Source organism: Theobroma umbraticum, unplaced genomic scaffold (genome assembly GCF_002168275.2).
Source record: "Theobroma umbraticum cultivar Fairchild unplaced genomic scaffold, ASM216827v3 scaffold_51.0, whole genome shotgun sequence".
In the NCBI taxonomy this organism is placed as follows: domain Eukaryota; kingdom Viridiplantae; phylum Streptophyta; class Magnoliopsida; order Malvales; family Malvaceae; genus Theobroma; species Theobroma umbraticum.
The window spans coordinates 2,990,684-3,062,772 of NW_018397260.1; the positions used below are offsets into that span (position 1 = coordinate 2,990,684).

The window sequence follows — 72,089 nt, forward strand, 5'->3', positions numbered from 1 at the left end:
ATGGGTTATAATAATGAGATCTCTATGCATCAAAACATAATCTCTAAATATTCCTGGTTGATATATCATTGAAACTGGATATTAATGATGATTAGAAATTGGTGCACTTCGTGTTCCTTACTTGGAAAGTAAGCAACCAATCTCATAGTTGAAGTATAAAGATATTTGAAACTAGAACATAGGTGCTTGTTCCGTGAACAAGTTCACTGAACATAATCTGACGTGAGAAATATATTTAGTATCTTATTCTAATGTTTATACAAATATTTATCGTGTCAATCATGTAAATACTTTTTAGACTTGAGACATTAGGTTGTCTTATATGTGGATAGTTATATATTTGATCATATCCCTACGGATTCTACCAAAGTTGCCAAAATAAGATATGGTTGATTGTAATATAAAGCATGTGACGGCAAATGAGTGGTTAAAAAAAGAAATCATTACCCCAAGTGATTTAGGGGACATATCCTAATAATTATTGGTTGATATTTGCTTGTTGAAGTCCTCAACCAAAGTGATTTGGAGATTATGAAAAAAAGATTCATAAGTCACCATAAAGCTAATGATCTAACTTCAAAAATGAATATGGAGATCAATAAGAGTAGACATTGCATCATGCTTTTATCATTTTCAAGATAAATGATGAGAGAATGAATTATATTGATAGTTTTTACACTGAAAGATTGCCAAAGAACTCTTTAACTCTCCTAACAATTAGGTAGCTATGATGTATTGTTAAATGCCAATCTTGGTTTATGATATTAAATTAATTAATTTAATAAAAATTATAATTCAATTTCATTTTCAATATATTGGGAACCTAATGAGTCACACACAATAAATTGTATTATAAATTAAATTGAGAGTGTGATAATTTAAGTTGAACTTAAATCATATACTAGGTTTTTAACTTCTAAAAACTTAATTAAAATAGTTTAATTAAGTATAAAGATAATATTATAATTAATTATAAAATTAAAGCCTCAATTGTAAACAAATAAAGTAAATTTAATTTAATTTTAATTTACAATGACTTAATTAAAAAGGTCTAATTAAGTGTTGGACCAATATTATAAAGGGTAATAATATTAAGGTCTTATTTGCAATTTAAGAAGTTAATTAACTTAGATATAAATATCACTTTTTAGCTATTCCTCATAACATAAGTGAAACACACAAGTTAGGTTTTTTGAGTTGTCAAAAAATTAACAAGAAAAGCCTGGCCGCACATTTTCTTAAGTGACTTGGAAAAATAGTTTTCCAACTTTGTGATTCGGATAGGAAGAGTGCGATTGTGTGGGGAAGATAAGTTGTTGTCACCTTGCTAGCACAAAGGCATAGTTGAGAAAGCTCCCTTCTTGTGAAAGTTCTAGTGCAACCACATGTGAAACCGTTAGAGGCTAAGCATTTGAGTGGCTGGGGTTCTTCGCTCGCTTTGTGGAGTTCATGGGTTGGACAAGGAAAAGTTACCATTATAATAGCCACATCATTTTGTGAAAATGATTTTATTTTTTCTGATTATTCATCTCTTTTAGTTTTGTTTGTATTAAAACTATTAAAGAGATCCATGGTATGTGTGACATGTTTTTGTTATTCATTTACAATTTTTTTGTTTCATTTTGTTACGTTTAATCTGATCATACGATTTCTAGCAAAAAATAGCTGAGTAAAAGAGATAGGAGCTTAAAAAGAGTTTGGGAGAAAGTATCTTAGATAAAGAGTTTATTGAATTTGTTTTTGTCCTTGATGAATTGTCCAATCTACTATATATACCAAGTAAAAGTGGTTGCTTAGAATCAATTATCGAAAAGAGTGTTTATTAGACATCATGGGAAAAGTATGTTTTAGGAAGAAAACGTTTGTCATAGGAGGAGCACATTAGCCCACTATTTATATTTGAAATATGTTCATCATGGGAAAAACACATGAACCAACTTAAAATCATTGAGGTAGTGAGTGGATACTTGAGTGCAATGGCATAGTGAAGCTCAATGCATAGTGGAGCTCAATGATACTAAGAGTTTCTTGAGAATAGATAAAAAGGATAAATACTTATACTTCATAGAAAGGTTAAAAGTAAAACTTCTCAACTATTTTCAAATCCAAGTCATTAAGCCAAAATCACCAAAACATCTTAAGGATGAAATAACATGTGAATCTTACATCTTGTTGCGGATTACTTTAATTGTTGTCCGCGTGATATAGTTGTTTTATAATTGTTTTCATTTTGAAAAATAACTTTAAGAAAATAAGAAATTAGTATCCAAAATTAAGTACTTACGATTTCTAAAATGGTTGTTACAATGTTTATACCAACCAAATTTATTATTGTTAATTTTGATTTGGGATGTTGTTGTATATACTAAGGTTTGTTATACATCTTATCCATAGATACAAGGTAGTTATTGCTTGATGGACAAGAGGCATCGGCATTTTAAGCCTAAAAAATACGTAATTGATTTTTTTAATCTTCACATAAGAAAAACCTCGAAATTATTGTGATAAAATCATGGTGGTAAAATAAAATGTTAAAAAAGAACATGGAACTCTACAATAAAACAAACTAAATTGTCACAAATTTATAAAAGAACATAAGTAAAAGTTAAATAAAAATACATGTATAATTTTATAATTACACATAAATTTACGAGTCCTGAAAGGAGATATGTTAACTTTATGGGTCCTCAAGGGAATATATCAAGCCTAAGCTTCTAATTGAAGAACACCGAGGTGCCAACTCTAAAAGGTGAAGGAGAAGGACCAAAAATGGAGCAAAATCTGCTCAAAATCTTACAAAACTGCAAAACTAAGAGACACCTAAATCAAACCCATCTTCAGTTTCTCATCCACGGATTACAAAATAACAGTTTCGTGTTACCCAAGCTTATCACTATCTCTTCTCAACTTGATTCTCTCGATTACACCCTCAAAATATTCAAAAACTCACAAAACCCAAATCTTATTTCTTACAATACGATGATCAAATGCTTCATAGGCAAATCCCATAAAGCTACCCTGCATCTTTACAACCAAATGAAAGCCCTGAAAATAAACCCAAATAGCTATACTTTCAGCTTTCTTTTGAGATGTTTTGAGTCATTTGAAGCTTTAAAAGATGGAATGATAATTCATGGTGATGTTTTGAAGATGGGCCTTGGTTCCAGTGTGTTCGTTCAAAATATCCTCTTGGATTTTTACGCCAAATGTGGCGGGAATTTGGGGTCTGCTTTGAGAGTGTTTGAAGAAATGCCTGATAGAGATGTGGTCTCGTGGAATTCGATGATTGGAGCGTACATGGCTCGTGGAGAGATTGAATCTGCAATTGGGTTGTTTGAGTTGATGCCGGAGAGAAATGCCGTCACGTGGAATTCTCTTCTTTCGGGTCTCTCCAAGGCTGGGAATATGAGTTTGGCTAGTTCAGTTTTTGAGAGAATGCCCGAAAGGAATGAGATTGCATGGAATTCCATGATTTCTGGATATTTAAAGATGGGTAATTTAGATGCTGCAAGGTCAATTTTTGATCAAATGCCTCAGAAAACTGTGGCCTCGTGGACAGCTTTGATATCAGGATACGTTACAATTGGTGATATTGAATCTGCCAGAAGTGTTTTTAATCAGATGCCTGTTAAGAATGTGGTTTCTTGGAATGCTATGATTGCAGGTTATGTTCATAGTCACATGTTTGATGAAGCTCTACGTGTGTTTCACAAAATGTTAGTTGATGGCAAGTACAAGCCTGATCAAACTACTTTGATCACCGTGCTTTCGGCCTGTTCTCATTTGAGCTCACTCGAACATGGGAAGTGGATCGATTCCTATATTAAGAAAAATAAACTTGACTTGTCTGTTCCTTTGGGCAATGCCTTGATAGACATGTTTGCTAAATGCGGAGATGTGGAAAATGCAAAAGCAGTTTTCAATAAGATGGCTAATAAATGTATAATTACTTGGACATCAATGGTTTCTGGATTAGCTGTTAACGGGCAGTGTAGAGAAGCTTTAGATCTTTTTGATAGAATGTGTTTAGAAAAAATAAAACCTGATGACGTCATTTTTGTCACTGTCCTCTCAGCTTGCACTCATGGTGGGTTGGTAGAGGAGGGTAAAAGGGTATTTGACCAGATGGCCCTGCAGTTTGATATCAAACCACGAATTGAGCATTATGGATGCATGGTTGATCTTCTTGGTCGAGCGGGGAGGCTAGAGGAAGCTGTGAGTTTTATAGAAAGCATGCATTTGAAGCCAAATGATGTCATTTGCGCAAGCTTACTAAGCTCTTGCCAGATTCATGGAAAGGGGGACTTGTTGGAATCCATTACCAGAAAAATTCTGGACCAGCAGCCTTCAAATCCAGGGTATTTAATGCTTCTCTCAAACTTGAGTGCATCAATGAGACGGTGGGCAGATTTTTCAAGCTTTCAGGTGGCAATGAGACAGCAGGGGATTGAAAAAGTTCCCGGTTGCAGTTCAATTCAAGTGGGAAACATAGTACATGAGTTTCTAGCCAAAGACACGAGGCATGAAAAAAGAAAGGAGATATATGGCATTTTGTACAGTTTGAATGGACAATTGAAAGCAGTATTTGACTCTCCAATGAGCTGTGAGAATTTCACAAATTTGATTACAGCATTTTGACCCTAGAAGATAGTTCACTGATGAGTGCTATTACAATTGCAGCATCCGATGTCTTGGATTCTACTAATAATTTGGGTTCTTTGGATATCTTTGTACAGCACTGATTAAGGCTTGATCAAGGGAGGAGAATGGTAGGGCTCAGAGCTTGTTTGATAAAATTCTTTCTGAGTTTCTCCATGCTAACAAAATCGTATGCTGTGGTTGCCCAGCGTTTAGCCAATAGCAGAAGACTTGATTTGTTGTTCTTATGGATACATTTTTATTCTGTAGAGCTGTCTTTGACACTTGATTACTAATGTGAAGGATTCGTTGCAGTGCTTATATGTGAGGTTGCTCAGAAAACACCTATTCCAAAAGACATTAAAAATTTGCTTCAAGTACCAAGGGAAAAACTAAGAAACAAAATTTGCTTGAAGCACAAAATTGCAGTAGCCTGCATAGACCAATGACCAAGATATTGATAGAATAGGCAATGTTGTAGCCATTAATAAGGGAAGGATCTACGAGCAGGGATGCAAAAAGGTCTCACAAGTCACAACAGTGTTCCACATCTTCTAAGACCTGATAGAGTGTGTTGTGGCTATTCGTAAGGAACCTTTTAGAGAAATGTGTTAATGAAAGGTGACAAGCAGTGTTAATCTTCAATGCTAGGGTATGTAATTAAGGAAACCCTTCAATTTGTTACCTTTCCACAGTTAATTTTCAGATGCTGTAATGTTTAGTTGTCTCATTTTCATATGGATTCCAATCAAACACAACAAAGGAATCCAGCTTGATGTGATATATAAATCTCTGAACTTTTTTTGTCAGTTCTTTTAGATAGTTGGTTTCAAGCTCCCTGAAAGTGCATATTTTCGTCATGGTTTTCCCTTTGAGGAAATTTCATCCAGCTACCCTTAGTTTCCTTTGCTCTACTTTGTCAATGGGACCTAAAATGGAAACATTGTCCTGTACTCCATAAACTAGAGTTGCTGCTTTTTTTCCCACTCCCATTAGGTCCTTGTACATATACCTTTTTTTTCTCGTGGAGTCTATCAAGCCTCTATGCCTTTCATCCTTATATTTTTGTACTCCTGTTGTGGTTTTTTGACGATACATTTCCCATCTTTCCTCTAGTTTTTAAAGTTTCCATGGATGGCAGAAATAAAGTGCTTAATGGAACTGGTAGATTGTATCTAAAGCAAGGGCATTTCCATGGTTATTAATAACTGGAATTTCAATTGACAAATATTGTTTGGAATCCACATTTTCCCCGGGACTGCCTTTACACAGCAGTGTTAATCCCCCCCCTTTCCCCCCCCCCCCCCCCCCCCCCCCCCCTGGGCGTCTCATGTTGTATCAGTGTTAATGGAAAAAAACAATTGTTTTTAATTATAGAAGCTCTTGTAGTCATCAGGGATGCTGGACAAGTGTTGGTGAAATGATAATCATAAGGACTTGGTGGTTGTCTAGGGCTTGCATTCAACTCGCAATGCACTGCAGAATCCTGTTGGCTCAAGCACATTCCTCATTTGATTATTTCAAGGTCCTTGGCTTGTATTCTAGGGCCTAGCGAATAATGTTCTGTCTCTAATTTATATGGGAAATGACCTCTTACTGTTATAGTATGATATATAAAAACTAACAAAACTCTTAGGAAGTAAGGAAATCCTTGTTGCGCTCTAGGTTTGTATAATTTTATGATGGATCACACAGGTTCTCATGGTCTGGTGGCGTGTACAGCGGGGGTGTGCTCGAGTCATTTGAATTGGACATTTCACCTTGTACTGTTAACGGCTTTATCTCTTTTGTGTACTCTGTTAAATTATGAAACATGTCACCCTGGAATAAGAGAAACTGCCCTACAAATGAAAGTGGAGGCTATTTCTTATCTTCCCTGCGTCCAGATGTAGCCAGATATAATTCTAATTCAGCCACAAACAACTATATGCATGGAACAGAGTATGGAAGTACTAACACGCACAATGAATGGTAATTTAACCCCCAAATGTTTCCAGGATGAGTGCCCTCAACAGATCAAGTGCGCTGGAGTAGGACTTGGTTCTAAGTCCTTTCAAAGGGTCTAATAGAAGATGACTTGTACCGGACACTGCTCTCAAAAAGTAAAAATATGTGGAATAGTTGAAATTTTAGACAAAATTACATTTGTCCTCTCATGCTTACCTGTTAGATTGTAACTCTTCAACAGGGAAAGAGCAAGAAAAAGAGCAAAGGGGGCTTCCTTTAATAGATAGTTATAGCATTTCCTAAACGAAAATTGCAAAAAAGGAAGTTGCATGTTGGTCAAATCAAGGACAACCTAACCTGAGGTTAGTGGAGTTTACATCAATCATGCTTTAGGAATATATCTAGTCAATGATCGACGTTGTGATAGGATATTGAAAAACAAATACTATAATAGATGTGGTGTGATGTGATGTTGGTTGCTGAATTTGTGAATGTTCTGTCTTGAAAAGGATCTAATTTGGGTCTGATACAAAGGCATGAATTCCATCAATTAGTGTTTACTGTTTTGACCGATCCTTTCTGTTGTCATTTTCATGCTCAGGATTGTAAGATGAAGCGCAGAAGGTACCTTGTTTTGGTAAGTGCAGCGAACACTTGCATTGCTTGTTGTCCCCTGGATAAAATATGAACACGACATGTGTCCTTGGGAATATACAAATGTGCAAAACTGATAAAACTTTCGGTGATGATGAAAGTGGCGATATAGAGAAGGCAAACGTTTTTGCAGGTGGAGTTTGGCATCTTGTCCCAATTGTTCGTTCCCCCCTTCTGTTCTCTTCACTTCATCATTTCATGTGGTATTGAATTGACATCTTTGGAGGTTCTAGAATTCAAATGTGGGTTTTCTTTTCTTTTTCCTCTTCAAAAGTTTGGGTACAAAAGGCAGTTCACCATGTGTCAACTTCACGTTCTTATAGGATGTCTAAATCACTTTGATGCTAAAACAGGGTGGGGATATGTTGACCAAATTTATATAGAACTCTCTGAAATGACATTCTGGAAACTAAGCCATACACCATGCTCAACTTTCAATAAAGAGGTTAAGAGTCGAACCAATTTCTGAAAATTTTGCTCTGTCAATGGAAGAAAACAGAAAGAAATTGTTTAAGCCATCTTGGCTGGCCAATTAAGGCACTTCAGATAAAGTTGATGTACCAGAAACTGCAGAATTTGAGAGAATAGGCCATCGTTCTATAAATTCTAATCACCATTGCGATCATTTCTTGTTCCTGTTCTAAATTTTCCGGGGAATGATGTTTTAAATTTTTTTTAACTACTTTCCATGGACATTGTGCAGAAATGGGGAAACTCATCAGGCTTTTATTTTGCATTATACCAATTGTTATGAGAAGCCTTTCTTCCTTCTAAATCTTGCAGCATTAAGGCAATCAATCACGAAAATTGTGACCAAATAGAAGAAGAAAGAAATGAGTCATAAAGACCAAACAAAGAAACTAAACTCTATATCATTCGGGTAATAATCAGTTGATGAACTTCATCCAAGATTCTTGGAAGTTAGGAGTGCACCAGACGTAAAGGGATTAGTAGCTTGAAAACCTAGGAATTGATTTAACTGCTTCTGAAAGTTTCTCTTGACCTTTAACGTTGCTTTGAAGTGTAACAACCTTTTCCAATTAGTGAGAGATTCTCTTTATAACAACAAAAAGGAGAAAAGAGAAGGCAAAGATTTAATGATTCCCCAGCTGCTGCAACCCTTTCTTTTTCTAAGTGAAATTTGCTTCCATCATTAAAAAAAAAAATACATTATTTGAAAACAAAGGTCACTATCCTACCCCTCTGCCATTTTCTAGGGCATGTGGGTTTCATATTAACTGATTTGTAGGGTAAAATAATGATCCCCTGCCCTGATCAAATCAGAACTACTATCAACTTTGTAAAAGCAGAAGATTATCATTTTGCGTCTTTCAAAGCTTTAACCATAGTTTAACGACCCAAAATTTCAATACAAGAAAAAAAAGAACAAATGAAGAGCAAAGCAAAACCTTCCATGCACTGCAATGGAGAACTTAAATCACTGGTCATCCAAGTTTAACTCTTCATTTGTTAATTACTAATTATTATGGATATTTCTATTTGGTTTTTGTTTAGTCGATTGAGGGACCCTACCCAATGATTCACAAAGGAAGGTAGCAAATTAAAGCATCAAACTTACGTGATTCAGTTGAATACTACCCAGATCATGCTTTGATAAATTCCCAATATTTTGCATTGAAACTTCAGGTAGTTACATTCAAGAAGATGGTAATCAGCATAATTAGGCAGCAATGGTTTTTTCCAACTCAGCGAAGTTAACATGAAACCAACGCAACTGTTACTGCCCGATCGTTCCGGTCACCTCTATTCTAAGTGAAATAACAGCCATATATATTATCACCAGATCTCCTTGTCGATTCTCTGATACATGTCAGTCCTAAATTCAAAATACAGCAGCAAGTGCCATTAATGTAAGCATATCGTGTTCTATGAACTTTCTATACAAATTGCTGCTGTGAGCGTTGATATAATTTATTTTGCCATAAAAGAAGAAGAGAAGAAACGTGCCGATTGGGCTTTGTATTTCAAGTTTGAACTGGTTATATTAATGCAGACTTACCCTGGTTCACAGGGTACTAACAGACAACCAAATGAAATAAATAAAAGAAAAGAAAAAGCTCATTAATAATACGTCCACTACTTGGATTTCTACTCCATGAATAAGTAGAATAATTGGGATGCTCCTAGCCATGAATTTCACACTGTCCCTGTCCACTATTAGAATTATAAATGCATGGAGTTTTCGATTTCCTTGTATGGCTAAACCTTTGCTTAGATACTCCAAGAAATGAAAGTTTCCGTGCCGCAGTCTTTCAACCGTTAAGCACTTTGGAAAGAGTCCCTCCTTGAAGGGCAATGTAGCCTACAATACAAGCAACCAATTATAATACCATAATCAATTCTGATGGGTCTTAATCTGATCCAGGTTTGATTTTGAGCTAGAATGGTCCCCCTCATGAAATTCGTAGGGTCTTTTCTTTCATATTTTATTATATTCTCTGTGGCTAGCTGGTTTTCTTCTGCCCGTGATCTACATAAATTCATGATACAGATTTCATTATGTATGAAAGCTGACAAAACATTGACAGTTTTCTACTCCAATAAACAAATCCAACATCACATTTCTTCAGCTTTTAAATAGTTTCAGGTCTCTGGTTTTCATTCAAAGAAAAGTATACCATATGAATGGAAATAACATTCATGTTCTGCTCATTTATAATTCACAAAAGGTTCCAAGAGCTTGGCCTGAGTTTGGTACTTGGTATATATCTGGTTAAAGCATTAGCGGAGGCATCTGTTTACTGGGACATGAACCCAACCCAGAGGCGCCCCGGGTGGGGGTTGGGGCGGCTGCCAATTTTACATTTTTTAATAATTTAGTTTTATATTTTTAAAATTTTATAATTTCGTCTTTATAAAATTTTTAAATTTTTTAATATATTTTTATTTTTTTGAAAGTTTATAATTTTATCACAATAATAATTTTTTTATTTGGTGAGATTAATGTCAACAATTATTTCAACAATTAATTCTAATAAGATTAAAATAAAACTTGTTGCAATAGAATTATTCTCAAACCTCACTTCTTCAAAATTTTACAACCGCCACTTCTTGTTCTCTTTTCTTTTTACCAAATATTGTAAAAATTAAAAAAAATTATTTTTTTATACTTTTTTGCTTGCCAACATTCTTTGTGTAGAAAACTTCTAGTTAGTAACTATATTTTTATATCATAATAATTGATACGTTTGGTTTATTTACTTATTTTATTTTTTATATTTTTAACTTTAATTTTTTTAATTTAATAATTTCTATTTGTAATTTTGATTTAGGATTTACCATTTTAGCCTTTTTTTTTAAAAGTAATAAAACAAGGAGTTGATTAAGTACCTAAAGTTTGTTGTTATTTATTTATTTAGAGATTGCTTGATTGCTTTCCTACAAAATCTTTGTATTTTTTTTATTTATATTCTTGTGATCAATTAAGTTTTTTATTTGAGATTGCTTTCTCATTGATTTGTTTATTGATATTGTATTTAAATTTTGTGATTAATTTTAGGGAATTGCTTCCCCATTGAATTATTTATTGATAGCCTTAATATTTTCTTAGGAGATTGCTTCCCCTTTAAATTTTTATTATTATATTTGTTAATTTTTGTTTATTGTTAAGTTTATCTAGAATTCGAGATTATTATCATTATTATATTATTTATGATTATACTAGTTAATTCTTTTAAATAAATTATTAAAATTGATTCCTTTGAATGATTTTTAGAATTTATTTATATAATTTTTATATGAATTTTTTTCTTCTAAGTTGCTTTACATTTTTATCAAATATTAAATTTCTTGAATGAATGCTTTATAGACATTATCTTTAACTTTTCGTCCTCATAACCGTGAAATTCTGACTCTACTACTAATCTAACTGCTTTGTTTTCACCTTGTATGAGCTACTTTTGCTTTGCAAGGTGGACAAAAAGAAACTTAAATCATTGAGATCAACACAAGTAGGTACACATATAAATTTGGAAAAGCCTAAAAGGCAATGTTGCGCTGGCTTAAATATACGCTGTTGATGGTTCTCAACCAAACTCTTGCCCCGTTAGGCAATTAGTACTTTCCCGCTGCCCTGTGCCCGCTAGTGTTGGGTCTATGTCCTAAAAAAATTGTAAGTTAGAGAGTGGTCTAGTCATGAATCGACGATTATAGTTGGCCAAGACATTGATTGCAGCCCGATTTCATGGGACCCGCCTTTCACAACCACATGTTTTTGCAACAGCTAGAAGATGCTTCTAGGCTTTGGGACACCCTTTGATGCACAACCTCCACGTCCCTATTGAAATGTAACTTTTTTTGCTCCTTGACTTTGTGTACTTGATGGCATTTTAACATCTAAAAACTATTGCTTGCATGGTAGAGATATAAAGCTGAGTTTGACACCTGATGGGAATTCATTTGCACAACTACACTCAAACTTATACTTTCAAGCAGATCAAATAAATAGCGGTACTAATTGCAATTCGTGGCTAAGGTCATTTGATTCAGAGCAAGAAATTAACAAGAAAGTGGAAGGTGACAATTCTTAGCATTGAAAAGCATGTGAAAATTATAGTGTAGATTCGCCTTTTTTCCATGGAAGTAATTATGTTCGTGTGTACTACCAGACATGCATGTATTGGTCATGGTTTTGTCTCGATCAATCCGACTTTAATGATGACATGAATGACACTAACAGGCGAACTAGGAAAGATTCATATTAATGCTTTCTTGAATAGACAATGATTTTAATCTACTAATAAATTTTTTACATACAGGGCTACCAATCTGTCTGATTTTGGATTTAGTATCGACAAGACTGTGAAATGAGACAGGTTGGGTGAAGTGCAAAGAACCTTTTTTATTGATGATTACCAGCACATTGCATCACTGTCTATATATATCGATATTATATTTCTTTGTATTGTACATTCAAGAGTAAATTAAACATGGCAACATTGTCTTGCGTACAAGCTAGTTTAAATGGTGTAATAGCCAAGTCAAGCCGTTTGGAAGCAGCTTGTGTTCGAGTTATTGGTATTGAACTTTGACCTTGGTTTGAAGCTCAACAAGCCAACTAAATGTGGTATGGAGAATGGCCAAGTTTAGGCCATTGTAGGAACCTTTTCTTCGTAAACAACATGTAAAGGGACTTCTTGTGATAGGGAGAGAAAGTGTTACAAATAAGTAAGGGATGCGTCAGAGGCGACGGAGATGAAGATCAAAGCAGTTCTTGAAGTATTAAGTGTCATGGCAAGTAGAAGACACTAAAAAGAGAATTATGGAGTAACAGAGAATCAGAGGAGGAGTTTAGAAAGAAAAGCGTTGGAAGAGAATGTGTTAGTTTTGGGTGGAAGAACTCCCAAATGAATTGTGAAGATTCTATATATAATGTCGAAAGTAGCAGTTACTCAAGAGATCTTTAATGTACGTAATACATAATATTATTAAGAAAAGTTTTAATGTTAGGTAACCATTACTAAGAGTTAATATCGAGTAACGATTAGAAATTTATTATATAACTGTTGAAATAACTAGATGTAATAAAACTTGTTTTTAAATAGAAAGTAATAGAAAAGAGATATACGCTAAAAGTTTTATAAGAATAAATTAAGAGAAAAAGATATATGTGAATAGGTACACGAAAACAAGGTAAGAGAGAGAAGTACTTGTACTTCAAGAATAGGTTAAAAGTAAAACATTTTAACTACCTCCATATTTGAGCCACCAAGCCAAACTCTCCGAAATATCTCAAGATGAAATTAACTCTTGAACCCTACCACTTATTTCGAGTTGCTTTCATTGTTATTCATGTGAAGTACTTATTTTACGCGAAGTAATTGTTCTGCATGAAGTAGTACTTTACTTGTTCTAGTTGTTCTGGATGAAATAGTTCTTCACTTGCTCTAGTTGTTTTATGTCAAGTAGTGCTTTACTTGCTTTAGTGTTTATGTGTAAAGCAATACTTCACTTGTTCTCATTATTCTTTATATAACACTACATTGTAAAACAATTCTTTAAAAGAATAAGTAATAACCAAAATCTACTGTCTACATTTTGTCCCTTGCATAAGAATTTTTTTTTAAAAAAAATTCTTATATATTAATTTAGGGTAAAGTTTTATTTTGTACTGTAACATATTGTACTGTAACACCTTAGGCAACACACAGTAACACTTTAGCCAGTAATGCCTTAGGTAGTAACATGTTACTACCTCGTGTAAAGTGTGATGTCAATATCTTGTGCAATATTTGTTTGATTATGTAATAATATTTTTTTCATAAAAAATAAAATTTGCAAGATACAAATCATAAAAGGAAAGTTAATCTTTTTCATAAACATCTTGATTCTATGTGACTTATAAATATGAAGGTACTATGAATAATTTTCTTCATTTAGATTCAAAGTAAAACAAAATTCCAAGCAAAACAAAATTCAGAGCAAGAGCCAGGTCGGTTCATTGAATCCTTTTTTTTTTTTCAGCAAGTAAGTTTTTCTTTCTTCCCATTGTAATTTCTTACTTGTATTTTATTTTTTGTCAAAAAATTGTATTTTTCTTGCTTGTTGCCCTTGCATGATTTTTTTTTCAAAATTGAAATATGAGAAAAGAAAATTTTCATATCTGAGTTGAAGCTTTTTTTTTATTGAAAGATAATATATATATATATATATATGTTCAAATAGATAAACAAATCGTTTGATTTTATAAGACACAACAAAAAGAAAGAAGAAGAAAAGAAACAAAAAATTAATTTTATAGAATTGTTTGATTGCAAGGTATGTTTCATGAAAATTGATTATAAGCTATTAAAAGAAAAAACAACCACCAATGTACTAAGTGTTTGTTCAATGAAGATAGACTTGTTAAAAAAATGCTTTGAAATTGTTTATGCCTTCATGAATTTGACTTTAGACTAAAAAATAAAAGAAAAAAAAATACTTGATCCCATAATGCAAAACAAGGAAACTTTAAGATTCTCTCTTGGAATACTATACTGACATGCTTGAGGTAAGAAATAGTGGATTTTGTTGAATGTATTATAGGATTGTTGATTTAGATTTGGGGCAGAGGGTGGCAGCTTACACGTAGAAAAGGCACTAATTGGCTAGAAATTCTAGCTTTGGAATTTGTGCAAGCGAATTATTTTTTGTTTTGAAGTTCCCTTTTATTTTGAAGCTTGCAACACATAGTTTTGAAGCTCACGACATATTTGCTTTTGTATTCGCGGTATAATAATAATAATAATAATAATATTATTATTATTATAATAAAAGAATTATAAATATGTAGTATATATATATATAAATATATATACTATTTTATTATTTATTTATTTTATATAATACTAATAATGAAATTGTTAAATTTTGATAAGTTTTGTTGTTTTATTTTATTGTTGTGTTTTCATGTTTTAACAAATAAATGAAAAATTATTATGTATGTATACTTATCTCTTTTTCCATGATTATGTTTGTAAGCTTATTTTTCTATCTTCCTTTATGCCTAAGATGCGTTTCCTTCCAAAGATCCATTATGGTGAGCTTGGAAGGGTTACAATAAGAAAAAATATCACAGCGCATAAAAGGAAGAATAATGATTCCAAAGTAATTCCTCTTGAGAAAATTAGAGTAGGAAAGATTGATGAAGTTCTTCTTGTTCCTAAAAACTAGGAAGATGACATTATTAGAGAAAAAAAAGATCATTTTTTAGAAGAAGTTCATGCTAGACAGATTGACAAACATCCTTTTGAGCTTGTTGAATATGATTGAAATCGTCTATGCTCAGAAGTACCTTTTCATAAAAGAAGTGGTACTCCAAGACTATCCATTTTGAAGTTTAGGTTTGAGTGTGGTGAGTTTCAACTTTATGCTACTAAGCGAGGCTCCAATTTTCGATTTGTTCATTGTTGGGATGAGTGGGTAAATAAGGTGTTGAAGAATCCTACTTATGTTAAACTTATCTCATCTACTGGAATACTTGGTGTTGTACGCGTCACTTCCAAGCTCAATATTCATAGAAAGAAAAAGATAAATGTATGGCGTGCTATTCTTGTTAAGTGGAGTACTTTTCTCATATTATAATTACAGTATAAGGAGAATTTACTTTCACTCTGGAAAAAGTGTGTGTTCTCTTAGAACTTCCTTGTATGGGGAAGCATGATTTTCACTCTATCAAGCTTTTTGAAAAAGAGGTATGTATTCGAGATTTTTTCTTTGATCTACTCAAAAGTTTGAGTAAAACTTTGAAGGTTACACAAATCTCTAATTGGATAGTGATTTTTTAATAAAAAGTTCAATGCTAAGGGAATTGAAATTGGTTCTCTTGAGTACTCAAACCATGAGCACAAGCTAGTGGCTTTAATAATCTTTTGGTTGGCATGACATATACTCCCAAGGTGTTTAGATGATGTTATATATTTAGCAGCTATTCCTTTAGCAATAAAAATTGTCAAGGGAGTACGTTTTCCTTTGACTCCACTGTATTTAGGCTTTCCATGTAAAAGAGTAAACTTGTACCAACTCAAAACTATCAAGTCAGTTGGGTTTATAAAGTTTTAACTTATGTAGATGCTAATTTCATTGAAATGTGCCTATGGGAAAGTTCTAGTACTTGTGCTCCTGTGCTTATTTCATATCCTTTTGCATCTTTTTCCATGAATAACCGTTTATCCAGGAGTAATTATAGAGCTTGGGCATGGCATGATCAACTCTTGAGAAGTAATATTTTTGAAATGATGGATGTGACAAAAGAATTCAATCCTAGACCTTGTGTGCAGGTCATAAATGGATTCTGTGATCTTAAAATTATTATGATTGCCACTTTCTCCAATTTGGAAGAATGAGTTCGCAAGGTATTAACTTTTGTGTATAGGTTCATAGTTCACAATTGCCTTTTATGATTGAAAATTCCAGTTCAGGTAGAGATAGAGATTCTTTTCTATTGAGGTATATTCTCCTTATAGAGTGGCACGTAAATTTGAGTTTGACCAACTAGCTCTGCCTGACTCTTTTTCATCTATTAGTTTTTTTTCTTGTGTTTCTTCATTTCTTATGGCAAGACTTCAACTCTGTTTAGATAAAGTTAAGAGTTGTACTATCCCAGCTTTTGATAGAGTTGGTATCCACACTTCTAGATAGTTTGCTTATTGGAGGGAATGTCTTGAAGAATGGAGGTATTTTATTATTCCTTTAGTTAATCCCAAAGCTTGTCTCTATACTCCTTCTATAATTAACACAGATGTATCATTCTGCTTGACTTTTCTCAAAAAGAAAAGAAATGTAAATGAAGAAAAAAATGATGCTTCTCTTGCTCTTACTCATCAAACAAAACCTGTGCATCGAAGGGTAAGTTCATCCTTTGCTTCTTCTTCATTTTCTTAATTTTTTTTGTAGAGAGACACAACTACGAGAGTAGAATTTAACTCGGTTGAAGAGGAAGAGACTTTTGAAGCTAAGATTGAGGAAGAATCATGTGACTTTGAACGTAATGATAAAACAGATGATGAGTTTATTGATGTTGTTGAAGCTGAAGTTGAGGGTATTGCTACATTTTTAAGAATACCAAATGTATTGACAGACCCTTTTGATGATTTCATTGATTTGGATCCTCTATTCCCCTTTCACGTTCAAAGTTCCAATATAAAACAAGTAGGAACAATATTAAAATGTTACTTCAGTTGATGTTGTTTCATTTTTTTTTTGAAACTAAGATTATTCTTGCACCATAGGGTACTCAAGATGAGAATATTCTTGATATTAAGGTTATTTCTACTATTAAGGTTGTTCTTGATGTTGGAGTTGATGCTAGAGCTATTCTTGATGTTATCATCGATAATGTGGGAGCAACTTCGAATATTGAGGTTGTTCATGATGTTGAAGTTTTTATTGATGATGCTCAAGTTACTCCGATTAATTCTTGTGCTTATTCTTCCCCAATGCTAACACACAATGATGCCAATAGTGTTTCTGGCACTTAGGTAGCACATACTAAATATAGTGGTAGGAAAGTCAACTTCCATGGTGTTCAAATTTTATCAGAGTACGTACAATACTTGAAGCATATTTTTAGTATAAAGGGAAAATTTTGGAGTACCTCCTTTTTGAAGAATGTGGATGTCATTTGTTTAATGATGGAGGTGTTGGGTAGAACTTTAATAATTTCCCATGCTCCATTAATGAATACTTCACTAGAGAAATTGCAATTGATGTTATAGGATTTCAACGATGTTTGTAACATTGGATTCAAACTTCAATGCCTTAATGATTATAGGTCTAGAGCCAAAGCTTTTCTCAACAAGTTTTCTTTGGAAAAGAGTTAAAAGACATTGCAACAAAGATAGCTTCATTGAGAAAACGTGAAGCTGAAGTGCAAGAACAATTAGATGTCTTCGCCAATATTAAGAGTGGTAACTCTTCGCTATGGAGTATGTAGTTGGTTAAGCTTTTGCTTCTCCTTTTCTTTTTAAAAGTTAGTTTAAGCTAGTACTTTTCTATTGATATATCGTATCTCTATTTCTTTTTTGCAATAATAATAATAATATCATATGCATGTTTGGTACTTATTCACATTTTCTATTATTGTATGTGGCTAAAAAGGAGCCCTCAACTTTACATCAAGGAGATTAACTCTAACTTGACATGAAGGAGATTAATTCAACTTTTAAAATAAGTAAGCGTAAGAGCTATGGTCAATTTGTGAATGATAGGCTATGACCAAGAAATGCGTGATAAAGCTTGCGGCTAATAGCATAACATCATTATAGCCAAATTATGAGCGATAAAGCTAGCGGATGGAATATGAATGATAAATTATGGATAAAGAATGAGCGATAATGCTTAGAACCAATAGAAATATAGCATTATAGCCAAAATATTGGTGATAAAGCTTCTAGTTGAAGTAAGATTGATGAACTATGGTCAAAGAATAAACGATAAAGCTTGCAACTAATAGTATAATATAATTACAATCAAAATATAAGCCATAAAACTAGTGGCTGAATATGATTTTTTTTATGTCAAATTGCAATTAATAATGCAATGAAGAGTCAAAGTCATAGAAATATCATACATGAGTGGGAAACGAGTTGTTTTGGACTTTGTTGTTCTCAATCAATAATTCTACTGCTAGCATTTTGTTGTGAAATTTTTAATGCAAGCCTCTACATTCAATACGTGATAGTGGAATTAACTATATCTTTTGGTAACACAGAGACTTTCCTAATAAGCTTTTACCTAATGCAATTAGTCCTCCTTAGTGGAGTCGTTAAAATGTAAAAGAGTTTTATGATAGGGAGAGGAAGCGTTGCAAACAAGTAAAGAATGTGCCGAAGGGGAAGATTGGATTAGTTTTTAAAGTACCAAATGTTGTGGTAGGTGGAAGAGAATAATAAGAGAATTATGGAATAAAAGAGGATTAAAGGAAGAATTTAGAGAGAGAAGCTCTAAAGGGGAATGTTTAGCTCCGAGCGAAAGAGCCCTTAAATGGATTGTGAAAGTTCTATATATAGCGTCAAAGTAGTGGTTACTCAAGAAGGTTTTAATGTATATAATGAATGATATTATTAAAAAGAGCTTTAATGTTTGGTAACCGTTACTGAGAGTTAATATTGAGTAACGGTTAGAAACTTAGTATGTGATCATTAAAGTAATTTGATGTAATAAGACTTGTTTTTGAGTATAAGGTAATAGAGAAGAGGTATACGTGATAAGTTATATGAAAACAAGTTAAGAGAAAAAGGTGTACATAAACAAGTATAAAAGAAAAGGGTATATGTGAATAGGTACACGAGACCAAGGTAAGAGGCAAAAACATTCGTATTTTAGGAAAGAGTTAAGAGGAAGACCTCTTAACTACCTCCATATCTGAGTCACCAAGCTAAACTGTCCAAAACATCTCAAGATTCAAGTAACTCTTGAACTTTGTCACTTATTCCGAGTTATTTTCATTGCTATTTATGTGAAGTGCTTATTCTGTGCAAAATAGTTGTTCTGCATGAAATAGTACTTTACTTGTTCTAGTTGTTTTGCATGAAATAGTGCTTCACTTACTCTAGTTGTTTTATGTGAAGTAGTACTTCACTTGCTCTAGTGACTGTGTAAAGTAATACTTCACTTGTTCTTATTATTTTTTGTATAGCACTACATTGTAAAACAATGTTTTAAAAGAATAAGTTGTAATCAAAATCTACTATCTACATAGGACAAACTCAATATTGTAGATGCTTCGCCTGATATCTAACTCGTAAGCTTTTGGTTTGATAGATAATCAATTCCATTTGAAGTTCGTATTTTAAATTTGATTAACATGACATCCATATATGTTCAAAATGATCGAGCTTAACTTCAGCAAATCAAAGTAAGAAACAACTCTATCTTTGTTTGAACTTCACCAGCTAATGATTCAACATTGGTATATCTATCATACCCAAGTTCAAGCTGCAGATTTCTATATCTTGTCTTCAAGCGAAACTCTATAAAACAAGCTCAAAATCTATTAAAAAAAATGAAGAAAAGGTTTTTCTCATGCTGTAATGGGATGGTTGAGTTAATTGAGGCAACACCCTTCACAAAAATCAACATCATGACAAGTTCAAAAGAACCTTTTAGGCAGTCAAGCTAAAACACAGATCAATATCCAGGTTGGCTTAGTTCATTTACAGTTACAATTCTTTTTGAGGAATCTACAATTCTAATTCAAATATGTGTTTGTGTTCATGTAGAGAGCTGGTTGTTGCCACGTAAATTAAACTCACGGGACAAGTGGAAAAAAAAGGGGTTGCAGGTCTGCTTTTTGGAGTCACAAGTCACAACACTGGAGGCTTTAATTGGTTGGTTTTAACGGTTGTGTAGTATTGAGGACTGTTACTGTATCCATGCTAATGGCTACCAAAAAATAGTTCGAGGACATTTTCCAATACTCTTTCAGGTCCAACCAAAGTACCTCTTTACTGACATTGAGATGTTCTTCTACGTACTGACACAGGCAAAATTATGAAAATGATCACTTTCGCATTTCCCAATTAAAATTATAAACTTTAAAACCAGCAGCGAGAGGTTATCTTTCCCTGCAGGCCTCCCATCTGATGCAATTAGAAAATCTCCAGAGAAAACTATTATGGCAATAATTAAGCTTTAATTATTGGTATGGGCTAATATGACAGGAATAGGATGCTACTTATGTGCATATATGCTGAGTAGGCACACCCTTTGGGATCAGTCCTAATGGAGAAAAATGGAAACAAAATTTGATTCAGACTACACTAGAGATTGATCATAAATATGAAAGGAGAGATTGAGAAGCAAACAATTAATTGTCTTCCACATCTTTAAAAATTAAAAGTAGGCTGCAGTGTGTTTTAATGGCAAAAATAGATACTTTTGAACATCTTTCCACGCTTAGGAAAAGAAAAAAAAAAAAAAAGAAAGGTCCAAGGTGCTCTGCCTCACCTTAATTGGTACACAAAATGGTTCAACTCTCTCATCTAGTTTAACCCTTAGCAAGTAATTTGTCCATTAGCCATTGCCCATCGGCAGTCTTAAATCAAATCTTACAGTCCAAGTAAAACATAAAAAATATATATAATCAAATCATATCTAAATTTTCATTCAAACTATTTTTCTTTTATTTGGTATAATTAAACTCTTGTATTATTATTTTGTTTCATTAAAATCCAATTTGGATGAAATTGTTAGTCTTCGTAATCGGGTCTAACTTGTGAAAATTGGGTCTAACTTGTGAAAATTTTGAAAAATAATGAACCAAGGCTAATTAATGAATTAATTAATTAAAGAAATAATTAAAAATCACTTCTAAAAATAGAAAAATCCAATAAACGAGAATTTTGGTATAGTTTGAGGATTTTTTTTTGGTTTTTTGATATTATGTGTAAAATATACAATGTCGACTTTTGACCTAATTGGTCACATTTTTGGTTATGATCTGCTTAAAGGTAGGTATTAATTCAAAAGGTTGTCCAAGGAAGAATCGGCAGAAAATAAACAAAACTAAAATAATAAGGGCCTCCTAATTTGTGTCTTAATGTAATTAGTTAAGAAAATTATCATCTTGGATTTGAGAGGTTTTGGAATTCCTCTAAGAATATGTCATCTCTTCATAAAATTGGTCGATTGATTCTTCCATATATAGGTACCTCTGATTTCCCTGTAGGAAAGAAACAGGTAAACCCAAAAGGCAAACCAAAACTAATAAAAAAGGGTTTTAATTACAAATTATTAATGTATAATAAAGTGTCAATAAATCACATTTCGCCATCTCATTAGAAATTTTTAAAATTTTTAATTAATACATGTTAAATTGATGGAAATAACTAACTATACTTACTAACAGTGTATACAGTTATGCATCAAACTTTATATAAGTTATACATCAAATATAAACTCTTTAATTTCATATCTATTATAAATTTGGAGAGCTAAATCAAATATACCTAAGCGATTGCTGGTTAATTAAGTTTGAGGATTCAAAATGAAATAATTAATTTGGTAGCCAAATTTGAGTTATGAAATTTTTAAGCTAAATCAATTTGCAAACTTCCATCATTTCTATTTAGTCAAAATACCCACTAAGTTCTGGTATTTATGTATGTTGTTTAATTTAATTTTTGCACTCAAAATCAAAGCAATGTAGTTTTTTTAATTTTGAGAATTATTTCAATTTAATCTCTCTCTCTAACGGTATTTAATTTTGTCATTAAAGAAGATAATGTCAGCACTGACGTGGCACATTATGATGACGTGACGTCAATGCGATGATGTGGTAGTGCCACATAAAACTAATATGAAAACATGACATTAATGACATATCGATGCCATGTGGTAGATCATAAAAATTTTTAAAAATACTTATGACACGTCATAAGGGTTAAATTGAATAAAAATATATAGTACAGGGACTTAATTGAACAAAATTAAGATATCAAGGTACTAAATTAAAAAATATTTAAGTAGATGATAGATATACTTATTAATAAGCCAAATATTTAAGTGTAAAAGATATATAGTATTAATATATATATATATATAAATATTTTTTGGATTATTTGATTATAAAATATATACATTAATTTATTTTCTTTGAAAAAATTAAGTTTAATTTCTCCTTTTATAAAAAAACTTTTGAAAAAAATTTCATACCTAAAGTCAAATTTAAATGGATAACTTATATTATGGTATAAAAAAATATAAAAAGACTAAATAAATTTTTTTTATTTATAATTGTATAAAAATTTAAAATTTATTTGACTTAGTTTTTAATTTGAGCTGAGCTCAAGTTAGCAAAATAAGTTGATTTAGTTTTTTAAAAAAAATAAAAAAGAGAGATATGAAGTTAACGATGATTATAAAAATCATTCATCATTCTGATTTGTTTAATTTAGATATGACAAACTTCTTATTACACCTTTAGAATTTGTGCTATTCCACCCCTTCAAATTTTTATTTATTTTTTATGTTTTTATTTTGTTTAATATTTTAGGTTATATTTTTTGGGTTAAAATTTTTTGAATATTGTATTTATGGCTGATAGAGTTAAATATAATTATAAATATTTGTACCATTTTATTTTGCATTTATAAATTTTTTGTAGATGTAAATTAAAATTAAAATTTAACAGAATTTGATTGTAGTATTTAAATTTAAATAAAATTATTTTATAAAACACTTTGAGTAAATTTAAATAAAAAGTAAATTGGATAGAAGTTGAATAATTATAAAAGGATGGGTATTTGTAAATTGTGAAAGTTGTGACTAAATTAATCAATTTGCAAATTTGAGTTCAGCTCAAGTTAAAAACTAAGTCAAATAAATTTTGAATTTTTATACTATTATAAATAGAAGAAAAAAGAATTTATTTAGTCTTTCTATATTATTTTATTTTAACATGATGTAAGTTATTCATCATGATGTAAGTTATTCATCTAAATTTGATTTTTTGTATGAAATTTTTATCAAAATTTTTTTTATAGAAGAAGAATTCAAATTTAATTTTTACAAAAAAGATAAGTTAATGCACATATTCTAGAATCAAATAATTAAAAAATATTTATATATATTTTTTAACACCATAAATCTTTTACAGTTAAATATTTGGCTTATTAATAATATATCTATGATCTACTTAAGTATTTGTATTTTTCAAATATTATTTCAATTTGGTCCCTCAACATTTTAATTTTATTCAATTTAGTTTCTGTATTATATATTTTTATTTAATTTAGTTCTTATGACATGAGGTAAAATTTTTTTGGAAAAATTTTGATCTGTCATGTGGTATCGACACGTCAACATGTTAGTGTCATGTTAACATTGCCACGCCATCTATCAGTGCCACATGGCACTGTCACACCATCATGTCGGTGCCACGTGACATGCCACATCATCATGTTAGTGTCATATCATCAAAATATATTATGTCAGTGCTGACGGCATCTCCTTTAAAGACAAAATTAGATGTCGTTAAGGGGAGGGACTAAATTGAAGTAATTTTTAAAATTAAAATATTAAATTGCTTCGATTTTGAATACATAGACTAAATTGAACAAAATACATAAGTACTTGAATTTGATATGTATTTTGACCTTTCTATTTTCCAACAAGAAAATTGGTCATTGAGTTGAGCAATCCCTCCGGTTCATTTTGGTCTCTATTAAATAATTCACACTGATGTAATGATAATGATGCGTTGCTTTGTTGAATTCATGTGAGTAGGTGTGACTTGTCCCAATTGATCATATGCTTGACATTGAAATTAATTAAGGTTTTGTGGATAATGAGGTTTGGGAGCACCTTCCAAACTCTAATTATCAAAGACAAGTTTCTTTGATCTTCTAATCAAAGGAATGAATTAATTGGACCCACTTCTTGTTTTTGTTATATACTTCTTTCACATTAGATTTGGTCATTTCATGCTCTTTTTTTTATTTTTTATAATTGAGTGAAGAGGAATTTAAACTCTGTTTTTTAAGTAAAGGGATAATACATTAACTAATGAATCAAATGTTAAAATGCCATCTCATGCTTTTTATAAAGTCACTTTTTTAATCAACATTTGCTTTATTTTGATACCAACTTTTTAGGTTTCTACTTTTCTTCCCATGTGCATTCAACACTTCCCTCACTAATGGATTCCTTTTATTAAATTATACATTTTATTGTCCCTTTGTTCCTTAGCATCTATAATCCATTCATCCTTGCCTTCTACTATTAAATATTATATAGAAGGTGGGGTACAATTTACATGATTAAATTCAATAAAGTGATAAATAATATTTAATTTTTTTAAAATTATTTAAAAAACTTTATATGAGTCTTGTACTTTTATTGCATTTAATAAAACTTTTATACTTTTATTTTGAATCGAATAATTTTTTATATTTTTATTTTGAATCAAATAAGTTCTTATTACTAATGATTTAGTCAAAATACTATTTGTCATTTTATATCGCGTGACACTAATATGATATGCAACATATCATAATTAATGATGATGTGACATGTTGATATATTATAATTAATAATGACGTAATATGCTAATTTCGCATGATAGCATGATAATGTTGCATTTTTCATCTTTCACATCAATACCATGTAGATATAAAATGACAAATGATACCTTGATTAATGGCAATTAGTCAATTATTAATAATAAGGGCTTATTTGATTCAAAATAAAAGTATATGAACTTGATTGAATATAATAAAAAAATAAAAGTTTATTTAAATTTTCTTCAATAATCTAAAAACTTTTTTAAGAATTTTGCATGCCATGCACAATCTTAGAAATGCAGACTCAATTAGAGGAAGCAGTAATCACAAACAACACATACCTCATCACTTTATGATAATTTTCATTCGAATATTCCTGGCTTTCCAAAGGATTCCATAGTTTGACAATTGCACATACTAACTTCCACCGTTTAATACACATTCTTGAGGATTTTCAGTTTTAGTGGTTAACAACGTACGTCCCTACTAATCATAATATCAATATGATTTCACATATGGCACAGCATTCTAGTAAATATCAAAATACTCCTTTTATGTACCCAAAATATTCCCTCACAATGTCGCTAACAGATTATTTAATTTTTTATTCAAATCCCATCTCCTAAAAGATCTCAACATTAAATCTTTTCTAACCATTTTCACAACTTTCATAAAGGGTTCACATTTTACCTTTATTTTTTTAATTCTATCTCACTGCTTCCTGACCTGAACTAAGGTGGCGTTTGGTATCAGGGATGTAAGCCACATTCCCTGCAATGTGGCTTATTAAATTACATTACAATGTTTGTTTTGTAACAAATCACTGCAATGTAAGATTGCAATGCAATCCACATTGCAGCCAATGGATGTAATGTGATTGCAGTCCAAAACCAATGCAATCACATTACATTGCACTCTGCAATGTTCTTAAAGACAATTTTACCCTTCAACTTTATTATCTTATTAAAAATATTTTATAATATTATAATTAAAATAAATATATAATATAAGAATAAAAATTAAAATAAAATAAAATATAAAAAATTAATATTTATATAATATAGATAAAACAAATTAAAATAAAATATATAATATAAAAAATATATTAAAGAAATGAAAAAAATATATAAAATTATAATAATAAATAAAAATAAAATATATGACATTAAAAATATATTTAAAATATAATATTATATAAAAATTAATAATATAAATATAAATATATTAAAAATAAAATATAAAATATTATAATAATAAATAAAAATAAAATATATGATATTAAAAATATATTTAAGAAATGATATTATATAAAAATTAATAAAAAATATAAATATATTAAAAATAAAAAATAAAATATAATAATAATAAATAAAAATAAAATATATGATATTAAAAATATATTTAAAAATGATATTATATAAAAATTAATAATAAAAAATATAAATATATTAAACTTATATTTTAATAATTATGGGTAATTTTGACAATTAGCATTACATTCCCACTAAAGTACTTGTAAACCAAACACTGCAATGTTATCTTCCCTGCATTTTAATCATTATTTTACTTACATACCAAACACTGTAATGTTATTTTCCTTGTAATCACATTGCTTGCAATCACATTACTTGCAATCACATTACCTGTAATCACATTGCATTGTAATGTACCAAACGCCACCTAAGACACTGAAAAGTCGAGCTATGCCACTGTAATCAAGCCGAGCTGAACTAATACATTGAAAAGCTTCAGCTTGACTCCAATAAAAAATTAAAATCCCGAGTTTGATCTGAGCTCGATTTAATTTTAATTTTTTTACTCAAATCCAATTTAAAAGATAGTTGAGCTATTTGAATTTAACTCAATTATTATCTATTCAAGTAAGAAATTCAAATTCGATTTAAGAAGATTCAGTTGAAATTCAAAAATCAAATAAAAGTTCAAAATATGGAAATAAATTTTATAATTGATATTATATAATACATTAAAAATTTTTATCCCCACAAATTTGTGAAAGGTGCCCTTTTGTTGACGAAAAGAGATGTACCATAGCTTCCCCTCATGAAATTGTGGAACCAAAAACAGAGCAATTTTTATGTGATAGAACTAACAAACAGGCCAGCTGCACCTGGATGATTTAATACGTTTTACAATTATAATAACAAAAATAATAAATTTGTGAATTATGATTTTGATTGATCTCCAATTAGTTAACATTTTAAAGTAAAGAACATGAAAAATTGTTATTTTCATGAAAAAAATAAATAAATTTTGTCTAAAATAAAATTCATTTAATAGAAACAACATATGATAACCAATTAAAATTTATTTCGAGGGGGTTGCTGCTGTCTTGGTCCTATCTGCACGTGTTTAGGGTTTCCTCTTCCTCATACCGGCGAGCTTTGGTTGCTTCCCTCTTGTTGTCTTTTGTTTTCTGTTTTCATGGCAGAGTTGTCTTTATGTAGGCTGCCTGCTGCTCTGAGTCTGAGCATAACGCTCTGTTTTGTGTAGATTAGAAAAAAAAAAAAATAGTATTAGTGTTGAGGTTACAATTCTTTTTTTCCACCTATATGCAGGGCATATTATTTGGAACTAAAATAGACATCAACCTGATATTATCCTAAACTGTATTCGAAAAATAGCTTCTTCAATCGTCCTAGTGAGACCAGCCATGCATGATACTTTGATTTTCCAAGATCCTTTAAATATATATATATATATATATATATATTCTGTATTATATTTTACATATCCAAAGTTACACCTTAAATTGATCTTTGGACTTGAAATCATCTCAAAGTTAGTGCAACATCTTGTCTTCTACTGTCACTCAAATTCTGATCTTTATCTCTTTTACTGTGTTTTACATGTTTTCGCAGCTTTAATTACCAAACAAAATTTTCTTTTCATATATGAAATTTTTTTATGTACAAGTAAAAATTACAACATGAATTAACTACCAAGTAACATATAATTAGATAAATGAATGGAATAAACTAATAACAAACAAATCACCATACAATTAGATAATGGCCGATATAAAATTAGATCAAATTCATATGGGGTAAAATATGAAAGATGAAACCTGATTCAGGTAAATGAAACTCAATTTATATTTGATGTTGGATGAAAATATTAGCCATTGGATCCGCGTTTGATTAACGCGGCTGTTTGATCCACACTGCTGCTGCAGAGTAGGCTACAAAAAATTCCAACAGATGAGTAGATAAGTTGGATGGAGGAGTGAGTTATGCAAAGTGGGTCCTATGTAGATGTCATGCATTACAGTACCCTGTTGCTTGCATCTGATTCACGGCATGGTTGTTCATGTTGCAACACCTTGTCCTTCACCTCTTCCTCCTTTCCTTTCCCTTTTCTGTGTCCATATCTTGGCCCCCATTGTGATACCTTATCTTTCCCTTTTATTTAGTGAAATATCAAACTTTTTTTTTTCTGTACAAATTTGAGTAGAATACATAGAGCAACTATTCTTATTATTTAAAAAAAATAAATGATTTAAACAAGGAGATTAAAGGATTCCTTAGAACAACAAAACTGGGGCGGAGGTCTGTCTGTGAGCTATGGTGTGTTCCTCACGTAACTTGTTTCTGGATGGATTGGCTCCTTTTGCATTATAAATTCTGTCGTTCTTTTTCCAAATCCCAATTTCTGGAAGCCTGATTGCATAAATCCGAAATAAAAGACAATTATTCTCACCCTAAACTTGGAAGTGATGATCATAGACTTTCGTAAGAGATACTGGGAATCATATCATTTCTGTAATTTTAAATTAAATGTTTCACCTTGCGCTTACGGGCAAACAACATGTTTCAAAGGTGTGGTGACTTGGTAAAAAGTTTAATTAACAAACCTCAAGATTTGAAGGACTGTTGAAAACGAAAACAAAACAAAACAAAAAAATCCAAATGTTTTGGAGAAATTATAAAAGGAATTATATCCAGTAATTATCCACAAAAATCTTTGGATTAACACTAATTTTTACGCCTTAAAATCCGTCCAATATCACTTTCAAAACCCCCCTATGCGTATCCAGAGTCATGTCAGAATAGGAGGGTTTCACGAGTATAAGAAGCAAGAAATGGACTCTTCTCCTTACTAAGGGCCTCCGGATAAGAACAAAACAGATATTTACTGTTTCGCAGTTAGTTTTGAACAGCTTTCTCTCTTCTTTTTTATCCCCCATTCTTTTCTTCTTTCTATATAAACCGCCTTGCTTCTTGCTTGTTCCGCTCATCTCATTGCCATTTGTAACTACACTTACGTTTGTTTCCCCAGAGTTATTTGGTTCTCTCTTCCCTTTCGAAGGGTTGGATAAGGTTTCCAAGACAATGAATCATGTTCTGCATTTCATGTTTGGTATTTTCGGTGGGTTTCAATTTCCAATATCAATCTTTCTTTAGATTCTGTGTTATGATTTCTCTATGTAAGTTTTCTGTTTTCTTGGAGGCCCTTTACATTTATGGGTTTCCTCTGTTTTCTTTGTTTACAGGGAATGCCACTGCTGCGTTCCTCTTCTTGTCTCCAACGTATGTATAACAAAGCAACTGCTCTCGCTCCTTTTTCTCTCTCTTCTTCTCTGAAAGAACATAAAGAAACATGCATAGATTAATCTTCTATGCTTTTAGATTCTTGCAAGTTTGAGTGTAAAAGCTTCAAACAGGTTCTTCTTCATCAATGGAAGCACAAGCTTTTCTTTCTTTCTCCCTGTCTCTCTCTGTAATAAACACATGCAACAAAGACTAAATTTTTACCGGTTTTTGGTTTTTAGATATCTTTTTGAAGCAGAAAATATCCTCTTTGTTTTCCAAAGAAAGGAGAAAAGCTTTGAGTCTTAATGTACTTCTTTGGAATTTCATTTAGGTGTATAGCAAAAACAAAAAATTTGTTCCTCCTTTTTCCAGGTTATTTCTTCAAAATGGTTATCAGTAACACATGTTCACTTCAAATTTGTATGCTTCTGTGTACATTTTGGGATGATGTACAAGTTTCACCCCTTGTTGATCTTTTCTCCACTTGTTGATCTTTTCTCCAAAAGGGTAATTAGGGATAAAAAAAAAACTATAAACGAAAAGTCTAAATTACCATTCAAAGGTTGATTATCACTAATTTTTATATTTGTTAAACCATGGTTTAATTTTTGAAGGATTACATTTTGGAGGGTCATTAAAAGCAAGTCCACCGAGCAGTTCTCTGGAATACCCTACGTGATGACCTTGCTCAACTGTCTCCTCTCCGCCTGGTGAGCTTTCTCATTGATTCAATTCAGCTACCTAATTACTTTTTTACCCTTTTAGTTTTGCCGGTTGAATCTCTTATGGGGATGTCTTTTGATTGTTTCTATGGGGGCATTTCTGTAAAGTTGCCTTTGTATTCCTGGCTCAAAGGTTGGGGCAGAATACATAGTGGTCCAAATTTTCTTTTGTTTATTCATGTAGTGTTCCTGATTGACTAATAAGTGGCTGAGTTTTAAATGTTTAATAATCTTAATAAACAATCAGAATTTGTTATGTAGCAGCAGTCTCTGGTTGCTAGATTATGTCAAATTCTTTCCCACTTAATTTTCAAGGAGACAAAAACAATGTTTAAGCAACAAAAGTGTGGACAACCATAGCTTCTTGAACTTTGTCTAATTATAAAGTAGTCTTATCATTTTTTTTATAGCGAAGTCCTGATCTAATATCCAATTGTTTTGACAATTCTTCAGGTATGGCCTTCCCTTTGTATCAGAAAACAACCTTCTAGTTGTTACAATCAATGGGGCTGGCGCCGGACTTGAGTTCATTTATGTGTTGATCTTCATCTACCATGCACCAAAGAAGGAGAAGATTAAAGTCCTTGCGCTCTTCTGTTTCGTACTCGCTGTTTTCTCTGCTGTGGCCCTGGTCTCTGTCTTGGCCCTGCATGGTACTGGCAGAAAGGTCTTTTGCGGCGTTGTTGCTGCCGTTTTCTCTGTTGCCATGTATGCCTCGCCTCTTTCAATCATGGTAAGCTGCATTTCCTCAAAATGCTCGATTTACTTCAACAAAAACCCTTTTTTCTTTTGTTCTAATTTTGTTCTTTCTTCTTCTTTTTTTTTTAAATGTATATACAGAGGATGGTGATCAAAACTAAGAGCGTGGAGTTTATGCCATTCTTCTTGTCACTATTTGTATTCCTCTGTGGTACATCATGGTTTGTTTATGGTATTCTTGGTCGTGATGCCTTTATTGCTGTGAGTTTTCTCTCGTATGTTTTGTTGAATTTTTTTTTTACCACAGATACCCTTAGACCTTTCATTGACCACCTAATAATTAAAAAATTATTAAAAGTGACAATATAAAACAGGAAAACAGCGGTTCTGTCAATTTTATCAACAGGGATATTACTTATACCTTTGACAGGACAAAGTTTTATGGACTTTAGGAAAACTTATAATATGCATGGTTTAAATTGGGCAAGGCGGAGCTGTATTTTTGTCTATAAGCCATCATGTCACTGTATGCCATGTGTTGCAGGTCCCGAATGGTTTTGGGTGTACCCTGGGGACCTTGCAGCTCATTCTTTACTCCATCTACCGCAAGAACAAGGGCTCTAAAGAAACAAAGAAGCCAACTGCAAACGGAACGGTTGAGATGGGACCTGAGAAACCACCCCACCAAGAGAAGCAGGAAAATATCCAAGTCCCTCGAGATGAACAAGTTTGATTGGCCTGGACTGCGCCCCACAATGTTCAAGGTCTTTGTTTCAAATTTCACTTTCTTAGATTTTGCCTTCCTTTAGTGTTGCACCCTCTAATGAAAAAGTTAGAGTAGACGGTGAATGATTGCATAAAAACAAGAGGGAAAAAAAATAAAGGATTGGTAAATGTGAGTCCTTTATGATGTATTTCTCTGGCTGGCTGTGGCCTTTGGACTGTCAAAATTGGCAAATTCCTTGTAAGCGATGCAACAAAAATTTGAAGCTGCCAAGAAATCCATGAATTCGGGAGAGCCCTGCAATCTCCTTGGCGTAACAATTAGTGTGTTTTTGTGCTCTAAAAGTGTTCTTGTTTCTTAGTGGGAATTTTTTTTTGGAAAAAAGATCTTGGTCTCTTTGAAATTGGTTGGACGGTTCATGACCATGTAGTTGTCATGGTATAGTAGGGGGACCTCGATCAGGATTGACATGGAATCTTTTTTGGCTACCAACCTTGAAGTGTTTGATAGCTAGGTAATCAAGTAATGATCATGAGCAGTACGTGAAGCTGATTCATTTGAAAGTATTTTCGTGAAAATACTAGATGGGATGTGTTAGAGTTTGTCACTTTCTTGTAATTTGTACAGATATATCTGCACAGCTCCTTGCAGCAAGGAACCAAGAAAATGCTATTGAAGGGATCTCTGTCTATTTGCTTAATTACTCTTCTACAAGATGATTGACTATTTCGTTTAGTTCAGCGATTAATTTTTATTTATAAAAACCAAATAATTTATAAAAATAATTATATCCTGTAACAAATAAACATCATATTTTGAGAATTAAAAAATATTAAAGTCACTACAGCTAATTTGGAAACAAAACGATGTTCAATGTGAGTGGGTGAAGAGGCTTCTTTATTATTATTATTTTCTTTTGAGTTTTATAGGAAGAGAAAGGGATTTAAATTCAACTTTTAAAATAAAATATATATATATATATATATATATTTACCATATCATTTATAATTCAGCTCTTATGCTTTTATATGTGTTAGAATATAGGCCTGCCTTTAACTCACATTTTGGACTCGATTGTAATCTTTTCAAGGCGAACATCGAAGTCCAACCTGACACTTGATTGCATGCATGTAAAAGGAACACACTAACGTGCTATGGATCCCACCAGACAGGTAAAAATTCTCATGCTTTACATAGCAATCACATGGCCTCTTTTTATTTTGTTTTCCACTGAGGATACAAAAATGGCAAAGGGCCAGTAGTACATGTTACTCAATTTAGATCTCACCTCCCCCACCCTTTAAGTACAAATTTATTGTAAAAAAAAAAAAAAAGTTTACTCATAGTTTGGAGACAATGATCTTAGCCAAAAACAGAGAAGAATGTACGATAATTAGTTTCTATGAAATTAATGTCTTGACTTTAGTTTCTCTTTTAATTTGCGAAAATCAAAATGTAATTACAATATATAATGCGGCTATAGATTGAACTGGCAACGATAAGGTAGTACCAGCAAATACAAGCCATCAGAAATTGGTTGATGGGAATGTGGACTCGGCTGGTTGATAGAAACTGGCTGTTGGAATGCATGCCCCAACACACATCAGGAAGATTTTGGAGTTTAAAGGCCCAAAAGCTCTTGCCCAGCCTCCATTGCCAGAGCATTTTAATTTCTGCGTTTGAACCAATCACTGCTTGCTTTGAATTTTAAGATTATTACTTTTGATAATAAGCAGTCTATCTTGTTGCCATCCCTAGAGATAATTCTTAATATTTGCATCCTAATCTGAGGATTGGAGTCATTTATTATTCCCAATCTTTTTTACTAACCTGAAATCGAACTTGAGATAAGGATAATGGTTTAACTTTTTTAAAAAAGAGATAACGATTTGGTTTATCATTTATAATCATATATATAAATCTTTTTTATATATAATTGATTTATTTTTGGCTTAATTATCACTTCTAGTTATATTCACATTTTTCAGTACAAGAGAAAACATTATGATTTGAATAATTTGAAATTTTATCTAAACCTTTCTTGATCTTATCCATTCAAGATAAGCTTAAATGATTTTTTTTTTTTTTGTCAATTAGAGAAGTGTACTGTGACTTCGAACCTAAAGTCTCTTAAAAATAATGCCACTTAATTTTGCTAGTAAAATTCTTTTTCCAATTAGGATGCAAAAGTTAAAATATATAAATATTTTTTAAAAAAAAATGAATTTTATTTTTCCATCACCGGTAATGCCATAACAAGTCTTTAGATTAATTAATAAAAGATTTTAATGACATAGGAAACTTGGTGTGAACAAGATCATTGTACAATTACAAAAGTTTCTCTGCACATCAAGCCATCCGCAGTAAAGATCCTAAAACAAAGCCAGGTCAAATACTAATAATCCTTCTAAGGGCATAAGAAAAAGAAGAAAAGCTATGAACCACAGTTTATTTAGTTGTGTGTGTATAGATGATTGTTAATTATTTAATTGTGTGTCTATGTGTTAGACCTGTTCATGGATGGAGTTGTTCATCAAGTTCACAACCTAATTCGATTTGGATAAGATTTTGAGCATGATTTTTTAGATTCAAGACCAATTCGGTCCAATTCAAAATTATTAAATTTAAAACAAATATTTTTAATTTTAATAGCTAAAATAAATTTAGAATATAAATCAATCTGAAGCAGATGAATGCAATCCAAGCAATGACAAAATGAATTGGATGCAATGAATAGAAGAGAGAACATATGACGGTGAAGTTGACGAAAGGGCAAAGTGCATGCTTGGCTAGAGACGTTGAGGAGGCACAAGGCTAAGTTTTCGTGCTGAGCAAACAAGTTGAAGATGCAAATGGAGAACTAAAAGAGACAAAGTCTGCAATTGAAGCACTGGGGCTGGTCCCAACAAATTTTGTCAATCTATGATAGGGAGGACTCGAGGAAAAGCAACAGTCATTTTCTAAAGCTTTTGAGTGAACAAGAAGCTAAAATTGTTGCCTTGAAAAAGCAACTTTACAGTAGAGCTTTTAGAGATCACCCACCATCTGAAAAGATTCAGAGCCAAGCCTCCACCCTCTACCTCAAATTTAAATGCCAGGATGGAACTCCAACTTAGTCTAACTTTTAAACATAACAGTCCGACTCAACTCATGAATTTTTTAAATCTATGTTATATCACATATATAAATATTTATTAATATTATTTGTAATATCGAAATAAAATAGCTATAATGTTCTTTGCTAATGGAAATTATTATGAAAGAGTAAATATGGATAAGTAAATTTCAAGTAATTAAGACAGGATTTGTCATTAGATGCGCTATGGAGTCATATAAAAGCCAAAAGCCACATTATTAGTTAATTAAGGTCACAGTACTACATTAATTACGACAAAATTAATTATAGTAATTATTATTATTATTATTGTTCCAGGTGCTGCACGCACGTACAAACACAACAAGGAAATTAAAGAAACACATGGCTATGACTTGCTAACTCCTTTAAGATGGAAATTACAGCTAGCTGCATCCTTTAGCAGGTTGTGAGGCTTCATCTTTCTCCGGCTGCACCTCACCACCCTGAAATAGTCATCATAAGAGGAAATCAAGTTTCTCAAATTAAATTTGAAACATATATATTTATATAATTCACCCGAAAAGCAAATATTACAAGATATATACAACATACTTGACAAGAAATATATTATGTATATCAACTTTTACAGTCGGTTGGCTGATGATCTCCCCATTCAGAAAAACATTCTTCAGAAATTTGATGGGTTGATCTCTCCTCAATTATGAGTTCTAATAAAATCTTTATTTATTAAAAAGTAACAATCAAATTCGATTATATTTTTCACTTCACCGAGGAAATATAATTTTTGTAAATAAATTAAAAACTATATATACATGAATATACTTACATAAATATAAAAAAATAATAAAGAAAGAAAATCACTTGAAAGCAAAAAATTTTTCATGTTTATATACCAAAACTCTCCACAAATACTTACTGGTTGCACCGAAGGGTTTCCTTTCGTGTACATTTGAATCACAGCAGCCTGGAAAGGATTGATGTAAATTTTAGGCTTAAAATGTTAGGTAAAATCGAGCTATATATATATATAGAATAAACTAAATATTTGTGCTTAAACATATAGATACCACTGCAGCTTGATATTGCTCCTTGGTTAAAGTGAGAGGTTCATGCTCCAACGATGATTTCCTTTCAAGCCTAGGAGAGGGCTGCCTTTCCATTTTTCTCTCGTTGCTCACGATCGAGCTAACTCTATAATTCAAGATGTATGAAACCTTGTTTTTGCTGAGGAAGAGTACTGTTTATGCTCTCTACAAAAAGGAGAGAGAGAGAGAGAGAGAGAGAGAGAAAGAGAGAAGCATCCAGCCAAAGGCACCATGCAAATGGACGTGGCGTCCGGAAGGGAGTGGTTTGAACATTTGGCAGGTTTTTCTTGCATGGAATTGTAACCGGTTTTTGAGCAATGGATACCTCAGGCACGCTTCATTATATTCATAATTGTAATCATATAATGATTACAGTAATTCTGACTTGGTTTAATGCTTGTTTTCTCATCAAAAAGTTGTATTAATACAATACAACATTTGAATTCTCGCTCCCCTCATTTCAAAAAAATTTTTTAAAAAATGGATTACAGTAAATTTTGGTGCCTCTGGAAGTATAGGATGAGATTATTACAAAATCACAATGCAGGGAGTTTCAGCACACAGTATCAAACCTCTTTTGAGATGGTCAGTTTCTCTAACCAATTCTGCTTTTCAAAAAAGGTCAAAATCTTAGAATACAGACAACTTTGGCCTCATGCAATACATGCATGACACTGCCAAATTTTTGTCTTGTTATTGAACATTGTCACCATCATAATTAGAAAATATGTTGAATTGCAACAAATAAGTTAAAAATTTGCCAAAATTTTAAGTATTATACAGAAATGAATGGTGTCAAATCTTTTACAACGACAAGATGGTGATTCAAAAGTGAGAAAAACGCACCATTTAAAGCAGAGGAAATAAAAGGTTAAAGTTTGTCAAGTGTTTAGGTATATAAATGTTAATCTTAATTACTATTAACTTCATCAAATCTCATTATTTGAATTTTTATTTTTACAGTCTTTTATAGCAATCCTCTTGCTATATTAATAGTACAATTTTTTTAAAAACAATATAAATTAATAATTCCGATGTATTGCGACAAGATTTTAATTTGACATATTGGGACAAAATTTTCTTCACATGTTGACAAAAATTTCATTTCGTGTGTACGAGAAATTTTTTTCTTTAATACAATCGACAAAATGTATACAACAATTTTTTTCTTTAATGGATTCAACAAAATGTTTGTTAGTTTAACAGCAAGAATGAGATTTCTTAACTGGTAAGATTACCATGCATATTAATTAATCCATAGCATTAAACAAGAAAACTATATTGAAACAACATATAAAATGTAACCGCTGGCCATACCTTTCAAAAAAAAAGAAAAATGTAACCGGTGGCCATACATCATAAAGATACAAAAATTAACATATTTAGTTAACATGATGTTCATGTATCATAACACTTACATGGCACACATGTTATCATCGTTAATTATTGGACATGATAGTGAAAGTTAATTCTAAGGCACTTGCCAGGGGACCAAAGCAAACATGTTAGGACTGTTAGGTACTTATGCTGGCAGGAGAATGGGACTTTCAGTTCACTTCCAGCTTTATCTGGTTCGATGGCTGAAGTAGGAACTTGCTCAATTCCTCCCTTGACATATATGCCCTGAATTCATTACTAGAAAACATTAGGTGTAGATCAGCTTTATTATGAAACATTGTTGATTTTGATATATAAAAGGTTGTTCTCACAAATTTATAAGTATCATATAGCTAGTGCTAAATAGTTAATTAACACCATATAAGGAACGCCTCAACCTAAAGGAAGCTCAGGTGAAAAATAATGTTTACACCCTCTCAAGTTTCCTTTGAAACATTAGTCAAATGCATTGCTGCTGCCACCTAAAAGAAAGAAATAAACGTTCATAGGAAAATAATTAAAACATGCAGCCATATTTAAATATAGGCTATAGTGTGAGGAAGAAATAGTACAATTCGAGTTTGATTTTGGTTTGATTCTCTGTGTTCTCTTATTACTCTGCTGTTTTTAAATAAATGGTTCAGAGAGATGTAGAGGGTTGTTCATTCACCAAGGCCAAGGGCGAACAGGGTATCTCTGCAGCTATAAGTTAAATTTTGGACACTTTAGTAACCCACTTTTGTCTCGGCTTGACTTTCAAACGTGTAAGTGTAACCGTCTAAGCTGTATTTAGGCGGGCTTTTTGGCTTATCCTTTTTCCTTTGTACTTTTATCACCTTGCCTTTGAAAAGATCAAACCATCCCTCTTTCAACTCTTCTTGAAAGAATGGGATGCAAATCAGTTTGCAATATAAAAAAGTACAATGGTGAATTGGAATGACTTTGACAATTGTCTTTCTCTTCAAATAGACTTTGCCTTGTTAGGGTTTAATTTATTAGTAAGTAAATGGTGTATCCTAATAAACATTCAACTGGATTACTAGAAGGCAAAATATGTAACAATTAGTTCTGTCTGCACACCAAACGTAGCTAGGAAAATTTACAGCATATTATGTAATTGATTACATGATTCAATAGTAAATATATATGTCTCCTTACTTAACGGTTGGGTATAAACTTCCATTCTCTTAAAACAAAAACTAGCTTAAACGATCTGACCCAAAGAAAAACTCAAGCTATCAAACAAACTCTAAGTACTGTCATGCTGTGAGAAGCGCAGTGTCTTAACAAGAAAAGAAAGAGACTTTATATCATAAATGGGATTGAACAAAAATATATCATTCCACTATATATTTATTCTTCCCTTATACATGGACATGTTCAAGCGTTTTTTTTTTTTAATTTTTTGCACTGCCCCATTCTTTCTTGGAATTTCACCTTGAACCATGCATCTTTCAGCTCCAACTTCAACTTGTACTAAAGCAAACCTTCATGAGAGTAGGTTTCAAAAGACAAGCAACCATAGGAACCAGCAAACGACAGAAAAATGATGATTTACTCAAGGCATGCATGCAGTATATTAGTGGAGCCTTATAAGACTCGAAACAAACACATTAGCTCTAACTGCATCATAATTACAAAACAAATACATATATTAGGGAAGAAAATGTCATATATCCATTAATTATAAATGCTTAGGTGCGTATGCCCCTTTATTTTCAGTAACATCATTCATTGGCCGTTCAATATTCTCCATCAGAGTTCGACGTCAATGAGTCGTCCCATGTTGGCTTTACTGAAGTCAGTACCGGCTCCAATCCCTATGAAAGGAATCAAAATTCGATATCGAATTTATGATATTTTTGTTAACTTGATCGATTTTGGGATATAAAAAGCAGGATACAAAACATTATGAACATAAACTGCAATTAACTAGTGTATGACTTCAAACCAGATCGAACATGTTTATCAGCCTAAAATATATACTGTGTAATGGATAGAGATCTACACATGGAAGAAGCATTTTGTTTAGTTAAGCTGCCTAGCTCTATAAGGCTGGCCAAAAACTAAAGATCTTACAAACACTAAAAAAGAACGTTTTAGGCATTACCTCCAAAAATATCTTTAATGCTTCTTCCTTGGAATTATTGTTGATAACTTGTAGGGCTGCTTCCTGAAACCACAATATTTAATCATACATAATCCTTCTAATATTACTAAGAAATATTAATTCATTTAATTCTTAAGAAACAAAAATCAAAATAAGAAAGAAAAAATTTAAATTTAAGCAAGCATGTAAATAACAGATCTATGGGGAGTTAGGAGCACTGTATATCGTGTTTCCCTGACCCTGGCTAACTTCATTTCCTTTTCAAACAATGCTTTTGGTTCGTTTTGAATACATAGTTGTCTCTCAGGTTCAGCAGATGAAGAAGGGTTTTCCATTCTCCTTTCTTACCGAGGAAGCAAAAACAGCAACCTCACAGGCTCAAAGAGCAGAGGGGGAGAGAGATAGGAAACCAGAGAGGATAAAGTAGGCTTCTTATGCATATAAGCAAGAAAAGGAAAAAAAAAATTGAAAAGGATATATAGTCCCAGCTGTGATAAAAATGACGCAGCCGTGGTGGGAGAATTTAATACTAGAAAATTATGAACCATATACAAATGTCAACTGCACAAGTCTTACGGGTCTAACCGTCTTCTGGTGACGGCAGTAAAAGCCAAAAACGCATTCAAAATCTGTGTTTGATTTTGGGAATCGAGTGGGATTTTTGGCGTTAGGCATTGACAATGCAAACTTGGTTCGACCCTGTATGCAAAATTGTTGGCTCTCCTTATACGAGGAAAGCACATTAGTGCTGGAATTATGCAAATTATATTTTTCTTTTCTAGTGCAATTTTTGTTGACTTTTGTTATCAATTCATGTGCTTGATCACATGCTTCCTGCATATATATCTGTCTTATGATGTGCCACATAATGCAGCTGGTTTCATGTATTTCATATTAATGACAACTAATTGATCTTGAAAGGAATAGAACTATAAATGCAGAGATATCGATCCTGGTCTCTTGAAAACAAACTCTTGAAAGTTCTATACGTGAAATTTTTTGAAATTTACATATCTCCGTTAATCCAAATCTAGCCATATTGCTAACTGGTTCAATCTCTAGATGAACCATGTTCATGGCTTCCGCTTGTTATAACTTACAACTGTTTCCAAATCAGATGAAAGCGGAAGGGTTCACACATGCTGCTTTGTCTCAAATATTTTATCAAATCCATACCTTTCAAACTTTGTTCGATTTATGAGGAATAAGTGCTGATTATACTTCAAACTTTGTGAGTCCAAATTACTGTCTATTGAAGGAAGGGTAATTTTGATTAAATCAATTTTGTCTAGTTTACGTATCTACTTTATATCATTATTACAACTCCCTAGGCTAGAGGTGTGCGGCGGTCGGTTGCCCGGTCTCAACCAACCGCAACCGTCGGTTAATCGATGGTTGTTTTTTCAACCGTCGGTTGTTCCAATCGGCCTCATCGGCCGATCGGCTCAGTCGTCGGGGGATTCCTTCCCCTCAAACCGATAGAAAAACTGGTGAGATTTTTTATTGTTTAAAGATAAAATTACCCTTTACCCATTTCTTCTGCCTATTCCCCCTCCCGCCCCACAACCTAATTTCTCCCCTTCCGCCCCACCCCCCCCCCCCCTCCTCTTCCTTTCTTGCTTTCTGTCTCCTGACTCTCCTCTTCTCTCTAACCCGCCGAAGCAACCATTGATCTACCACCTTCACCCTTACTTATCAGTCTTCCATTCTTCAATTGTCACTGCAAGGTAAAGTTCAGAGATTTTATTTTATGGTTAGTTATTTTGTGAAAATAGCAAGAGAGAGAAAGCTTGAGAGATTATGAATGATTCCTTAAAAAATCGACCGAACTGACCGAACCGAGCCTCTAAAAAATCAACAGAAATCGACATTACATCTTATGCGATTTGATCAGTTATATTATAAAAATTTTTGATCGATTTTTACCAAAAACTAAACCGAAACTGATAAAATCGACTGCCGCACACCTCTACCCTAAGCATTGGACAGATCTTAAAGAAATTTTTTTGTGGAGTGAATCCAATTCTGATAGAAGGATTCATTGTGTAGATAAAAAAAATACTGTTCACTTATAAAGAATTTGGAAGACTTGGTGTGGTGGATTTGAAATTATAAGATTGAGCACTTCCTAGTAAATGAGCAAACCAGCCTATAGAAAGCTGTTATTGTTGAGAAGCATGGGCGGGATCCATTCACTTTTAGTCTCATTTTAGAGCAATAATAAGAAGCTATTTGTAATATGGAGGAATACAATCAACCCCATTTCTCCTTATAATAATTATTTTTCATATGTTCCGATAGGTACTGAATTTTCCATTAAAGATGGTAGTCATATCAATTTTTGGATTATGAGTGGATTGAAGGTATAATGCTTACAAATTTGTTTCCTTGCATCTATACTTTGGAAATAAATAAAACTAGAAATTAAGGATGTAATTGTATCTATACATAGTCAAATTAGAACACTAGTTTAATGAATTTTATTTAATTAATTACTATAGACATATAGTAACCTAATTAAGTTAGGTATTTGTACAAGCATCTCGATAGAGTTTTGTGCATAGTTTTGAATTCTAAGGTAGCAAAACCACCCATGAATGTAAATATTAATAGAAACAGATGTTAGATGAAGTGTTAAATGAACCCATAATCTTAGGTTTTAATTACTTGCTTTTCTCTAGTGAATTTTTAGTTTCTGTTAATTAGTTTACTGTTTGATGGAATTTAGTTTTAATTGATTTTTTATATAATCAAGTTACTCGAATAAGATTAGTATGTCATAATCTTAATACTTAGTGAAAAATTAAAAGCAAATCCCTATGGGATACGATTCTGGACTTACTATCCATATTACTTGTTCGATACGTATACTTGCATGTACTAAATCAACAACAAAAAACAACTAGAAAACATGAAGAAAGAACTTCAACGAGGTCTCATGTATGTGGATGTGTTGTTGAATGACAAAACGACCAAAGCCATGCTCAATACAAGAGCCTCTAATACCTTCATTACCCCAAAAGAGGTAAAAAGATGTAGTCTTAAGATTGAGAAAAACATCATACAAATGAAAGTAGACAACTTACCAGCCTTAGTTATTATGAGGAACTCAAAAGACGTGAAAATTAAGATTGGATCTTGGGAAGAAAAGGTGAACATGACTATTACGTAACACCGTATAGTGCGTTTGAATTCACTACAAAAAAGCATGAAGAAATGGGCAGACAAAAGTTGAAGCGAGGAACACTTTAAGGTAAGGGACCTTATGCTAATGAAATTGGTAACTAAACAACTCATATCTTGAAAAAAAAAGGCCGACGATTAATGCGGAAGTATAAAGGCTTGGTACCAATTATAGCTAAGGTGGAGAAGACCTCCTACAAGATTAACCCACACAAGTGCATGAAAGTGCATCTATTGTTTCACGTCAACAACCTGAAGCTATTCCATATAGATCTAGCAGATGTAAGCAGAAGTCAAGGCACGAGAGCCACCATCACAATGCCAAGTGGAGAAGGTTCTTGCAGAAAAAATGACCATAATCAATAAGCAACCAACATAGGAGTACTTAATGAAATGGGAAAGTCTAGGGACAAATGAAATCACCAAGGAAAAAGAAGCCGAACTCCATGTCATTAAGTAGAAGGTTGAAGAATTCCAAGTCTACCAATCAAAAAAGACATCGACAGATTAAGTGGGGGAGGATGTCATGAGCCAATCTTGTATAAGGCCATGATAAGGTAGAAATTGTCTAAGAGACTAAGTCCTTTGTACCCTCAGGGGAAATGTCCTCTTTTTAAACATTGTAATGGCATTTGATGACATATTTAGAAATGCTTGTTAAGTCTCTAGAAGGAAGACCCTTAAGGGAAGGAAAGTTCCCATCTCACACCTTGTAACGGTTCTTAGTGATATACTTGTAAAAACTCATTAGGTTTGTATATTGGGTGAGTAGTCGATAGATTGTTAGGTTACCTCACTAGTAAAGGTATGTTTGTAACTAACTATTTAAGGCTGCCTTAATGGCTCGATGATGGCACGTTAATATTCTTGGTCCCTTTGTAATCATATTCGATATTAATAAAACATTCTTCTTTGATATGGCCCCAATAGTTGCTTATATGGCATTCATTATATCCAATGATTTCGATATTGAATTTCCTTGAACTAATTTATGACTATTATTGATGTTTGCTCAGATATAATCAAGTTATTAGTGAGCTTGTATGGAAGCGTCTACTTAAATACCGCATAGATTATCACATACTTAAATAAAGAAGCGTAGTTCGTGACACTAAAGATAAAAGAGAATAAGGAAGGAAACGTTGTAGAAAATCAGAAAAAATAAATAAATGTTAACTGATTCAACGTTATAAAATCAATGGTAAAAAATGGGTCAAAGTCAAAAAAATCAAAGATTGATTCAACGCTATAAAAATCAACGGTAAAAGAATAAGTCAAAACAAAGTAAAAAAACAAAGCTGACCACCAAGATACAAAACATCTCTTTGGCTTGACCCACGAGTATACTCACGTCCAAGAGGAGATTCACATTATCTCAAGGCTTGACCGGTTTCGTGTGCGTGTGAGTCTACATTTTTTTTGGCTTTCTTATAACAAGCTAATAATAGGTTTACTTATATAAAACATTAACATTTTTTACCTAAACAACATGGGATATAGATCCAACACTTTGTTCATTGAATAAGAAGACAATTAGCAAAACAAAGGCAATGCTGCGGAGGCCTGGTCAATGCAACTTCTAGGTCATAGTAGACAAATAGAAATTCTTCGCCTAGAGAGATGATGAAAGGTCTTCTTCAGGCAATAAATTAGTCAGGGAGCTGCAGCAGCAGAACTTGAGTTCTCGCAAGTTATTGGTGATTAGTTTCCACTGCTTTGATCAAAATATGTTTTCTTTTCCAATGCTAGAAGAGATGGAAATCTGGTTGCTTTGTTGCTTGTAAGACTAGCCGCCAGAGAACTCATACTTCTTCCTTACTTGTGACCTTAATTATATTATCTGACTCTCATCTCTAGTACTTGAATGACATTTTCATTTATTATAAAAAGATGGAAGCAACTTACAATGTTTTCAGTGATATGACAATCTCTTACATTTGACAGTTAGAAGGCCCTCCTACATACGATAGAGCAGTGTTTCGAAAGTTTCAAAGGTCTTGAAGATAGAAAGGTCCTTGAAGTCCTGACAGTTTGCATTTCATCTCCTAATAGTTCAACGTTACAACGTACGATGATGGTATTGAAGTTAAATTTAAACTTTCAAGGCATTTACCTTGTGTGTCAAGACGAGCAATGGGTTAGTTTCTATGAATAGAAACCTACCGCACGAAGTGAAAAAGAGAAAAATGGAAAAGAGAGAAAGAGAATGAAAAAAAGGAGGCCTTTTATTACTGTATGATCCATGTTAATTCGACACGTGGTCATGATTATAATTTTGAATGGACTGTGTCCAAGGGTCAGCAATATCTTTTCGACGTAGACTTGCGAATATCTTTTAAAGCTCAAGTAGATTTTAGATATTTCAAAGAACAAAAACAGGCCCATTCCTGAAAATATATATATATACGACTTGTTGTGGCCCAAGCCTTAAATATACACACAATATTCCCCCCTGGTTACTTTTTAAAGCTTGCTAAGATTAAATCCTCCTACCACTTCGGCCTTGCTTAAGTCTTCAATTTCAAATGTTTAAAATGCTTTTAGTTAGACTTAGGATAAGGTCATATAAGTGTAACTTTTTTCCTATAAATTTTTATTTAATTAAAAATTAACAATCAAGAATATTTTATAAAAAAAAATAAAAATATATATCACAAATTATTTTAACTTGTGATTATATTGATTCCAATTGAAATTACATTGGAAAATTTAATCCATTTCATTATATAATGATAAATTTCCTTGGTTCCCTCTTAAACGAGTTTCATTTGGCTAAAGGCAAAAGGTAAGGTGTCTCAACTTTGAAGTTCAGAGGGTGCCAACACACGCATGATTCCGTCCCCCTTTCCATCCTACTCTTTGCATTGCCTCTGTCAATAGTTTTATAGTTTCAAAGATCCATGAAAACAAGCTTTCCTTATAAATGCTGGACATCCTTTCTCAATATGTTATTATTTAACCAGTTTGCCAAAGAAAAACATAAAAAGCAAGTTTATCCGAACAAACTAGTTACAACCAGTGTTTTTGCTTTGCTATTACAAGTGTTTGAAAGCACTGAATTACTCAATTTATATTAAATTTAACCCACAGTTCAGCACTCAGTCTGCAAACACCAAGATTGTTTATAGATTTGTCATATTACTAAATTGATGAGCTACATTTAAAGCCAAAATTAGAGCAGAAAAACTACAATCATATAATTCCATCTGTAAACTTGTTACCACATGTCCCAAACCCATGTGTAAAAGGGTTAAATAAGTAGCAAGTAAATCTGTTAAAAAAAAAGGTCAAAGCTAGAATCTAATAACGAAACAACACACCAGCCTGACAAACACCACGTGTTCATGTCTAGCAAGTTGTGACATTGAATATAATTACAGTGTCATCAAACCCAGAACAAGAAGAAATCGTACAGAGCACAGATAACCAAAAAGGAAATATAATGAATGAGAAAAATGAAAGCTGATAAATAAACATTCCAAGTACAATGGAAGAAAACTAGCAAGACCTATTACATCTGTCTAAACAGAGAAAAGCAGTCAGCAAAATTTTACTTAAAAATTCACCAACTGCTGTTTCTCTGTTTAGACAGAAATAATAGATCTTGAGTTGTAGAGGATAATACTCTTTTTCTATCAAAACGATCCACCCAATCTCTTTACACATACAAACATAAGGTCGGGAGTTCAGACTGCATCTTCAACCGTTGATTCCATGTGTAAAGGGATTGAATGGATCTACATCTATAGGAGGAAAAATATAAGAAAAAAAGAAATAAGGTGTTTAGGGTTTTGCAGGAGTGAATGGAAAAGAATAATCCGCTGCACAAAAGAGACGAGGGGATTCGGGGTTTGGAAGGGTTGTTTATATAGATCGAGGATTGGGGCAAATTCTATCTTTTGATGGGATATCTGACGGTACAGGGACATTTGGCCTTTTCAGGAACCTCGGATCTTGTGATCTTAACCGTTGAATAATAAGGGCTTTTTCCTCCTTTCCTTGTTTGTTTTTGAAAAGCATCCAAGTAATTTCGCTCATTGCAACTGTTGCAACCAGGCAGCAGGTAACACAATCCAATAAAAAGGAACATTGATCGGTATACCCTTTGTTGCTTGTGGCATACCCTCCAATATTGCCCCACGCATCTCATCTGAAACTCATTTTGACTCAAAAACACCCTGCCAACATCAAAACAAAAGAAATGAAACAGCATGAAGCCTTCACCTAGACACATACACTCTTTCTTATACATTTTTATGATTATTTTTAATATATTTTACTAAAATATATGGTTACATTTTAATTATTTGTAACAGAGTCCGCCTGACCTTGTTGTGCTACTGCTACCTAACGTCCAGAACAAACCTTCACCTCCAAGAGAAATGATAAAATTAAACAAGGGAAAACTACTTTTGTGTTCCTGGAAGGTAATAAAAATATAAATTTAATTAGTCAATGTCTATGTGGTCCAACCGTTTCCCACCCACGCAAAAAAAGAAAAACAAAAGCCGAAGAAACTTTCTGGAATTTGATTTTATAAATCCAAAAAATCATACTGCATTAAAACGCACAAGCCCAATGAGAATTCCAGAGGGAGAATTGGGGTTCTTTTCTTAAATATTTTCTTGGGCCTTGTTACTAGTGAATGATCTTTCGTACCTTTAAGCCGAATACCAGACACTGAGCCTATTTGGTCTGGTTAAAACTTTTGTAATAATGTTATTGAAGAAGAATTGTTTTATAAGTGCTATACAGACAAGTGTTGTTCCAGTAGAACTGTTTTAAAGGTATTAATTATAAAGAGGAGTAAAAGTAGCATTTGGAAAACTTAATGCAGAAATTTTATAAACGTAAAAAACTATTTGATAATACTTTAATTGATTCTTAATAAATGAATAAAAAACTCAACTTTTTTGAACAAATTCATAAGAGTTAGAATGAAAGAAATAAATAAAATAAATATTTTATATTAATTAAAATAAGAAATTAAACTAAATTAAGAGAAATAATTGAATCAAATAAAAAAGGTGAATGTGAAAAAAATAGAATTCTCTCTTTAAGTTTATGAATTATTAAAAATTAAAGTTAGCATATAAAGAAGTCTCATTAAATATTCATTACTACATAGAAACACTTTTTGCCAAAAAAAAATTATTTGTAATTTATATAAAAAAAGCTTAACATTTTATGAGCCAAACACCTTGCTTCTACTTTCGCAATAGAAAAAATCTTGGTCAGTTGGACCAACCATTCACTTAATCTTTTTCATTAATATATACATATATAGGCTTTTTAGAAATTTTCGAATGAGTATAGCAGTATTTATATCAGTTTTAAGTCTCACTACATGTGGATTTCATTCAACTTTATTTCAACTTGCTTCGTTTGTTTATTTTATTTTTTATTGATTTCTCTTACTTGATGAAGGTATGTTAAAGGTTATTTGATAATAATATTCATAATTGTTATTGTTACATGTAATTTCATTAAAGAAAAATTACTCAATTGCGTTTAGCATTATAAATCAAGATAAAAATAAGAATAGGTTTAATACTTAAAAAACCCTTAAAATATACATGATTATGTTTGTATATGTCATTGAGCCAATTATATTGATCAAGGAATATAAATTATCATTTAATGTATACTTAATCATAGAACTATATGTGATAGAGGTTTTTCTTTGTGTTAGTACAATAATAAAGAGTTATTAAGTAATAACTGGATAAAGCCTATGAAACATAAAAGCTTTACAAGAGAATTGTAAAATTGTTACAATTATGAGATCACTATACATTAAAGCCATGTTCCTAAAATTATTCCTAGTCATTGTATTGTCAAAATAGAGCATTAACAATACTCAAAGATTTGTACATTTTAAGCCTACTAACTTGGAAAGTAAGTAATTGATTTCATAAATTGAAGTATATGGGATACTTGAGGACAACATGTAGGTGCTTGTTAAAAAACAAGTTCATTGAACATAACCCGTTATAAGAACTCCATTTGGTATTTCACTCAAGTGTCTATGGAATATATTCTCATGTGATAGTCGTGCAACTAGTCTTCATATTTGAAACACTAGACAATCTTGTATGGAGAATGATATATTTTGATTTCATCTCTACAGGTCTGAAGGTGACCAGATGTTTAAACAAGATGTTTTTGGGTATGTCATGAAGCATGTGAAGGTGAATGAGTGGTCAAGAAAGAATTTATCACTCCAAGTTACATGAGGCAATGTATCTCACTTGTTTTCAATTTTTGATTAACTTGTATAAAATCTTTGGTCAAAGAATGATAAATTTGATGAAAGTTAGTTTCCTAAATTTATAAAGTTAGTCATGAATTATGAGACTAATATGGAATGTTATAAGTAGACACTGAGCTGAGCTTTATGACATATTTGAGATATTTGATGAAAGGATCGTATTGCATTAAGAGGCTTATTATTGAAGGGCTTTGTTAAATTCTTTAATTGATTTTCTAACATTTAGGTGGTCATGACGTATTGTTGGATGCCACTCATGATCTATAAATATAAATCAATTATCAAATTAATATTTGATTAGAATTTATATTTATTGCCAACATGTTAAAAGCCTAATGGGTCACACATATTAAGTGACATAATTGAAATTAAATAAGGATGATCAATTAAGTTGAACTTAAGTAGAATATAACAAATTAAAGTGAAAAATTAATTAAGTTTACAGAAACTTAATTAAATTAAAATACAACTATTATATTTAGAGTTACAACTTAGTTTGAATATATAAATATGTTATGTTAGTAAACTAAAACTCTAAGCCTCTAGCCACTTCTCAACCGTTTCATAAAATAAGAAAAAAAAGTTTTATTTGTCTAACAAAAATAAGATTAGGTAAGAATTTTTTAGTTCTTTTGTTTTAGAAACAAAACTTGTTAGCACAAGTAAAATCCTACCTTTGAGAATGTCTTATTCGATCGCTATGTGTATTATTGTTAGAGGCCAAACACTTAGATGGCTGAAGATTTTACAAATCATAAAGATGAAGAAGCAAAGATTTGGATTTAATTGACTCTTAATTATGATATCTAAAGTAAGGTATGTAACTCTTAAACTTATAAATATTCATAATTAATTTAAAAATTACATAAAAAACACAAATATTGATCTTGTAGGTTCAACTGTTTCTCTGATTAAATACTAAGTTTATTATACCATTGCGTTATATTTTTAATTTCTTGATTAAATTCATGTTTGAGTATAAGGTCGAATCTCAATAGATTATTCAAATAATTCTTTAATCTGTTATTGCATTTAAATGAACCTTTAAACATTTATTTGAAATCTAGTTCTTGTAAACTAATGGAAAATACAATTGTTGTTGGTGTCCGTTTGATAACCGGAAAATAACTTAATAAAAAAATAATTTCCACATATAATATTTTACAAGAAAATTTAATATTTTTTGTTGTTTGGATAAATTATCGAAAACATTTTCTATTGTTTGGATCATACAGAATATATCTTCCATTATCACTAATGGAGTTATTTGGATGTTAAGGTAATAAATACTAATTAATTACAAAATAATAGTGCCATTTGGTTTTCACATTAAAATTAAAAATAAAAATGGAAAAATCAATCATAATATTTTCCAAAACATTTCGCAACATAATATAATAAAAATAAGCTCTAATTTTTTTTTTAAAAAAATCCATCAAATCATTACTATAACACCATAAGAATATCAATATTCATCAATTGTATAAAACATCCAAAACATAATTTTATAAATGTGTATTCATCAAATAATGATAACTAAAATATTTTTTGTTATAATTATTAGTAAGATTTATTTAATTAAAAATATTAATTTTATTGAATGATTTTATTAAATAATATATATTTTAATTTTAATAGTATTTAATAATTTAAATATTAACATTTTAGTTTAAAAATATTTTAGTTAAATATTAATTTGTTTTAATTTTTTAAATATTTTTAGTTAAATATTGATATTTGTTAATTTTTTATATTTTAAATTAAATATTAATATTTATCAAACTTGTAATGTTAGATTTAGTATAAAAGCATTTTGCTATTTTTTAAAAAATATCTTATGCCTCTCAAAAGCGTAAGACATTTTACATGATCAAAGGTATTTTTTTCGTTGACTCATAAAATGTTTTATATCTGAAATAAATTCTTTGTCTCAAGTTGAAGTTTTGAAAGTATTCTTTGAAAAATATTCTACGTTAAGACAAATAGACCTTCAGTGCCTACATGGTTTTTGAAATTACATGTTAACGTATGAGATTGCCGGCCAAGTGATGTATCTTAGCACTGGGTGAGGCTGCTAGTAGATGTAGATGTGAGAATCAAAAAACAAATCCAATTCTTCTCCTCTTCTTATTTTAAGACTAATTTTCCTCAAATCCATTTCTTTTCTCCAAAACTCAACAAAGTTGAAAATCTAAAAATCTTTTATCCTAAGTTTTTATTAAAAAAAATTTAGAAAAAATGAAGAAATTTTCATAATACTATTTTGATTAAAGGAAAGAGGAGAATGAGAAAAATTAAAAAAAAATTGTGATTTGATATCTTCCACGATTGATTAGTGATCGACAATTTTAGATTCTGATTTCACCACATGATTACGTCAACTAGGCCAGATACGTCGTGAGTTAAAAAAACAATTGATATTAAATCTAAAAATGGTTATATTTTTATTAAATCAAAAAATTTATTTAACTTAAAATAAAAATTTAATAAATTATTTGAATGTAATAAAATGTGAGAAGTTTAATTAAATAAAAAAGTATAATATAGGGGATTTTATAAAACTTAAACCATAAGAATATAAGACAAGAAGGAGATGGATTTTTTTCCCATATTAAAGATTAGTTTTAGCATGAAATTAACTACTGATGTATGCCATGCTGGTAATGACACATGTTCCAAAAAGACATGGAAGGAATTTTTAAAATTACTAAGGAGATTATAGACATTTCACTGATAGATCAGAGGTGATGGGAGTAATTTTGGACATTTTAAACCGTTTTTGTCTTTCCCTATGGATTTTCGTGCGCCTTTTTCGTGTTTCGTATTGTTTTGGGTCAATGGTGGACGAGGATGGAGAGAGAGAAAGCGAGAGAGATGGGAGGAGGCCGATCTGGCCCCTTCGTTGGAACTTGGAACGGCAATGGCCGAAGCCACTCTAGCCCTTGATGTCATCGTGGAGTTGGGAAGGCTAGATTTAGCCCTCCCCCGTTGTCGCCAAACCTTGGCCAGTGAGAGAAGAAGAGTCTGACAGAAGAGCAGAGAAAAAAAAGGGCGAGAGAGAGAGTTTATTATAAAAATAATTTTAGTTATCATAATAATTTAATTTAATTAAGATAGAAATAAAGAAGCATAGACAAATAGGAAAAAAGAATAAAAAACACAAAACAATTTAGAAATGTAAGGAAAATGCAAGAAGAAAATTTGTTGCTATCTTGGTTTCAGGTGCTTGGTAGGCTTGAGCTCTTCATTTTAAATTTTATTTTCAACAATTTATTCAATTTAATCATTATTTTTGATAATTTAAATAGACATAATATCTAAAAAAGTTGTTAAACTATTTAAAACAATTTAAATAAATTTTTATTCTTTTATTATGTTTAATTAAGTTTTTATATTTTTATTTTAAGTCGAATAAACTTTTATACTCTTATTTTAAACCAAATAAGTTTTTATCACAAATAGTTGATTTAATTAAAATGATATTTCTTATTCTATGTCAAATGATATTAAGATAATAAGTTCACATATCATAATAAATGATGACATGACATATTAATATGAGCATGTAATACTTTTCATTTACCACATTAGCACCCTATAGGTATAACAAAAAAATGACAACTACAATAAAACCTCTAAAAATTAATACTTGATAAATTAATAATCTAGATTTAATAATATTTTTTATCAACCCCAACTTAAAATCAACGTGGTAAATTAATAACTCATTAAATTTATAAGATAATACATTTAAAAAACACACATAGGTCTCACTTGATATATAAATTAGTAATATCTTTATATATCAAAATTATATGTATATATATACATATACACATATATATACAAATATATATATATATATGACTTAATTAGAAAGTTTTTATAAAATATGACTCTAATGTTACTTATTTTTAAAAAAATTGATGTCTCATTAGACTTTATCTCTAACTTTTTTTAGTACATTAAGAAGTTTTAGTGTAATATTCTCATATTACAAAAAAAAAAAATTGTACAACATGATTGTTGTTTTGAGTGCATCTTGTGTGAGACAGACTTCAATATAAAACTATGGTCGCCAACTTCATCTTCTTTATCATTTCTCATATTGTTTTGAATAATTTGGTTATCACAAATAATTATAATTCATAATTGATAATTAGGTAATATTCACATACTCATAATACACAATACATGTATTAAGTTTAATGTTTGGAAAAAAAATACCTTAATAAATTAATTTTTTATTAATTAATGTATAAATTAATAAATTATTAATTTATCAATTAAATAATATCTAGATTAGTTAATAAATTATCATGCTTTCAAGGATATTAATTTATAGAGGTCTTATTGTATTAATCATAATGACTTATTTGATTTAAAATAAAAATATGTGAGTTAATTAAACATAATAAAAAATAATTATTTATTTGAATTTTTTTGAATAGTTCAAGATATTTTTTTGAACATTATGTTTTTTAAATATTAAATTATAATAAATAATAATAATTTATTAACAACTCTTTCAATAGTGCATTATTAATTTTAATTTTAATTTTAATTTTAATTTTCTCAATCATACTTAAAAAAAATCTAATAGCATATTCACCCTAACGTGAATATATTTTAAACCGTGAAATGAGTTTATTTTTAAACAAGTTTTGGCTTATTTAACGTAAATATAAATTATTAAAGAGAATAGGTAAGTATAACTCATATTTAAATAAATTTAATTAATTTGAGTTAAAATTTAAAAATAAATAAAACTACCTTAAAATATATTAAAAATACCAGTATTTAAAAAAATAAAAAAATTTTAATTTTAATAACAAATTTTGTGTGGGTAATTGATCTAGTACTAGTTAAAGATAGGATGTAAGCGAGGAATTGAGGAGCAGTGTAAATTTGGGTCTGTGATCTCCATTTTCTAAACCATACCTTATAGTCTAAACTCAAACCAGTTCAACCTTGGTCAATCCTCCCATCACTCACCCCAAATCTCTAATTGATTGATAAATATGATAAGATTGAATTTTCAAACTTTAATAATCGTTTAAGCATTTATTATGAAATATTTCACAAATTTAATTTAACAAATTCCATTGAAACCTTGCCATCTCAAGTAAAGTTGAAATTCAATTGCAAATCCTCAATAAAATTATGAAAAAAGAAAGTTTCATGATTAAAAACTTAAAAATAAATCTTGGAAAAAATTGGATCCAAATCATGCAAAATAGTTGTAAAGCACATGCTTGACAAAAATACATGCGTGCACTCATGTTATACATACATATATACATATATATATGTATATGTTGTACAGATAAAATTCAATGTCCTCAAGCATGATTGAGAAACGTGTTCAATATCCATAAAAAGTAAAAATAAATAAAGATCGGCCCGTCAATAGAACATAACTCGAACTTTAGGCTGCAAGTGGCTGCTAGATCACTTACAAAAAGAAAACGAATCATGTCTCCATGACACTAGCTGCTAGCAAAAGAGTTATCACTGATCTGCAATAAAAATAAATAGAGAAAATAACGTGAGTCATAAAGACTTCGTGAATGGATATGAGGAAGGGAACAAGCCAAAGCGGAGAGTTTTTTGTAACCATGCATTTTTAAATGCATATAATTCATAAATTTTTCCTTTGTTTCCATAATAATTATGAAACATAGCTTTTAAACTTAATTTAAATAAAAAATCATGGAAAATAGGTTTGCATAAATCATTGGAAACTTTTTGCCCTTGAAAACCTTTTGGAAAACACTTGAAAACTCAATTCAAGAAAGAATGTATTGATACATTTGGAAATGTAACCAAGCTTACATTCATCTCATACTAGAGTATATAATATCAACCATACTCAATCAGCATATTGAACACATTTACACATGTATATCAACAATCATTCTCAGTACACATAACATAGACTTAAGAGCATTAATTTATAAACTTTCTAATAAACCATAAACATTTCCTAGTTATGAGTTGTCCTTACCCCATTTAAGTGGATAGTAATTTAATCCTCACTACTTAAGATTCCTAATACGCTTTTGTGAGTAGTATATCAGCTTTATCCACAATCTTTGAGTGGTCCCACCACACTCAATCAGGTAGTGAACAAAGTCCTCGTTACCGTCCGGTTCACCTTATGTGAATGATCATCATAATTGTGTGAATGGAACATTAGCCTCACCCATAACTCTTGGAATGGTTCCACACCATTTAGGTAGATAGTGATCAATCCTCACTATTGTCATAGGATTCCTCAAGCTAAGGATTGTTTTCATCTTTAGTTTGTAACACAAACAGCTAACATTTTCATAAATCATCATCATTCTCAGCCCATGGTATATATGACTATTTTAACACATATATCTCATGGCTTGCATTTCATAATCCCATAAATCATTTACATGCTTAGCCCATAGTGTACATGATATTTTTAACACATACATCTCATGGCATAAATGTCATAATCTCATAAATGGAACTCATGCATCCATCAAACCTTACATCCTACGTCATATCAAGCATGTACATCATACCATTCATCTCATTTTGAAGGAAAACATTTGAAAAGGTGATAAATCTATTATATAGAGTTATCTTGTCACATTTTAGGTGCTAAAATGGCTAAGTTCGAAAGTTTTAGGTATAGTTTAAATTGTTTAAATTGTTTTTCTTTAATTTAATAAAAGAATGTTAAGTTAATTTAATTTCAGTTATTTTGGTTCACTTATATGTTAAAATGTTTAATTTTAGCTGCTATTGATTTAGTTCCTTGTTTTAAAGGTCCACAAATGAAAAGGGTTGAAACACCAATGAATCGTGCAAGGATGGATAAGTGCGGATGTGTACTGAACATTCTATGGTGTCTTAAGCGTAACTTGAGTTACAGATGCCCGATCACCTTGATTTTTAGATCATCGAAAAGCTATGCAAAAGGCTTACAACTATCATGTTGATAACTTCGACTAGTTCCAATCGGATTATGGCCAAAGTCACGTGGGAAGTGACTAAATTGCAATAGGGACAATACTGAACTTGGAAGGAGTAGAGCATCAACACAGCAAGCACGGTGTTGTGACGCCATGCACCTAGTGCCACAGCGGGACCCTAGCTAAAAAAAGCACTCCAAGACAGCAAACACAAAACTTGGTTAATATGCACCCTTAGATCTTTTAAATCAGGGCGCTATTTTAAGGGGTTTAAAAGGGGCCTTTTGAAGGTTGGAAAGCTAAACATTAGAGGAGTATTCAGAGGAAAAAATAGTAGCTTTCTACAAAAGAGGAAAATTTGAGAAATCAAGAAAGATTGGGTTCTGTCAACTGTAGCAACTCATTTCTCTCAATAGTTTCTCTTTCTCTCTCTACCTTTTATTGTAGAAATGATTTATTTTTTGAGAATATTAAACTTTGTTGTAAATATGATGAGCTAAATAACTTTTATGTAGGATTTTGTTGGATTTCTACGTTAACTTGGATTAATTGTTGCTCTTTTACTTATTTTGAATGGGTTTGTTGATGTTTAATCAAATAAAAAATTTATTGACCATTAATTGCTTGATTACCAATTAAATAAGTGTGGTATTTAAATGAGGCTTGATAAAGTTAGTTTACATTAGACCTAAGTTTGGATAATATGTGTTCATATCACTTAGAAATTAAGTGCCTTGATTAGTAACTAGGGTAGACATATGCCCAGATGCCACATATAATCTAAGTAGAAATTGTGCCTGAAAAACCTAATTTAATTGAATCCTATAGACATATAGAGACCCAATTAATCTAGGCAATTATGCAACCTCCTAGACATAGGATTGTACAAGCATTAGGATTCCAAACTAGCATAAACCCCTATTGAATTAAGTAATTAGAGAATATTAATCCAAGTGAAATTTTAAATGAAACCATAATCCTAGACTTTAGTCCATTGAATATTCATTAAATTCTACTTGCAATCTTTAGTCATAGTTAAGTTTAAGTTATAATTTAATTTTTAAATCTTGATTTGGTTGGATGAAATTGGTTTGTTTTAATGTTAGTACTTAACAACAATTATTAAACCAACTCTTTTTGGAAACAATACTTTCTTATCACTATATTACTCGTTGTACGTGCATTTGTGTGTAAAATTACCAACAAAGGGCTTGTCCTCACCTTGTTTAAAACTAATATATAGTAAGATATTTACATACATAGTAAATTCACAAACAATATGAAAATCATTTGTGTCACATGTCCTAAATCATTATCAAACCAAGTTCTTTAAACATACTGTTTGAAGATCAATTGAAAGCCTTAAAACTTAAGTCCTTTAATAAGTCATTTCTTAAAATAATGTTTCAATGTCACATAAACATTCATTTCCATGAAAATCATACTTATTTTACATATTAAAAAAACTTGAAGAGATGTATCCACTTACCTAATTGGAGATTCTATGTCTAGTTTCAATTATGACTTCACTCTAGTGGATTCCTCGAAGTTCCCAACCATTCTTAATCATTCAATAACATCACAATCATTATCTAGTCTAATAATTTTGTGCTAGTCATTATCAGCACCATCGAAACTAGTTGGATTCATCAAAAACTAATTTTCTAACTTAAACTTACTACGACTTAACATAAATAAAGCTTAGGCACCCATAAATCCTTCATTTTTACCTTTGGTGAGCTTAGATGCTAAGAAAAATCACAAAACCTTTGGGTTTCAATATTTAAAAAATGTCATCTTTTCTTAATGACTTAAAGCCAAGCTCTAAAATTATCTAAAAAAAAATGAGGTTTTGGGTTGAAAATAGGTTAGAGAAGGTTTTGGGTTTAGAAATTACCTTGCAAAAATGGCTAAGGGTTGCCAACCTTTGAAAATTGTGGAATATTTATAGTCTTGGGAGTGAAATTTGTTTTTACTCCTTTTATTTTTCTTAAATAGATGAAATGTATCAATACATTGATCCATGTATTGATACATTAGTTCTTGGAAAAATTCTATTGATACATTTGGCTATGTAGCAATAGATGTTTATAAAAATTGAAATCTATCAATACATCCTTCCATGTATCGGTACATGTTTTTCAAATCTCATTTTAAAAGCTTTCTAGATTAAATCTATCGATACATGAAGATCATGTATCGATACATTTGATCTAGTGGGTAAAAATACACTTAGAAACTAGTCCAATTAGACTCATTTCTAACATCTAATCTTGATAAACATCAAGGTATTTCAAAAACATGAATTTTTCTACAATTTAAAACCAAAATTAATGTTTCAAACAAAAAAATTTTCACATGCTCACCTAAGGATTTCTTAACATATCCTTTTACCTTGGATGAGATTTCACAGGTATGGTCCTTTTTATAGACATATTCTCACAAATAATGTATGTTCCCCACTATCTTAGACATATGATCGAGTGGTATCACGCCTACATCAAGGCAAACTAACTATGTGATATTCCACATATCCATAACATATCTCAATAAGACATCGTCATTTGCTTTCATATCATCATCATATCATTCTATAAACTTGTTAATAAGCGGATTCAATATTTATAACCCACCATGCTACCATGTGCTTTCTTGCTCATATACTAAACTAAACTCATGGTCTTCATTCACATAATCATGTGCATACATCATTTTCATCTCATTAACATAAGTGTAGGCATTTAATCATCCACATTTGAATTCATTTAATCATGCATCAGCTTCATATCAACCATACCATCATGGATTCATTTTGAAGGAAAACATTTGAAAGAGCTTGTCCCTCTTTATGTAAAATTACTACATAGTATGAATATTTACATAACATATATACTTTTGAAATCATCATTGAAAAACATTCAATTCAACATTAAACTTTCATAATTATGAACACAAAATGGAAAATCATGTAAAGTAAGAATTCAATAAACATACTTAGTTTTATTTATAGAAAATTTTTTAAAAATGTTATGTCTATCAACCTCAACTGATTTGTCAACTAACACTTGATCAAAACATCGACTCTTCACTCCAGATGAATCCTTGGAGCTTTAACAGATCTTGTATATCAATCATTCAATCATAAACACAACTTAAACTAAAAATCCCAAAATTCAAAACTAGGCTATTTCAAACCTTAACTAAATCTTGTCTAAACTAATGGCATAAACACTTAAATCAATGTACATCTTACCTTGGTGAGCTTGTAGTGAGAGAAAATCAACTTAGACAATAAACCCTTAGAGAAAAAAATCCAAATTTGTTGAGAGAGGTTGAAATCAAATTTTTGAAAAATAGATATTTAAAGACCTTGAGAGTAGAAAACTTAACCTTACTACTTTCAAGATTGAAAACCAAGTTCATATCTTAAACAATTGAGGTTTTTAGAAAGAGAAAGGAGATGAGAGGTTACGAGTTGCTTGAAAAGGCAAAAAGAGGTGAAATAAACGTAGAGGGGTTTAAAAAAAGCCCTAAAATGGAAATTTTAAAGGTGAAAATATTGTTTTACCCTTTTTATTTTGGTGTAATCTACAACAAGTATTGATAGTTTTGTTCTAGATTTTCAAGTATTGATACTTTTAAATGAAGTATCGACACTTGTTTTTCAAAATCCTTTTAAAAGGTTTCTAGGCAGTAAGTATCGATACTACCTTATTCATGGGTATCAATAGTTCAACCTTTGAATGTAAAAATCCACTAGAAAACACATCCATTTTGACTCCTCTCTCTTTACTACTTATCAAATCAACTTAATAGCTTAAAACAAAAGAGTTTTCAAAGGTAGAAGTTCAAAACAAGAAATTTACAACCTCACTGAAGGATTTACCATCATATCTTTTAATAAAAAGTTAGGGTTTCACAAGATGACAAACAATGAAAAGAGAATTAAAGAATGTCTTATTTTATGTAGTTTTATTATATTGCAAATGAAGATTTTGTACTTTTAATTTAAGATGTCGTTTGAAAAATCAAAATCTACAAAATAGTCATAAAAAATAATTATCAAATTCTAAATTTGGTCCTTCTATAGATCAATTCTACAATTTTAATCCTTTTACCTCAATTTTTTAATGAATCTAATTTTTTATATATTTCTTAAAAATCAATTTAAAGATAATTGAAAATCATGTTAAATTTGTTACGTATCATTTTTTGTTGATAACTTGACATGCTAACTTGAACATTTTCGACCACATGACACACATTAATGCAAAAAAAAACTTTATTTTACTAAAAAAAACTAGATTTTGTTCTTTTAGAATTTAAAAAATATTAATTATTGTCAAAGTAAGATATGCTGTTTTTTATGTTTGTATATGTCACATAAGCAAAAAACTAATCAACTCTAGTATCTTTTGTTAGATCAATTAGCTTAATAAAAATGATGAGGAAATATCCAAGAAGGGGGTGAATTGGATTTCAAAAATTCTTTTCAGCAACTTGAGCTTTTGACATTGATGATAAGTTTTGAAATTTTTTTTTCACTTTAAAACAAACCAAGGAAAACGAACAAAGAAGCTGAAAACAAATTTTCAATACTTTTCATGGTGAATTGAAATGTTTAAGCATAAAAATGAAGAGTAAGTGAGCTGTGAATAAATCTCTAAAACATTTTTCATAAAAAAGAATACAAGGTCAACAAGAAAGGAAATTCTTAAACTTGCTCTCTTTTTAAAACATGTCTAAAACAATTTCAAAGCCAAATGAGCGAGTTGAAAATAAAATCTCAAGACTCTTTAAGAGAAATGCATAAATAAAAGGTTTAAAGCAACTTGAAAGTAAATCAAGCAATAAAACTAAACAAGTACAGATTTTCAAGACTCTTCAAATCAAGTTGGAAAACATGTGTGATTTGAAAAGTAAGTCGAGGAAAAATAGTTTTGAACTCAAATATTCAACTCTATTCACTACACGATAATATCCATAAGAAAAGAGCAGTGAAGATTAGAGAAAGGAAGGAAAGGAAGAAGAGAGTTGAAAGCGACTTTTTGAAAACTCTTTGAAAGCTAAATATGCAAGTTAAAGAATAAGAAGGAGGGAGAAAAGAAACAAAGTATTTATAGAGATTTGATCATTTCCATAATGGTTTACATCCTTTCCCTTAGGTCACCAGGGAGTTTTTAATCCAATATAAAATCTGTCTTTTCAAGGATCAAGCATAACCTTTACACATTGCCTTTTCGAGAGGATCAAGTATAACCTCAACCTACTTTTTCATGGGATCAAGCATAACCCACACACTACCTTTTCACGGAAACAAGCATAACCCACACAATGCCATTTCAAGGAGCAAACATAACCTCAGTCTTCTCAAGATCAAGTAGAACCTTAGTCTTTTTAAGGATCAAGTAAAAGGTTAGCCTTTTCAAGTATCAGGCAAAACCTTTACAACATTGCCTTTTAAAAGTTCAAGCATAACCCTTTCTTTCTTACTACGTTAAAGCTCACATATGCCTTTAAAAAGCTGATTTGGCTAGGTGAGTACATGGAGGAAGAGTTTGGTAGAGCTAAAAGATGATTACGAAAGATATTAGTGAAAATACAAAGGAATGAAAGCTCAAACATAGCTCACAAGCATTTTGGAAAAATATGAGTGGCTGCTTTAGCTTGGTTTCTCTTTTTTTTTTTTCCTTTTCTTCTTTATTTCATTTAATTCTTGATCAAATGATTTTTCTTTTTCTTTTATCTAGTCTTAAATGTGCTAGAGAAGTCCTTTTTATAATTGGAGAAGCTTTGTAACGTTGGAGAAGTTTTGTAGCCATCAAGGATGATTTGATGTAGAAACTAGCCATTATTTTTGTCTTTTTCTGGCTTTTCTGAAGTGAGGTATCGATACCCTTAAAAGACATCTCAAAACTTTAGAATTTGCTCTCTGAAATTTGAAATTTGATGGTGAAGTATTGAGACTTTGAAGCCAAGTCTTTATACATTATACTAACTATCAAAACTATGAAGTTAGGTATCAAGACTTTGAAACCAAGTATCAAGATTTTGAAACCAAGTGTCAAGACTCTATGAAATGTCTCCATACCTCATTTTGATGTCTCTATACCTTTGTCTTGATTTACAGAAAATTCTTCTTTTTGAACCCAATTTTGATGTCAAGCACTTGGACATTTGCTCTTGAAGTCTAAAAGTGAAGCCTTGGTACTTGAAGTCTTTCATCTCAATACATTTGAACTTCTTCTCTAGATTTTTCATATTGAAAGCAAGGCTTGACACTTAAGATGTGTGTCTCGACACACTTGGTCTTGTTCTCTGGAATTTTGCTCTTTTGGGAAGTTGTCTCGATACATCCAATCATGCTCTCGATACTTCAATACATGCTCTTTGGAAAATGACTCTTGCTAAGTAAAGTGTCAATACAGTCCATAGTTGTTTTGATACACCTTCATATTTAGGCTATTTCTTGAGGCACATGAAACAATCAAGTCTTGATATCCTCTTTAAAGTCTTAACTCTATAGCTTAGTTTAAACCTCAAAACACATAATTAAACTTGAATTGCATAGCCTATTTGTCAATCAAAAGCTTAAGGATTTTTCATTAAGTCTTAATGCACTAAGCATTTAATATTTTGATATTAGCTTTTGTCATATTAAAATAAGGATCAATCATAAAGCTAACATCTTTGGTCAATACCAATATGTTACATCATAATTTAGTTAAAACACAATATCTTAACACCATGTCAATTGTCTTCAAATCAATTTTTAATAAAAGTATATAGACTAAATTCTTCAAAATTGAGATAAAAAGACTAAAATTGCTGATAAGTAAAAAGACCATAATTTCAAACTTACACCTAAAAAAATACAACTATGAATTTATACAAAACAAATCAACCATGAAAAATTAAAAGAATTAAAAGAGTTCCATAACCTCTATTTCTAATAAGGACAGAGTTAGCCAACTTTTGTTGAGAGGCCAAAATGAAGGAATAAGGGTTAAAAATTTTAAAAACCAATATGTTAAACTTAACCAATAATCAAAATATTGATAATAGAAAATAATTTTATGTAACGTGTAAATCAATAAAATAAAGATTTATAATAATTCTTTAAGAAAGCTGTACTTGACCATGTTTTTTGAATTTATATTTATCAATTATTGATTATGTATTGAAAAACATCTATTTCTTTAAAATTAAGTTTTGGACGTTTTGATTTACATTACTGTTATTCATGAGTTGAAGCACTGAGGTTTGGTGGCTCAAGTGTAAGAGGATCATTTGGACGATTTGCCTATTTTTTTTTAAAGAATTTGTTAATTGTTTTCAACTTACTTATACTTTAATCAAATCTTAAAAAAATTAATACAATCAATATTCAATATTCTTATTTTATTTCTATTTAAACATACAATGCTAAATATAAAACTATAATACATAAAATATAAATAATTAAATATGATATACAAGATTAATAATCTTTTTATATAATTAGAATTGTTTAAAAATTATATATTCAAGATAATTTCTTTTCAACTAAATATTAAATGTAAAGCGCATAAGAAAGATATACTTCAGATAATTTCCTTTTATATAATTAAGATTAATAAAAAAATAATACATTGATGAAATTTTAAGCAATAGTTTAACACTACGACTGATATCTGAGAATTACATAATAATTTATTAATTTTTAAAGATTAAAGTCATAAAAAATAAAAACCACGTAATAGATAAAACAAAAAAGAAAGAAAAATAATATAGTTGATGGTTCCCACAATTTGGAGAAGAAAATCTATAGAAACTTAGAACATATGAGCAAATAGAATAAAAATAAATAAATAAATATAAATATAAATAATAATATAAATTGAAAGAAGAAAACACAAAAAAAACTTTAAAATTGAGTGAGGCATGTGGGATCATTTTATTATTCTTTATTTGTATGCATTATTAAATAAAAATTATTTTAAAGGGTCATTAAGAGAATATATAAAAAATTTTATATAATATGTAAAAAATTTTAAAAATTTTGAAAAGGAGAATCCACCCCCGATTCCTAATAGTTGGATTCGTATGAGGTACGCTTAATTACAAAAAAAGATTATATAATCTCAATTATCTAAAATTATGAGGTTCATTTGAATTAAATTTTCATATTTTAAATAGTTGAGATTGAACAATTATAAAATTGCAATTAAAATTATTTGAAATTATACAAAACATGAGTTATAACACCAACTTTCTAAAACTAGATATACTAACTTCTTATCTGAGTACATATATTGTCTCTAAGAAGATATTCCAATAGTTAAAACTCAAATCTTAGAAATCTCAAGTTTGAATATTAAAAAGGGTAGGATAAAATTTTTAAGGAATCAAATTAAAAAAAAAAAACTCATTTTGTACAACTTAACTGAATAAACTTTACATATTTTCAACAATAATAGTAAAGGACATAATCACACATTAAAAAAAATGAAAGGAAGAAAACCATTTGAACAGTTATGTCTATTCAAGCATTCATATATGTTCAAATATTTCTGTTTTTCAAATAGTTATATTTGTTCAAACAATTATATCTACTCAAAAGGTTATATTTGTGCAAGCAAACATATCTTTTTCTATAAATAGACTCTTTTAGTTTTACGAAAACATACAAAAACAATTTTTGATCAATCTATCCTATGTCAAATACTTTTAAGATTTTTTCTATAACATTCACTAGTGAAAAACTTTGTGGGAGTAAATAAATCTTGTCATTTACTGCTGATGCTTAATGAATTGATATCATCAATATAATATACAGTCAATCAATAAATTTCATTATATTTCAAGATTTATCATTTGTAACACTTTTGTACACTTTAATAAATAATTGATGAATGCAAATAAGTTTTAAGGAAACTGATATTGACACACGTCTTGAAGGCTTTCTTAATATTTTTTATTTTTCAATTCTATGTTACAAGAATCTTAACGTTTTATTTCATTAAATGGTTGCTGCAAGTGAAATACAATGAAAATTAATTTTTAATTTTGCGAAATAGGATCGATTTGAAAATTATAAAGAAAATGACAAAAATAATTTTTACGAAATACTAAATAAGTTTTCTTTCTTTTCTTAAATTTATTTGTATTTGTTATTTCAATTCTGAGTAGTTATATATTTATTTTTTTTGTAAATTTATTTATTTTTTATAATTAGAAGAAAGGAATTCGAATCTTACTCTTTAAATAAAAAGATTATACATCAATTAATGAACTAAATATTCGAATGCTAGTTATATATTTTATTGACTGCATTTTTTTTACATAATGTAAAAAAAAAAAAACTCTTCATCTCCTTCCCCTTATGCAATTGGAATGCCCTACTTGTAAAATGAAAAAATAAAAACATGTTTAATACTATAATAATGAGATAGGTGCGGATATACTGAATCAGAGCTCAAAAACAAATTAAAAAATTATGTAAGAGAAAGAGAGAATCTTCTTTTGAATAACTTAAGGTCAGGGTCCAACTGTCAGCTGCTCTCGAAATTGAGCCTTTGCTTTTAGACGGCCGTTATGCCTTTTCACTCAATAACGGTGCTCTTTTCCGTCAATTTCTACGTAACACGTGACTCAATCGGTCACCCATGATACATCATCCCAGATACTACATGACTACATGTCATCTCACATTCTTTTTCTTTTCTTTTATTACCATGTATGCTATTAAAAGCTTTTATTTATTTGATGACGATGGTATGTAATCATCTGGGCATCCATGCCATACATGTAAATGGCATGCATCTTAAGCCGATGTGCTGTTCGATGGATTTACTTGGGGTAGGGTTTCTTGTAGTCCAGCTCTAACATGGCGTCACTAACGTCAAATTTAGGAAATTTCCTTGAAATTACATTTATAACCTCCTTTTTTTGTCCTATATATTGTTATCTTTTTCATTTTTTTAATTTATTGCAAGTTTTATTTTATTTTATCCTGATTATAATGACGTCATGGACTGCTCCTTTACGAGTTTTTATTTTGCTTTTTTTTATATTCAAAATAAATTGTGATTTGAGCACTTAATTTTAATTGGTAATTTTATTGGAGAAGTTTCACCAAAGCCTTATTCTTGATTTATAGGCATAATACTTAAAATTTTTTCTTAAATTATTAAAAAATTTAAATAAATTATTATTTTTCTATTACATTTAATCAAATTTTAATATTTTTATTTTAAACCAAATAAATTTTTATAATTAATAGTTAATTAATTATTATTAATTAAAATATTATTTTTAATTTAATAATCAACTAGTACTAACATTAATTGATATGAAAAGTAAAAATACTACGCAATTATATTATGACATCACATCAATATACTACGTCATCATTCTCTATAATATATCAATATATTATGTTAATATCATATAAAATAATAAAAAATATTTTAATTAATAATAATTAATTATTAATTATAAAAATTTATTAACTCAAAATAAAATATAAAAATTTTACTAAATATAATAAAAATAAAATTTATTTAAATGTCTCTTAATAGTTAAATAATTTTGTCAAATATTATGCCTGGTTTATATTATCTTGCATATATTATGTAAAAAAAAAATCTAACTTTCCAATGGATTAATCTATATCCTAATTTCATTTAATGGAAATAAAGTGAAAAGATGTTTTCGTCCTTTTTTTATTGAATAGTTTGATCTTTGACTTTTTAGCGACATATGGATGCTATCTTATTATTCTACTTCAAAAGTGATTTTTTTTATATATTATGAAAAATCTCTTGCCAACAAATGAATTAATCTTAAATACTTCTTTCACCTGATAACACGTGAGAATTGTACTTGTTTCAATTCATATTGATTATACTGAAATCAATCAAGTTACCTATGGTTTCATTTGATTAAAATTTTAATATATTTTCCGTTGTTTTTATTTATTATTTAGTAATTTTTACTTTCTTTTCGTTTTTTGTAAAAAAAAAACACAAATTGTAAATGTTTCAACCAAATGGAGCTTAAAATGCTAACACGTTCATATAACAATAATTCACAACACTTTGGGATTCTTTTTTGCTCTTCTTCTCTCTCTATCTTCTTATAAATGCCAAGCAAGAAGAAAATGGATTCCCTAATTAAATTATACTGCCTTCAAATTGGCCAAGCTTGTAAAATCTTAGGTAAGATTCTTATTTGTGGACAAATATAGAACTGAGTATTGTTGATTTTGTAACAATTAAAAAAAAAACACTCATTAGTAATGATAATAATCTATATCCAATTTTAGCATGAATATTAAAAGCTAATGTATCCCAAAAATCTGTAAAAGCTGAGAAAGAGACAAGGAAAAGGTAGGGGGATAGCCGACGATAAAACTTCTGATTCTATGGAAGAAAATATTTAATAAAATTTTCAACTCAGCAAAGATTTGTCATTGGCAAAGGTGATTGTAATTTATAGTTATATATAGAAAGTATAGTTGAGAATTGTAGCATATATCTTTACCCTACGGGGAAACAAAGAATTCTATTAATAGAAAGAGAAAAATAGATTTTCCTCTTCCTTAGATTACAACACCGATTTTGGACAGCTGATTAATTGGCCTAGGTTATCCCACGTGTCAGAGAAAGTACTTGCTAATAATTGATTTGCTTTGGAGAGTAAAGATCAATAATATGGACTGCCACAGATTGAAAAAGATATGTCAATCAAACGGTCTCCAATCCTTGATCAAAATGTATGGGGTTTTCCGGACATTCTCCTTGATGGTTCGCTGTCATGTATGCTAACTTAAGAAGAATGTCTCGGAAGTCTAATGGTATACATATTGGGTGCAATTGACAATTTGGGAAAGGACTATATCATTTGTATGTCGGCTTTTAGGTAATTGTTTTTATTACCTTTTATCAGATCAAATAAATTAGATTGTTTGGATTAATGTTCATTACTTTTTGGACCCTTCTACTTTTTTTTTTAAATGAAAAATAAAAGAATGTTATGTAAAAATTTCATCGAAATAGTTGAATGTATGAATAAACATATCTATGTATCAAGAGCTAAAATCTGGAAACCAACTACATATCAGGGAAGAGAAATTGCAAAGTGCTTTCTCAGGGAACTTAACTACCAATTAAATAGGGTTAAGATCAAGTTCACGGGAGTTTAACTTGACTTGAAATTTTATAAAAACTCCTGGTTGATTCGAGTCAGTCTTTATCCTTGTTCATATTTATTGAATTCAAAACTATGACTTGTGATGTTTCTTCCAGGAACTCGAAATTCTCGGCAGCCAAACACCACCACGTCAACCCTAAAATTAAATTACTTCAAAGTTTACGAAATTTGATTCCTACCGCAAAGCCAAGGAGACTTTGACAAATATTTCATTCATTTCTTTTACCCCATCAACCAAAAAAGAGATTTTACTAATATATTTTAATAGTGGCCGACCTTATAGTTGTAGCTGAGCCTGATTTGGTATACAGTAAGATTTCTCTGCGCATGACCAGTAAACGTAAGGCCTTAATTGTTCAGTCTACCGCTTTTTACTTTTATATTAATTAAATCTTTCTTTAGTTTTTTTTTTAAAAAAGGAAATCGGAATAAGTAGATTGTCTGTTCATTCGTTCTCAATCTCAAGTCAAAGTAAAATGCGCTGTATGCTGCATATCTCCACAGATGAATTTATTAATTAACCCGTTGATCACAATCGTTATATTTAATTGCAAAAACAATGTTTGACCATTTTTAGCGTAATTTGTAACTGCAATTGCATTATCAAATTAAACCTAATTAGGCCAATAAATTTTGTGATTAAAAATTTTAGTTGAAACAGTATTAAACAGCTCTTTGGTGGCCTAGGGGGTATATATGTCAATTGAAAAAAAATATCAGGTGGGATTTGGGGATGTGTGGGCTATATTCATCATTGGAAATGATTCAGTTGATAGCAGCACACAATGGTAAAGGATCAGTTGTCAGTTCCTGTATGGCGTTTTTGTCATTTCATGACCAAGATCTCTGCTCAGCATGGGCGGTGCCTTCAGCTCAATCTCCTTGTTTGCTTCTTCAACCTTTTTGAGTCAATTTAATATGCGAATGGGAGCTTCCCCTTCTGTCAAAGTTGCTCACACTTTGTACAAAGGTTGCCGTCAATTCATTTTCTTCCATCTTTCAGTCAATCCTTATTTAGCTCTTATTCCTAAAATTATACTATTATTTTATCTTGAATTTGATAAAAATAATTTAAATATAAGGTAAGGTGTTAGTTAAAGTTGTTTTGATGATATTCATGAAATTTTCTGTTAAAAATAGTTAAACGATTAAATTTAAAATCAAGATCAAGTTATTCTCTTTTTTTTTTTTCAATCAAATGGATTCATTTAATAATGTATCAAAAAGTTGATACAAAACTAGGTCTATATCAAAACTAGACATATTGAAAGCAAGTTTACCAACATCCCAATAAAAGATTATTTGAACACCTTAACAAATAAAACAGAATAAAAAAAAGAATTTAACACTAGAATCATACTTAAACCATACCCAGAACATAAAACTAACAGCACCACAGTCAAATTAAAATCACACCCAAATATAGAGCATAAAAAGTCATTAGCATCAACCACCACACCAAATCAATTTCATAATTTTTTTAAAAAATAAATAATGTGTAACCATAGTTATTATTATAAAAAATAATATCCACACATAGAATTTTATCCAATAAAATGGGATGGAAGGAGAAAAATAATTTTTAAATTATAGAATAACATCTTAATCAATGATTATAATTAGTACTTGTTAACAAAGTTCTTAAAAAAAGAAGGTCTTGAATGGGACCCGAGGTTCTCTACATTGAACAAATATTGGTGACACTCTAATCAAATGTACATTCCTTTGTTGTTTTAGAATAATAAATTCCTTTTATTTTTTGGAGGTAAGAATAATTTATTGCTTTTAATCAAGGAATTCGTGTAGATATAACATGCAAAGTCTAAGAAACTAGCTGCTAGAAGTCGCATGCAAATTAAATTCGTAGTTCTTAATCTATAAAGTTAATTCAAACCCTAGGTAGAAAGATGTGGTGGTGGTGGTGGTGGTGAGTGATTAGTTAAATTGAAAAAGCTTTGGTGTATGCCAAAATAAAAAAGGTTGAAATGGCCTCATCAAGGACGAATAAAAGGGTTTGAAACTTTAAATGCTTATTATTTGAAAGTGTGAGCATGACATTAAAAACGAGAAATAAAACTCTTAAAGTTGTGTTAAACCAATAGAAGGATCATGTGGTTGGGGGAATTGGCATGTTATGTAATGAGCAAAAATCATGATTTTAATGATGCCATTTTCTAATATATGAATGATGATGAGAACCCAAATTTCTTTGATGGATGGCAAACACAAAGCATCAAGTCACATTATGACAATACCGTATATACTACTCCAAGATGGCAGGATGCCTAGAAGAAAAACGGCTAAGATAGGAGCGACGGTGGGCCCAGGACTCCTCAACGCCCATGAGTGAGACCCTTAAACGAACAAACAAACCTCTGATTCTTCCCTTGCATACATCCAATGCAAATTCTAGGCCTTCTTCTTTATCGAATTCGGAGTTATTCAACGACTTTTTTACCTCAATTCTCCTTGTAACCCATTGTGCCTTTGACACTTCGACAATCTCCTTATATAAATAACTTTTACCCCATTTTTCTTCAGGCTTCAGACATTTGAGATCAAGTCAAAATTTTAAATTTTAATAATTATTTATATATATAATGTAACATATAGTAAGTTAGCTCTACTATCAACTATCAAGATTTTAAATTTGACTTTAACCCCCAAATTAAGATTACCATCAGTTGCATGCCAATTGAATTTCAGCAGCTTGATCAGAGTGGCCAGTACCATTTGTTTGCTAATCTTTTTCTTTTTCCTGTTGCATTAAAAAATTTTACTTGAATTCTAAACCATCATGTGAATCACTTTTTTTTTTATATTTGAACTTTCTTTTTTCATTTCATGTCACGTTTAGAATTATAAACATAATTGAATTCTCAGCAAACCAAACGTTATACAGCTCGAGCTTCAATGTTTTTTCATTTTACTTAGACTCAAGTTTCAAGCAAAGATTGAATAAGGTAAGCTTGAGCTTAAATGATAAAGTTGCAAAACTTAAGCTCAAGTTAAAGCTTAATTAATGAAAATATCAATTGCTAGAGAGATAAAAATAAGGTAACTCCATTTTCTCAACTTTTCTCTCTCTCTCTCTTTTTGTTTTTTTTTGATGCAGTCAAATTTCACTTCACAAGCTTTATGCTTTGGGTGCACTGAGACCAAATCAGGAGCTCCCAAGTTACAAATTCCTTGAAAACTCAACCCCCCAAGGAAACATACTCTGTTGTAAAATGTAGTAGTATTACACTATTTTATGATTTTTTTATAATTAAAAAAATTTAAATTGTATTTCTTAAAAATACAAATCATACATCAATTAATAAATCAAATATTTTGATACGTTAATCATTTCTTGATTTACAACAATCATATAGCTGAGCATTTAATAATGAACTCTCTCAATCACTTTCAAATTGCAGGCCCTCAATCCCCTTGAGCGCGGTTTCGTAGTCCTTGACATGAGAAGTATTTCTCCCAGACATTGTCCGCTTTGCGTCAGCAGATTCAACAGGACTTCGTTGTTGACTTGAAATTTTGTGCAACGCTCCAGGGCTAGCATCGGTTGTACGAGAACGCTGGGGGTTAGCCTCACTACCAGCAAATGCATCACGACTGCTAGAAACAGCAACTCGCCTTGAAGAGGATCCACCCCACTGCCCCATAAACATAGAATCTTTAGTAATTACAGGGTCATTTACAACTGGACTTTTCTGCTTAGCATAACTTCCAGAATTCATCAAGGGTCCTGATGTTCTCCACCGAGAGGAATCCATGGATGACAAACCAGCTGCTCGAGCATCCTCCCCAGCTTTGTCTGTCGGCATTAGCAATAACAGGGGGCATGGCAGAACTTGTTCCAGCACCTTATTCTGTTGTTAACGGGTAAGATATCTATTAATTTTTTTAAAATATCTTAATTTGGACACTATACTTCAATAGGATAACCGAACTTATAAAAATCCAATCAAAATTTTGAATTATTACTTGATTGAAAATATTTTTAAAAAAAAATAAAAAATTGAAAACTTTTTTAAAAATAATTTTTATCTGCTGAAAAAAATTAGAAGTTTTATATATTAAATTTCATATTTTGAAAATAATAAATCAAAAATTTTTAAAAATACTTTTATATTTTAAAATAAAAAATAAAAATATTTAAAATGCAAAAATTTAAGTTTTATTGTTTGAAAAATTAAAAAGATTGTTTTGGAAAAATAAAAAACGAAAACTAAAAAATAAATTTTTTTTAAAAAAATAAAGAATAGAATATATATATATATATATATATATATATATTCTTCCAATCACTGATCGGATTTGGCCAGGTGAGGTTAAATACGGTGTTGGTATGTCGAAATTGGCCAAAGAATATGTTCAAAATAGGCT

General features: G+C 30.7%; 2 protein-coding genes, 1 long non-coding RNA gene and 1 pseudogene across 3 annotated transcripts; 2 read left to right on the forward strand and 2 right to left on the reverse strand.

Moving 5' to 3' along the window:
• Window positions 1–2,741: 2,741 nt before the first annotated feature.
• Window positions 2,742–5,344, forward strand: LOC110416229 (pentatricopeptide repeat-containing protein At3g29230-like). The gene has a single exon (XM_021428139.2). It carries the CDS (start codon window positions 2,770–2,772, stop codon window positions 4,636–4,638), a length of 1,869 nt encoding a protein of 622 aa, XP_021283814.1. The 5' UTR covers window positions 2,742–2,769; the 3' UTR covers window positions 4,639–5,344.
• A 23,546-nt stretch (window positions 5,345–28,890) lies between these two features.
• SWEET1 (Nodulin MtN3 family protein) lies at window positions 28,891–32,135 on the forward strand. Its single transcript, XM_021429526.2, has 6 exons — window positions 28,891–29,126; window positions 29,251–29,287; window positions 29,905–30,000; window positions 30,466–30,745; window positions 30,853–30,972; window positions 31,256–32,135. The coding sequence occupies exons 1-6, from the start codon at window positions 29,090–29,092 to the stop codon at window positions 31,442–31,444; spliced, it is 759 nt and encodes a 252-aa protein (XP_021285201.1). The 5' UTR covers window positions 28,891–29,089; the 3' UTR covers window positions 31,445–32,135.
• Window positions 32,136–38,704: 6,569 nt separating this feature from the next.
• Window positions 38,705–39,467, reverse strand: LOC149527173 (uncharacterized). Its single transcript, XR_016351267.1, has 3 exons — window positions 39,344–39,467; window positions 39,105–39,167; window positions 38,705–38,814 (listed from the first exon to the last, which is right to left on the reverse strand). It is a non-coding gene; the product is annotated as an uncharacterized LOC149527173 (long non-coding RNA).
• A 31,634-nt stretch (window positions 39,468–71,101) lies between these two features.
• LOC110416436 (casein kinase 1-like protein 2) overlaps window positions 71,102–72,089 on the reverse strand; it is an 8,358-nt pseudogene continuing 7,370 nt past the window's right edge.

Excerpts from the sequence above, each read along its gene's own strand:
- LOC110416229 (XM_021428139.2), top strand. The coding sequence starts at position 2,770 with ATGGAGCAAAATCTGCTCAAAATCTTACAAAACTGCAAAACTAAGAGA.
- SWEET1 (XM_021429526.2), top strand. The coding sequence starts at position 29,090 with ATGAATCATGTTCTGCATTTCATGTTTGGTATTTTCG. Across the intron at positions 30,746-30,852 it reads CCTCGCCTCTTTCAATCATG|AGGATGGTGATCAAAACTAA; the intron begins GTAAGCTGCATT and ends ATGTATATACAG. Across the intron at positions 30,973-31,255 it reads GTCGTGATGCCTTTATTGCT|GTCCCGAATGGTTTTGGGTG; the intron begins GTGAGTTTTCTC and ends CATGTGTTGCAG.